Source organism: Bidens hawaiensis, unplaced genomic scaffold (assembly GCF_021521415.1).
Source record: "Bidens hawaiensis isolate Kalapana, Puna unplaced genomic scaffold, B.hawaiensis_p1.1 tig00027239_1, whole genome shotgun sequence".
Lineage (NCBI taxonomy): Eukaryota > Viridiplantae > Streptophyta > Magnoliopsida > Asterales > Asteraceae > Bidens > Bidens hawaiensis.
The window spans coordinates 105,804-177,892 of NW_027494397.1; the positions used below are offsets into that span (position 1 = coordinate 105,804).

General features: G+C 34.8%; 1 protein-coding gene, 1 long non-coding RNA gene and 2 pseudogenes across 4 annotated transcripts; 2 read left to right on the plus strand and 2 right to left on the minus strand.

Annotated features, from left to right (window-relative positions):
- Positions 1-16,857: 16,857 nt before the first annotated feature.
- LOC143575014 (uncharacterized) lies at positions 16,858-26,901 on the plus strand. Of its 3 annotated transcripts, none has more exons than XR_013142692.1 (4): positions 16,858-17,279; positions 25,587-25,720; positions 25,817-25,931; positions 26,700-26,901. It is a non-coding gene; the product is annotated as an uncharacterized LOC143575014 (long non-coding RNA). The 3 variants fall into 3 exon arrangements; XR_013142693.1 differs by having other exon boundaries at positions 26,708-26,901; XR_013142691.1 differs by lacking the exon at positions 26,700-26,901 and having other exon boundaries at positions 25,817-26,112.
- A 3,450-nt stretch (positions 26,902-30,351) lies between these two features.
- On the minus strand, positions 30,352-31,922 carry LOC143575015 (alkane hydroxylase MAH1 pseudogene; annotated as a pseudogene).
- A 3,550-nt stretch (positions 31,923-35,472) lies between these two features.
- LOC143575016 (uncharacterized protein At2g29880-like) lies at positions 35,473-37,171 on the plus strand (annotated as a pseudogene).
- A 17,192-nt stretch (positions 37,172-54,363) lies between these two features.
- Positions 54,364-56,735, minus strand: LOC143575017 (uncharacterized). The gene is made up of 2 exons (XM_077059489.1): positions 54,497-56,735; positions 54,364-54,451 (listed from the first exon to the last, which is right to left on the minus strand). The coding sequence occupies exon 1, from the start codon at positions 56,527-56,529 to the stop codon at positions 55,168-55,170; it is 1,362 nt and encodes a 453-aa protein (XP_076915604.1). The 5' UTR covers positions 56,530-56,735; the 3' UTR covers positions 54,364-54,451; positions 54,497-55,167.
- Positions 56,736-72,089: the final 15,354 nt, after the last annotated feature.

Sequence of the window (72,089 nt, forward strand, 5' to 3'; positions counted from 1 at the left end):
AAATGAACCAGAGAGAGCGTCAATCAATACATGAACGATATATTATCAATAGGGCAGTTTTCAGGCAGTTCCCAAATTAGATTACTGCTTCAAGCATTTTATTATTCAAAATTTAAAATTTGTTAATAAATAAACTACAAGTTAGATAACTGATTCAAACAGCTTAACCCAAGCCAGGGACTCTATCCCTTGGACCCTGCTAGGGGCTGCCTCTCCTAGAACCCCGCAACCAGGGGCGCTACCCCCAGACCTACGTTCGTTAGAGGCTTCGCCTCTAACATCATAGTAGACTAAAGCAAGTGTGCACCCCGCACATCCCGAACTTGCTCAATGTTTATTATGATTATATTGATCACCCAGTGAATCCAATTACACTAAAATACTAACAGCAGAAGCTCGAACTTGATTTGCAAAGGAACCCTAACATCTCCGACTTTAACATTGCCCAAAATCTGAAAGGATCTAAACTCTCTCTTTCTTTCTCTCTCTCTCTCTCTCTCTCTCTCTCTCTGCGTAATTGCTTTCTTGATATTGGTTTGGTTCATTATGATATTGTCATGAAAAATATTTTGTTAGCAAAGTTGAAAGTGGGAAAAAGTGATGAGGTTAAAAGTGAAAAGGTTTTTGTCACCAATTTAAAAAAGTCTAAAACTTTTGTGCCTAAGTTGAAAGGCTAAAAGTTTTGTACTAATTTTAAAAGTGTAAAAGTTTGGGGCCAAATTTAAAGGACTAGAATTTTAAAGAGATTCTTATGGAGAGGCTCTAGCACTGTTAGAAAAGTCTATTAGGTTGCGTGGGATAGGATGGCGCCTCCGAAAGATAGAGGATGAGGATTTTGGGAATCTCTAGACTCAGAGATATGAATATTTCCTTGTTGTCAAAGTGGTTATGGAGATTTAAGACAAAAAATAAAGGGTTGTGGAAACAAGTTATAGAATCTGTACACTCGAATGGTTCAGATTAAGATTCGACTCCAACCAGAAATGGGAATACATGGGTTTGGTTGAACATAACCAAGGTTTTAAAGAAATTAAAGGTAGGTGGAGTTAAAATGGCATATCTGTGTAGAGGTAAAGTTGGAGATGGAAAAGAGATTGGATATTGGTCTGATAATTGGATAGGGAACTTTTGCTTAAGGGAGCTATTACCAAATTTATACAAGTTGGAAAAAATATATATTGCAAAGTAAGGGATCGATTTTGGAGAGAAGGCCACCAGTTCAGCTGGGCATGGGAGTGGTGATCTCCTAGATCGTTATTTGAAAGGAAGGTGCTTCCACCTTGTTAATGCTGCTACCTGGCATGGTGATTCAGATTCGTGAGAGTGGGCTGGAGAAAAGGGTGGGAAGTTCACAGTTAACTATGCTAAGAGTTTTCTTGTTCAAGGTGTTGACGATAGTAATAATTATATTGTGAAGTGGAGCAAATGGGTCACGATGAAGTGCAACATTCATGTTTGGAGGATGCAGATGAATAGGATCCCGACCAAGATGGAGTTAAAAAGAGACATATTACAATTGATAACAGTTCATGCATCTTGTGTAAGGCAGGATGGGAAACGGGAGATCATATATTTACGGGTTGCGCAATTGCGACGGTGGTTTGGGAATATATGAGCCGGTGGTGTAAGGTTTCTCCAGTTTTTGCTTATATGGTCAGAGACTTGCTTTAGCTTTCCAATACCGTTAACTTGAAGACAGGAGAGAAAGAGGTTTTTCACATAATTATTATTATAGCATGTTTGAGACTATGGAAAGTGAGAAATGACAAAATGTGGTGGTAAGGAAGTGAAAATTAAAGAGATTATAGAAGATAAATCATTAGGTTTGCTTTGGTTTAAAAACCAGAGTGGGCGACCTTGTCTAAGCTTAAGGTTATGTTGTTTGTTGTTCGGTGGGTTGCTTCCTCCGGGTTGTGGTGGGTACGATGCGGCTGCTGTCGCTTTGGTTATAAAAGTTTACAGTTAAAAAAATTACTTCTTCATAATAGTATAATTCTTGAAACATAGTTTATCGTGTTCACCCAATTCAATGCCCCATTTGACCAATCGTCCCAATGTATCTTGCTAGCTTCTTCAAAATCGACTTTAGTGGCTCGTTGGTTATAGCACTTACACGGTGAGCTAGGAAATATAAGTATAAAGTAGATAAAAATTCTGTGAAGTTACGAACCGAATCAAAAATCATAGATCTACGTTCAAAAGTTCAAAATATTTTAATGACCGACGAAGAATGTAAAAGTTCGATCACTTGAGTCAAGAAATATAAAAGAATTTCAATTACATGACCTATATTTTGATAAAGATGCAAAAATTGCTTTTGATAAACATACAAAAAACCAAAATATTTTTTTACGAGTTTCTTTACCAAAATGGGTTAGGTTTGGTGGAAAAAACTATATACCAAAATGGATGATTTAAAGGTATATACCAAATTAGGTTATTTTTATAAACCGTATTATTATCACTCCTAATTTTCTAGGATGCATATATTTTCTGTACGAAATCTTTTATCTAAAATAAGTTAGAACCCAAAAGATGATTTAAAAAAAATATTTTTTTTATTTTTCATCTTGTTTTTCTTCAATTATTAAAAAAACTGTTATGAAAATTAATATAACTATGATAAAGAAAAACAATTGTAAATTGCTTCATTGCAATAGACTGGTGGACATTTCATTACGTTAGGTGCTGGAGAGTTGGTGCATGTAGACATGATTTTTAATTAAAAAAAACTTAGTTTACATTTAACCGTTTTAAAAAAATTATAAAAACAACTTTAAATTTGCTTTGGTTTAAAAACCGATCTAATTGTAAAAGCATTGAGTGAACGAATTGGTGTAAGTCTAAGATTATGTTGTTTGTTGTTCGGTGGGCTGCTTCCTCCGGGTTGTGGTGGGTACGACGCGGCTGTTGTCGCTTTGTTTATAAAAGTTTACAGTTAAAAAGAGTTACTTCTTGATAATAGTATAATTCTTGAAACATAGTTTATCTTGTGTTCACCCAATTCAGTGCCCCATTTGACCAATCGTCCCAATGTATCTGGCTAGCTTCTTCAAAATCGACTTTAGCGGCTCGTTGGTTATAGCACTTACACGGTGGTCTATGAAATATAAGTTATAACGTAAATAAAAAATTCTGTGAAGTTATGAACCGAATCAGAAATCATAGATCTACATTTAAAAGTTCAAAATATTTTAATGATCGACGAAGAAGGTAAAAGTTCGATTACTTGAGTCTATAAATATAAAGGAATTTTAATTACATGACCTATCTTTTGATAAAGATGAAAAAATTGATTTTGATAAACATACAAAAAGCTCTTTTTACGAGTTTTTATCAAAATGGGTTAGGTGGATAAACTATTTATTAAAATGGATGATTTTAAAGTATATACCAAATTATGTTATTTTTAAAAACCGTTTTATTATCACTCCTAACTTTATAGGATTTATATATTTTCTGAACGAAATCTTTTATCTAAAATAAGTTAGAACACAAAAGATTATTTAAAAAATATTTTTTTATTTTTCATCTTGTTTTTCTTCAAATTATTAAAAAAACTGTCATGAAAATTAATATAACTATGATAAAAAAAACAATTGTAAATAGCTTCATTGCAATAGACTGGTGGACATTTCATTACGTTAGGTACTAGAAAGTTGGTGCACGTATACATGATTTTTAATTAAAAAAAAGCTTATTTTACATTTAACCATTTTAAAAAAATTATATATATATATATATATATATGATTGATTTCTTTGAGAATCGCTTTAAGTTTTAAAAACTCGAAAGAACTTAACGTAACAATTTTTTTTTTTAATTTTTCATGTGTAATACGTAAGTGTAAGTAGTGTCCAAAAAAATTACAGTATTCTTTTACATACCGAATCGACTTTTTACACATGTGTAACTAACATTTAAACTTGTGTAATCATCAAAAATATTTATAATCTCTCGTGATTTAATTTTTTATTTAAATTTAATCTCAGCCACATATTTCATATCATTTAATTAAATGTGTGGTCCAAAATTGAGTTCTTAAAGTTCTTACAACTTATCAAGTTCTCAAAATATCTCCCATATATATATATATATAATATATATATATATAGGGGTGAGTTATAATAAAAATAAATAGTTTTTTAGGAAGAGTAAGAATCAATCTAGGCCATTGGATTTATGATCTAATGGTTGAGATTAGTAGTTTTTAAACTACCAAAGAGTTTCCTATGATTATGGATTTATGCTACATAGTTTCTTAACTCTAAATTTTGTGTTATTCCTACTCTTCCTACAAAACAATGTATTTTTATTTTAACCTTTTTCTCTCTCTCTCTCTCTCTCTCTCTCTATATATATATATATATATATATATATATATATATATATATAAGGGAAGGTTATTTTGAGAACCATGGTGAGTTTTAAGAACTTAAAAAACTCAATTTTGAACCACACATATAATTAAATGATATGAAATATGTGGTTGAGATTTAATTTAATTAAAAAATAAAGTAGGAGAGAGAATAAGTATTTTTGATAATTACACAAGTTTAAACGTTAGTTACACATGTGTAAAAAGTTGATTCGGTGTGTAAAAAAATACCGTAATTTTTTGTACATCACTTACACCTACGTATTACACATGTGTAAAAAAATTCGAAAAAAAATTGTTACGTTGAGTTTTTTCGAGTTCTTAAAACTCAAAGTGGTTCTCAAAAGAAATCAATCCTACATATATATATATATATAATAATTTTGAATTAATCAAGAGAAAGCTCGACTAGAAAAAGACTACATGGTTGTTTAAAAAGCTAGCCATATCTTTGAATATCGCTAAAAAAACTTATCTTGAAAAAGAAAATCCTATGTATATTAGTCGAGCCGACTCAGATTGCCTACAGCTTGTCTTGCCTTAGATGTAGGGTTGTTTACAAACCGAGCTAGGACTAGGTCGGGTTCCGATCAATGTAAACTAAGCCACCTTGGCAAGGCTCATTTACGTATAAGCTTTTTTCAAGCCAACTTTTTTCAAACGAATCATGAGTCATAGACATTTGAAAATGTTTTTATAGTTTTTCAACCTATGTTTTTCTCTTATTAAAAAAACGTGTATTCAAAGTTTTTCGTCTCAATTGAAAACATCACCGTAAAAAAAGAGCAACGAGGGGGGGGGGGTCTACTTTTCTCTCTCCGAGATAGTAAATACTATTTTCTATTGTGAAACAAACCTAATAGGTAAACATGTGAGAAAGAGATGTAGGGAAAAAGATGGAGATTTCATTAATATGGTGTGTCTTACAATAAGATACAATGATATGTATATATAGGAAAAGATAACTTGGAGAATAAGCCTAATCTATATTAGGTATTGATAACCATAATAATATATATTTATAACACTCCCCCTTGGTTATCAACTCAATACGCTTGGATATGCTGCCTCATTAAAAATCTTGCTAGGAAAATCCAATGGGACAAAACCATAGCTAAGGGAAAAAGAGTGCAGCGCGTATTGTCTCCCCCCTGATTAATATATCCGTCAAAATGGTAAATATCGATCTTCTATGAAAGTTGCCCAAAACTTTTGTAGTCAATCATTTGCGTCTTCGTCACTTGACATTTGAATCTTTAAGTTGAATAATGTTGTATGATCTTCATATGAAAACTTCTATTCCTTAATCTGGTAAACACTATGACCTTGATCTGTTTCTCTGCATAAACAAGACTAACCAAACTTGTTTTGATGGGTTAATAAAATATAAACACGTATCTTTCATACCTGAAATATATGTTTTAACTCATTCGGATGTCTCCTAGCATGACACATGCTGATAAATATAAACAAGAAAATAATAATCCTATATAGCTAACAGTATGACACAATGCATATATGCATTACGATATTTACAATAATATTTCATATTCATATAGGAAATGATAATAGATTCATTGTTTGACATCCTTTAACGTGCTAAAATGATTAAATTTGTCCATGGTAAAATGTATCAACATTTCTTAGATCTTCGATGGATTTATAAACATATAATCACACATATACTCGAACTATAAGTCGAGCAACAATCACACCTTGTCAAGGTCTTTGAAAAATAATTTTCTCTTTAAAAGCTCATAAGTTTCTCTCGATGATGTGTACATCATCAGTGTATGATTTTAGTGAACTTTAAAGAGTGAAATTTTGATAAAAAGTATGGCTATTTATATCCAACTTATCACCCTCTTTATCAAAATATCTCTTGATTTGTATCAAGCTCAATCCGATTAATCTATACTTAATAAGCATAAATCCATGCATTTACCAATCCATCATGAACTTCTTTCCAACTTGACAAATTATGCATGTGTATTCAATTTTCTAGGATTTTTGATGCATAAAGTTGCTCATTTAAAAACATCAAGTTTGTATCACATATCATCCATATTGCACCATTTCTTTGTTTATTGAGATATTGTACTCATAATATAGATGATATTCTATGCTTATGCTTATTGATGCACAAGAATTCCATCATTAAGATGTATTAGTTAACCTTTCAGGTATTCAACTACCTCAGGAAACTCTTTAGGAGTTCTATTTATGTTCAACTTTCAATAACCGTAACATATCTTTTTCAAATATGACTCTATACACAAAAAATCATTGTGTTCTCGAGAACTTACTTTACATGATTTGTTAATTCAAATCGTTCAAAAACTTTCTTGTAAACTTTCAGTATCAACTGAATCACAATATTTATTGGACGCATATCAATTCTCTCTTTATATTACCAGACTTTTTAGTTATCGGAAAGTCATTGCTTCCACCATTGGAGAATGTGTCTCCTCAATTCTTATAATTAATCATGGATCTTTGCAAAAAAATTGTGCCATCAATTTTGCTTTATATCACTTGATGAATTTTCATAACTCATATACAAGACCCGTTTGTATCTAACACATTTTACAACTTTAGTTATTTAGAGAATTCAACTCTGCCCTGTTTGCGTATTGCCACTTTGGCCAATCATTTTTTTATAGGCAGATTTAGAATCTTGATCCTCGTCATCATTTCAAGCGCTAACTATATATATAAATAAAATTATAACGACGTCGACTTTATTTCGATTCCATATATCTTTGTAGACATGATACAATATAATTTATTGAGAGCTTTTTGTTTTCAGGTACCTAAGGTTCTTCAAGAACCATCATGTCTAATCTCTTTCTAAAGACCTTTTACTGCACCTCGACTTGACCATCTTTATTACTTGCTCCAAATTTCGAGGAAATTTTACCTTTGGAACCGATCAGTCTACCACGCTACACGCGGACATTAGACTATTATCAATATGCGTTTGTCCTTTTGGGACATTTATTAATTAAGGCATTAGTAGTTTGTATAGGTGTCTTAGCTAGACACTCTCTTTTGGTTAGTGAATCATCCGGTAATTCATTCGTTGATCTTTATTCATGAATTATCCTTTGAACTTTTAATTCATATAATTTAGTTTGAGGATCAATGATAATTCATTCCAACTAAATTTGTTTTCCAACTGCTATCCCCCCCTAATGTTGGGAATGTTGATTCACTAAAGTGAAAACTAATGAGCCATAAGCAAATATCTCATTAATGGCTCTAAGTATTTAATCATATATAATATTTAATACCGACATATATTCCCAACTTCCTTTGAGTTCTCATCTTTGTGTCTTGTGGTGGATTAATTTCAGTATATAACACATACGGAAAATTAGATGAGAAATATTTGGTTACTGACAAAAAACCAATTGCAATGGGGAGGAAGTATCATAACTTGTTGGCTTGATGTGCATTAATTTAAAGACAGTAAAATCATATGTACTCAAATACAAACATGAGCCTTTGCTCTCGTGATGATTGCCTTTGCAACGAATTATAGACGTTGAGTAATCGTCTTTAACAAAACAATTTATGTAAAAACATAATCTGTTATGAAGTTCAACACTTATTCCAATGATCATTATTAACTTGGGAATCAAATTCATTATTATAACCGAATGTAATATACCGATCTGGAATAATATGCTTGCTATCTTATTAGCTAAGCCATAGATCATGCAAACATGAAGTTGCGATCTTGATAACCTGTAAGAACCCGTCACGGATCTAGCCGCTAATACGATACATCGATTATGTACAAGATCTAAACGTTAAATTATTACTTTATTGATAAATATGGATGAATACATTATAGTGGATGGAAATAACTTATTGAGAGCATAATTTAGATCTAGATCTCTCTCTAAATATGTACATTTACAAATGAGCATGAATATGCCTATTTATAGGCCAAAGCACCAATTCGTTAATTTAGTCTAATTCGTTATATCTTCATAACGAATTAGACTCTATTCGTTATGATTCCATAACGAGTGATGATAACTTAACGAACCAGCCTCCATTCGTTATATTACATAACGAATGGGCTTATAAACTTAACGAACTAGCCTAGATCACTAACGAATGGACGCATTCGCTATACAATCCATAGCGAATGACCATTTTACAATAAATAAACAATCTAGACTATGTATACATTATTCGAATGCTACGGACAACAATTTCGTGCACTAACATAACCATCTAGACGATGCATCGATTTTCAAAACACTAAATGGTATCATGTTAGGATATGTGTATCCTTTTCTCAATTTCATAACATATAGGGATTCACACCCTCCTTCAGTTGGTAAATAAATGATTTCCCTTGAAAGCAATATGCATGTATTAGTATTATGAAGAATCACTTGGTTCCTCAATATATTTCACATCATTGACTCGGTGTGGTCTAACCGGTCATGCCATTAGATAATCATGATCCATAAACTTTAGGTTTATGATCGTATATGTAGTATGCTTCTTTAATGCAAGACTATAAATATGAAAGAACATTGTATTTTCGTTTCAAACGATCATGTGATTTCACTTTAGTATTTTCACATTTTGTTCTCATATATGATCAATCTCTTTGCCACATGTGGTGGTCAATCTCATTATTAGCATGATCAACATTATAATTCCGATAGTTGATCTCATTATTAATATAATAATTGTTACAAATTTTCAATTATGCCCATGATCGCAACAATCATTGCGTATTCACATTCACTTCGGGGAATGATATCAAACCAACATTGTTGATGGTTTATTCATAATTTTCTCTGACATATATACAAAACCACTTCAAACCCTTCATACGTTTTAATGATATGCTACTTCAGGGGCATATTTGAGGTTTGACAAATGAAATATGGTCTTAATCTTGCGTTTCCTCATAATTAATTTTCTCTTCACATGATATCAATAGAGAAGTAATTACATGAATGAGTCATGTATTCTATAAATTATAATTTTTAATAATGACATTAGAGAGAATGACACTTCAGGTGTCATATTATTCTAAATAATTGAATCTTTTATGATACCTAAGCATCATCGAGAGTAAAATAAAACACCAATTTATGATTAGCTTTAATATAATTTGTATGTAAATAATCAGTAACATGTAGATGACATATATATCACAAAGTTAAACCACGTAATTCACAATCTTTATTAAAATGTCATCATATTAAACAAGTTATTACAAGAACTTCATGAAATAAGATTTTTTTTAATCTCATCAAGCAGATATATATAGTGAATCTATATATAATTTTGTATTTGATTCTAACATGTATCACAAGTCACATGGGTATCTAACATGCCATTTTATTATACTTTGCTTTAAAACATAAACAAATAAAATATGTAATATGAAGTGATAAATCATTAAATGAGAACTTAAAATCTTGACTATATCTTAACATAACTCATTCAGATTCATATTCAAACAGAAACAGTTTACAGTGTAACTTGTTATGACAAAAATACTACGGTGTTTTATATTACACAACTTATATTACGTGCATACAAACACATCTACAATTTGCACTCACTATATTGCATTGTGTATAGCGAAACAGACATGTAAAGCTTCAAAAATAACTATATTGCATTCATGATTGTAAACATTTATATATGTTACAATACAAGATCTAACCTCACTAACCAACTATTGTATCGCCTTTACTATATTAGTATATTTATTAAAATTTATAACTAAAGAAACTTTGGAGCCATAATTTTGTTAACTTCAATTTTATTTAGCATGTAAATCAAATATATAAAACATGTAAATCTAGTATATTGGCCAACCACACATTTAAAAAAAACACAAATTCTCATATCAATACAATTTGTAAGAGTCTATAATAACTAATCGAACAGTAATCTAATTTCCATAATGGCGTGTGCCTATAAGAGTTCAAAATCAATCTTAAATGATTAAATCATAGAAACTAGATAATTATGTATAAATAAATAAAATATATATGAGAAAAACCATTTGTTAAAATCATTAACTAATATAAGTAATAATACTTTCTTTCTCAAAAACATTACATCCACGTTTAGTGGGGGCTAATTTGGAAACAAATTTAATTTTTAAATATATTCTTTGCATTTATCACAAATAAAGAAAATTTTACAATAGATGATTAAATATATAAGATTCTATCAGTTGGGTTTCATATATATAGTATCATATATCGTAAAAGTTAATTATCTTAACGCTATGCATATAACCACCAAACATAAACAATGATTATCAATATAATTTTAACTTTTTTTTTTATTTTAAAATAGTCCGTATAATTAAAATTGAATGTGTTGGAAAATATATGAACTATCCAACAGGATTTAAATCATTCAATAAAAATATTTAGTTCCATTCTTTTAGGAAAACATGGAGAAAAGAAAATTAATATCACTAAAAGCAATAAAAGCAATACGTTTATTTTAGACTCAACAAAATTCTAGCATTATTATATAAGAGATCTTGTCAAATAGTTAATGTGACATTCCGGAAAGTTGAATTTCATTCTTTTAAGAAGACACAAGTAAACTAAAAGAAAATTGCATGGCACGATCAACAAATTTATTAACAGTTAGCACTATCGAAAATTTGTATTTTATATATTGCGATATAATTATTATGACATGATTGATTATCTTTCCGAATTAATTATAAAATATAACAGGTTAATTTTTAAGCATATTTGAAATAACTATAAATCTCGGTTAAATCCAGAACTGTATGGATTGCAAATAGATTGTTTTAAGAGATTTAAGAAAATAACAAAACTAATCTCAAACATAACCCAAAATCATAATGGATTAAGTTGGAAGAAAAAAAACAAAAGTAAATAATGTGACATACCTTATAACGATTCAACTCCAAAAGCACTTCGTGCTGATAACGTGTTGTGAAACAAACCTAATAGCTAAACATGTGAGAAAGAGATGTAGAGAAAAAGATGGAGATTTCATTAATATGGTGTGTCTTACAATAAGATACAATGATATGTATATATAGGAAAAGATAACTTGGAAAATAAGCCTAATCTATATTAGGTATTGATAACCATAATAATATATATTTATAACATTTTCTATTTTCTCTTCCTTTTTACCATCTTTAACTAGCTCCGAACACTCTTGATTGATTTCAGGAAGTTTTAATAAGTTTAGAGTTTATATATATTGGTCAAGTTGTTTTATAGAGAGGGACAAAAATGAGTAGGAAAATAAGGTTTTGTAGCAAAAAAAAAATGAGAAATTAATAATAAAAAAACATGACTCAAAATTTAATAAAAAAACGAAAAATTCACAAAAATGTTTACACCGTCTTACTCGTTCTAAAAAAACAACTTTGAAAAAGAAAAATGTTGAAAAAAAAGATAATTGTGTCTTTTTATTTAGAATTGTGTTTTTTGTTTATTTTCATCATTGATTTTGATTGTTTTTTTTTCCTTAACATTGTGTATTTTTTTCTTAATATTGTGTTATATTACTCAACACTGTGTTATATTTTGCAACATATTGTGTTTTTATTTATTTATCATTGTGTTGTTTGTCATTTTCGGCATTGTATCTTTTTTTCTCTCTTTTTTCTCGGCATTGTGTCTTTTCGTCATTGTTTTTGAACATGAATGACAGGCGAAACATTTCGGTTTTTTAAATTTTTTGTTTTGTATTTATATTTTGAGTTATGATTTTTTTATTTTTTTTAAAAGTTTTTTGTGTGGCCACAAATCGTTCTCATTCCTATCTTCCTTTGCACTTTGCTAAGAAGAAGAAAGTTTGGATGTTTAGAACGGGAATAGCACGTTCTGGAAAGTCAGAAAGCCTAGGTACCACACCAATGCAGACAGAGAGGCAAGAGCTGGAAAGAGAGGATCAGATGAATTGAATCAATCGTTTTGGCAGCATCTTAAACCTTAATATCAATATTTCATAGCATACCTCTATCTATCATTTATGACGAGATCCCGGAGGTTTCTTCTTGACTGTCTTAGTTTGATTGTAAGTTTTCTTTGTCGTCTTAGTAACCTTATCAGTCTATTATTCTATTGAATAAAAGTAATTGATAATCATCCGGTTAGGATCGATCTAAACCAGCCCATTATGTATATGATTCAACATGCCAACGATTAAACAACTTATTAGAAATACAAGACAGCCAATTAGAAATGTCACAAAATCCCCCGCGCTTCGGGGATGCCCTCAGCGCCGAGGAACATGTACTAGGGTGTATGTGCGACTCGTTCAGATCATGAACTAGAACAAAGGAAGGAACAAGCAAATTAGAATTCTTTTTGTCTCTATTTAGAGTTTTTCTTTTATGTCTTGGAATGGATTCATCAAAATGATTCTTAGCAACATTTTGGGGGTTTCGGTATCTTTGATTACTTTGGTGTTTACTTTTATGAACCAATGAAATACCTATGATTTGATACATAAAAAACTGTCCATCATTTTTTACAGATAGACGGGTAGGTTCCATAATCAAAATTCCCTTTTTCGTTAATTGTGTAAGATTTAAACGTCTCCTCATTATATCCAGATTCATTTCTTTCCTTTGAATATAGGATATAAACTTTTCCATATTATTTAATTATATATAATAATAATAGACTAAGTTATTTATTAACTATTAAAAGTCAATCTTGGTGCATCATAACTTCTCATTTGACCGTGTGACGCAATAAGAATGTGCCATGTTAATATTCTTTTATTTTTAACTTTTTGCACGTTAATTTTTAATGTTATTTTCTACGCTTATTAATTATGTTTACGATTTAGTGTTGATACCATTAATACCAACCTAATGAGCGTTGGCTCATCTCGCAACGTGCGAGGTTTTTTCTTTGTTGGTTCCCCATGTTTTTTAATTACAAATTTGTTGTTTTTGGGTGTTGACGAATTTACTTTTAGTTATGGTGTCGTAACTCAATACCTACCGAATGTGTGTCGCTTTGCTACCGCAGCGAGCGTCTCTTTTAGATATGTTTATTTATGTATTTGGGTGTTGATGAATTTATTGTTTAGTTTAGTTTTGATGCCGTAACCCGATACCAATCAAATTTGCATCGACTAGTAGCCACACTATGTGGGTTTTACCAACTTACTACACATCGTTTTAAATAAATATGTTATTCATCACAAGCTAAACGAGTACTTTTTTTTTGGTTTATTTCCGTTAGTGTTATGAACGTAACCGATATTGACAAATTTGCGTCGCTGCACCGCCGCCTCTCTACAGGCTTGTACCTAGTTGTAATAAAAGCACAAGTCTTAGCGGACTTCATGACAGAAGTACCCGAAGCAAAATAAGTTCAAGAGATTCGAACTAAAGAAAAAAAGACAGGTGCATGTGCAGCGATCTTGTTTACCAATGGGTCTTCCAACAATGAAGGTTCACGAGCGGGTCTAGTCCTAACTAAGACAAAGGATTGGAATTAAAAAATGCCCTCCCATAGATTTACAGAGCTCAAGAAATGAGGTGGAGTATGAATCATTCTTGGCAGGGTTGAGGACAGCAAAGGAATTGAAGGTGGAAAAACTTTACACATTTGACAAAGAAGGAATTAGTAAAGGTCTTGAAGGATGGTTTGATCGAGGAGCTTAAAGTTTAAGATGTGATAACAAAGGAAGAACCAAGTTAGATGACTCCAATAATGGAGTTCTTGAAAGAAAGAAAAGTTTAAGATAAAGGTTTGGCAGTATGTGATAGAAGATGGAATCCTGTTCAAAAAGTCATCTCTCTCACCCCCTCCTCAGGTGTGTTGTCCCATAACAAAGCAACTACCTAACAAGAGAAGAACATGAAGGCATATGCAAAACATATTCGGGTAATTAGTCGATAGTAACCAAATTGTTGAACCGAGGTTACTACTTGGTCATAATGCATCGTGACAGTACCACCGACGAAATAACAAGTGCAAAGGATGGTCTGGTAACAATCACATCAGCCATCAGGTCGGTTAATCCTCAAGTGATGAACGAATATCGTGGGCCCCTTTTTAGAAGACAAATAAAAAGGGAATATGTGACTGATTTTTTTGTTTTATTTAATATGTAATTAATCATTTTAGAAATAAAATGTAAATTTCCGCTGATACGTATGTTTGGCAAAACTAGTTGGTAGCTGTAACTAGAAGCTGGTGGCTGAAAGATGTAGCTGGTAGCTGTAACTTTTTAGATATATTTAGATGTTTGGCAGATTAGCTACAGCTTTTAATAAAATGTATAAAATTACTAAAATGTGCATAACTATAAACAATAATAGTAAATGTATATATTTTGAAAGGTTATTTAAGTAAATTAACATACTAAAAGCTTGTAGCTATTTCTAAACGCTACTAGTATAAGTTTTAAGCTTTAAGTTTTTTCTCCTGATCTAAAAGCTTCAAGCTCCTTGAACCAAACAAGGCTTTTAATTGAGTATGAGTTTTTTTTAAAAGATTGAAGCTTGAAGCTCCTAAAAGCTCATAAAAGATTCGTGCCAAACATACCCTAATTCGTAAAATACACTTATTCATTATTACCTATTGGTGATCAAGAGTACTGCAATATTGGAATCAACCATTAAGATAATATTTGGTATGTAGGAATGAAATAAAAAATGGAGTAAGTTATATTGTGAGGGAATAAAAAAAATGTGTTTGATTAGTTAATGAAAAAAAATGTTTTTAGTTAGTTAATGAAATGAAATTATTTATTACCAAGTTCATTCTATCTTCACCGAAACACCCTGAATTCATTTTTTTCCACCCCTTGTTTTTTTTTTTCATTCAATTTCCTCTTTCAACCTAAATCACCTTACCATACCACCCACCACCATCATCGTCGCCGCCGCCACCCACCACCACCCGCCATTGCTACCGTTTGTGCCACCACTACCCATTGATATCCACGATTATCGTTATGCCGCCCAGCATTGATACCAATCATCACCTCCGGCTATCGCCACCACAATTAACACATCCTGCCACGACCAACCACCATTACGTAACGTGTGTCACCCCCCATCGTTGCCCACCAATGTCACCACCCACCACCAATTACCATTACCACTTGTCGCCCACTCTCACCACTGTCACCGCCGCCAACCACCATCACATCCCTCCATCACCACCCACCACCACAAGCCATGACTACCACACCCATTACTACCACCACCATCGCCATATTTTATTTATTTATTTTTTCCTACCTATGAACAATACAATGTAATTATTTATTCCTTTCTTATGTCGTAAGTAAATATATCAATGGAGGATAATGATCCAATTAATTCATTTGGTCATTCTACTTTCTTGTCTATTTCTTTATCTCATTCCAAACAAACAGTATTCATAGCTACTGCCCACTGAATTGGACTTTGGAACCGAATTATTGAATTTGTTATGCAAATTGAATTTTTTTGGGCTACGTTAAGATTCTCTTTCTTCAAAAGGGTTATTATGGGGCTTTTTCCCAATTTTGTTTATACATAGTGTTGTTAATGAGTGTATTGGTTTGATAAAATCCATAATGTGCTGCTTTGATTCTTTATTTTCTCCATCTTTTATGACTCACTATTTTTCTGATTGTTGAACGAGTGTGATGTTAACAAGCGTACTGTTAACGAATGTGTTGTTAGCGAGTGTGCTGGTTTGTTAAAATCCCATTTTGTGCAGTTTTACTTTTCCATTTATACCATCCCTTTTGACTGACTAATCTTCTGATTGTTGAAAGAGTGTGCTATTAACGAGCGTCATGTTACTAAATGTGTTGTTTTCAAGTGTTATTGTTAACAATTGTACCAGAAGAGCGCCAATAGAAGATGAGTATAGGAAGAATCTAATTTATGCAAATACTTAATCTTATATTATATATTTTATTAAAATATTTGATGTTGAGTTTGATTCTCACTATCTTTGTTACTAGAAGGGATGCGAATAATCTGAAACCAAATTGAATTGCTATAAATAAAAAACAACAGAATGACGATATTGCTCATCCTTATATAAAAAACATATATGTCTTTCCAAATTAATTAGAACCGGAAATCATGAATATGAAAGGCCATGATCTATTCTCATGTTTTTTTACATGATCTCTTAAGTCCTGACCTCCTGTTTTCTACCTCTGGTCTGGTATCTCTTTCTTCTTTTTTCACCTCGATCTTGATCTTCCTGTTACTGTAATTTGGAAGCTAATTTCATTACGTCTGGAGGGTATACATAACAAGTTCTATCTACCATTCATCTAAATCTGGATTACAAAGTAATTACTTAGTTACTAAATGATCGTAATTATATTGTGTGTGGAGGAAATCGATAGATACATGGCGGCTAACTTTGTGTAAGATTGTTAATTTAGCTAACTACCACTCTACTTGCTAAGTAAGAGCTTTTACTACTTAATTTTGAGTTGATTTTTTGTTTTAATTTGATGTGTTTCAAATTGAAGCTGTACCAATCAAGAATTCTTTCTTCGTCTACCATCGTTGCTACCACATGTCTTCCTCCTATGGTTGTTTTCTTCAAACCATTGCTATCTACTTCGGGTAGCCACTGTTGATTCCGTTTTCTGAGTGTGCTTTTGGTGGTTGCTGCTTAGGTAATTGTTTTTTTTTTCCAGCCTTTTCATGCTACCTTAAACTTATTTTTTTCTTACTTTCTTAATTAACAAAGATTAGTTCCTATAGAATATGTTGCAATAATAATAATTTAAATAGGTAGTTATATGTGTTGTTGCCATTGTGATTGCTTAGGTTATTTTCCTTACCGACATATTTAACGTTTATATATATGATTGTATTAGGAGAGTGCTGTCTTGATTGACGACTTTGTCGACCACCATATAGGTATACAATATTTTAATATAAAAAAGTTCATATGATCATTTTGTTGGAATTACGTGTGCCCGAGACACATACTTATACTAATGTGGCTAACTGTGTTTGATCCAAGTCGGGTCATACCCAATAACAAGCTAGACGACACCAAATGTATTCTTTAATGATTTGATCATTTAAACGAATACCGAACACTACGTGTTTAGAAAATTGGTTTTCTAAACAAACACACTTGAGGATTTAAATAAATTATCTGGATAATTTGTTTATATAAATTAATTATTTAATTGGTTAAATAATTACATAAATGTATGTGCATTTTATAAAATGAGTTTTATAAAATAATTGGAGATGTTTTAAATGGTTAAAACAAAACAAAAACAAAAAAAAAAAAAAAAAAATAATATCAAAACCGGCCACCCCATGTGGGTGGAAGGTTTGTCCTTTTATGCCTTGTCTCCATGTGATGACAACTTTATCCATCTCCAATAAGATTACATGCATTTTGGGGTCTTGAGTGTGTGCATTATTATTCAAATTTTGAATCAAGAAAACCTATCTATCTCTCTCTCAAACTCACGGCTCAAGGTGGGCAATTTTGGGGGTCTTTGGGAGCTCATATAGTGTTCAATAAATCCTAGCAATCACTTGGTGTTGTCTCAAATAGCTTGGGGTATCACACTCTTGAGGTCTTCTTCTTTGGAGGCTTGCCATTCATCCACCATCATCTTCAACAACTTGCTTGTTCTTCTAAAGGTAGAAGAAGGTACAATTTACATTTTGTGAGCATCTTGTTCTTGTAATTTTGATCCTTGTTCATTGGGTTTTAGTTTTAACATAATGGTATGTTTATAACAAGTTTTAAAATCTAAGCTTCCGTTGCGTTTTCTAGTTAAATTTGGTTAACTTGAACTTTGATAATCTTGTATAAAACCCAACAATGGTATCAGAGCCGGTTACAAGGACTTATGCTCCTTGCATGTTCATAGATTTCGGGTTTTTTCATGGGTGAAAAAAGGGGTCCGAAATTTTTGGTGGATTTTACCCCTCATGGTTTTGTAAGATCTTGACATGCATGCAAAGATCTTAGGAAACCATTATTAACATTTGGATGTTGAAAAAAAAAAAAATAAAAATAAAAAAAATAAGATTTGGCCGTAGCCTCTTGGGGGGGGGGGGGGGGGCCGATTCTTTTGGAGTTTTTGGGCATTGGTTGCTTAGGTTGCATGCTTAGAACATTTGGTATGTTTGGATGTGTCATAACCGAAACCTAGACCTTGGATGTGTTGATTGTTGTTTGTGTATGTTGATTATGTTTATTATTCAATATGGTTGTAATAATTCATAATCTTAGGCTTGTGTAATTTATTTATTCATAAGTTGGTTTGTAATAAATAGATTAGTTGCATTTTCTTTTTTTTAGAAAAATATGTATTAGGATACATTTTGTAAAAATTGAAGATGCAAGAATTGGTGGATTTGGGCCTTGGACCGAAATTTTGGGCTTGTTGGGCCTCACCGGCCCATCATGGGATTCAAGCCCATTAGGCCCATAAATTTCACTCTTGGGCCCAAGAAGACTTTTGGAAGTTTGGAGCCCATTAACAAGCCCAACAAGAACACAACAACTTGGAAAGGATACTTGAAGCATTTGGATGCAAGGTCAAGTGGGAGTCAACATTCCATCCTTGTGTCATGTTTTGTCCCTTAGGTGTGACTTATGACCTATACTTGTTTCGGCTAACAAGTATGGTCAAACTTAGCGGTTCTCGGTTATGACTATATTTTGCATGTGTTTGCTTGGTTGTTTGTTTTACTTATTGTAATGTGTGGTTGATAGATATTAGGATATCCAAACCGTCACATAGGAACGACAACAAGCATAAAACGGGTTCTAATATATATTTGGTAATATCGCGTCAATTAGTTTAATTAAATGGGTTTATTAAAACTAAGCGATTACTCACATATAATAAAATTGGTTTTATTATAACTTGAACCTTGAAAATTGGTTTTCAAAATCGCCATATTACTAAATGCATGTTAGGATATGGCATAATGTTTTTCAAACTAGAATATTGGAAAACTTAAAATCCCTTTTTCATAATTACCAAGGAAACAAGTCTTACACCATCCTTTTGTATGACACTTAACGTATTAGGGAACTTTAAATGGGATAAAGGTCACCTAACCATTTTGAGCAAACTAATATACTTAGGGTAATATTAACATATTTGTGGGATAAAGGTCACCTAACCACTTGTATGTTAATCTTACATGTTTATACAAGTAGGACGACTTGAATTGGAAACCATGTGATAAAGGTCACCTAAGCATGGGGTCCAATGGTGTTGATGGGATAAACATGCCAACACGAAATAAGGATTTCGAATGGTCCCATACCTCTAGAAGTTGCAAAGGGTTGCAATTGTCAAGATTGACTACCTTGTTAAATCAAATAACGGGATAAAGGTCACCTAACCGAAATTTGATTTATCGTTGGATTCTAGAATTTAATTATTATTTTAAAATTTGGAATAAAAGGGTATTAATAATTAAATTGTTTATAATACTAAAATAAAACTTTGTTAAATTTTGTAGATGGCCGCTAACAATGCAAACACCTCTACCCATAACACCCGTAACCTATCCTTAAGAACCATCCTTGAAAAGGATCGTCTAAACCATAATAACTTTATGGATTGGTATCGCAACTTAAGAATAGTTCTCAAACAAGAAGAGATATCATATGTCTTAGACGATCCCATTCCCGATGAGCCTAACGTGGAAGATGAGGAGGCGTATAACGATTGGGTCAAGTACACCAAAGATTCGGTGCAAGCCTCTTGCCTCATGTTAGGGACTATGATTCCCGAAATCCAAAAGGATTTCGAGCATCATGGGGCATACGACATGATAACTCAATTGAAGGAAATGTTTCTTCAACAAGCTAGAGCGGAACGTTTCGAAACGGTTCGAGCGTTTCATGCATGTCGTATGGAGGAAACCCAAAGCGTCTCATCTTATGTCCTAAAGATGAAAAGCTACATTGAAAAGCTTCGTAGGTTGAATTGTCCCGTCTCAAATGAGTTGGCTACGGATTTGATCCTCAACTCTTTGACCAAAAGGTTTGAAACCTTTGTCATGAACTATAACATGAACGGGTGGGACAAAAGCATTGGTGAGCTTCACGCAATGCTAAGAACGGCCGAAGCGGGAATGGGTAAAAGGGTTTTACCCGTTCTAACAATCAATGAAGGGAAAAGGGGACATAACTCCAACCCCAAAGCAAGTGCTGCTAAGGGCAAGGGCCACGTCCAAGGAAAGGGAAAGAGGAAAGCCATCACGCCCATCAAACCGAAGGAAAAGAAGCAAAAGGTTGCGGCGCAAGATCCATGCTTTGAGTGTGGAGAGATAGGTCATTGGAAAAGGAATTGTCCGACCTATCTCAATGCGTTAAAAGATAAGAGGGATGCGGGGCATACCTCAGGTATTATCTTTACTATACATATTGAACTAAATGTTATTTCTTCAAATACATGGGTACTTGATACCGGATGTGGAACTCACATTTGCAATTTGTTGCAGGGGTTCAAAAGAAGTAAACAACTCAACAAAGGGGACATTAGTCTCTTTATGGGCAATGGAGCAAGAGTTGAAGTCCAAGCCCAAGGAGACTACTTGTTAAAGCTTCCAAGTGGTTTGGAAGTAATTTTGAAGAATGTTTTGTATGCTCCTAAGTTAAGGAGAAACATTATTTCCGTGTCTCTTTTAAAACAATGTGGCTTTGATCTTAAATTTATAAATTGTGATATTCATGTTTTGATGAATGGCATGTTTTATTTTAAAGCTATACCCATGAATGGTATATATGAAATAGATCAAAGTGGTATGTCACATAGTAGTTCAATGTACAATGTCAACACCAAGAAACTCAAGAAGGACTTGGGTGATTCCTATCTTTGGCATTGTCGCCTTGGACATATAAGCAAGAATCGCATGCAAACTCTTCGCAAGAGTGGTATTCTAGAAACAAATGAGTATGATTCATTTGATGTATGTGAATCTTGTTTACAAGGCAAAATGACAAAGCAACCCTTTAATAAAACTTTTGAAAGGTCAAAAGAATTATTGGGTATCATACATTCGGATGTATGTGGTCCTTTTAGACCAATGACTAGGAATGGTGAAAGATACTTCATTACCTTTATTGACGATTATAGTCGATATGGTTATGTGTACTTAATGAAACGCAAAGATGAAGCTTTTGAAATGTTCAAAGACTTCAAAACTGAAGTAGAAAGACAACTCAAGACCACAATCAAAGTACTTCGTAGTGATAGAGGAGGTGAATACCTAAGTGGTGTTTTTCAAGATCATCTTAAGAGTTGTGGAATTATTTCACAACTTACTCCACCTGGAACACCACAACATAATGGTGTGTCTGAAAGGAGAAATCGTACCCTATTAGATATGGTTCGATCGATGATGGCTAGAAGCACTTTACCTCTATCATTTTGGGGCTATGCTTTACTTTCCGCTGTTCGCATATTGAATATGGCTCCAACCAAGAAAGTGGAGAAGACACCTTTTGAAGTATGGCATGGAAAGGCTCCATCGCTATCATTCTTAAAAGTTTGGGGTTGTGAAGCTTATGTAAAGCAATACACCCCAAACAAATTAGAAGTCCGATCCACTAAGTGTATCTTTATAGGTTATCCTAAAGATGATTTAGGATATTACTTTTACGATCCTAGTGAGCAAAATGTTATTATTGCTCGAAAGGGTAAGTTCTTGGAAACTAAGTTCCTTGAGGAAGGAACTAATAGTAGAACAGTGAAATTTGATGAGGATCAAGAATCACAAGATGATACACAATTGGTTGATACTAGCACTCAACAAGAGGTTGTTGAAAGTGATCAAGTGGTTGATCAAAACACACAAAACGTTCGCAGATCTGGTAGAATTAGCAATCCACCTGAAAAATATGGATTTTTTGTAGAAGGTTGCTACGTGGTAGATTCGGATGAACCGACCACATACCGTGATGCAATGTCCAAGAATGATTGTGACAAATGGCTTGAAGCCATGAACGTTGAGATGCAATCCATGTATGACAACCAAGTTTGGGAATTGGTTGAACCACCACTCAACTCCAAAGCTGTTGGAAGTAAGTGGGTTTTCAAAAGGAAAACTGATATGCATGGAAACTTGGATACTTATAAAGCAAGACTTGTAGCTAAAGGTTTCACTCAAACTCAAGGGGTTGATTATGATGAAACTTTTTCGCCTGTGGCAATGCTAAAGTCTATTAGGATATTATTTGCCATAGCTGCACATTATGATTATGAAATCTGGCAAATGGATGTCAAGACCGCTTTCCTAAATGGATATCTTGAGGAAGATGTCTATATGGTTCAGCCTGAAGGTTTTGTCGATCCAAAACATCCTAATAAAGTATGCAAGTTAAAGAAATCAATCTATGGATTGAAACAAGCATCTAGAACTTGGAATCATCGTTTTGATGAAGAAATCAAAAGTTTTGGATTCATCAAGAACGCTGATGAGGCTTGTGTGTATAAGAAAGCTAGTGGGAGTATAATTACCTTCTTAGTATTGTATGTCGATGACATTCTACTATTTGGAAATGACATTCCAACCATGGAAAGCGTTAAGGCTTGGCTTGGAAGTAGATTTTCCATCAAGGATCTAGGTGAAGCTGCCTATATTTTGGGAATAAAGATCTATAGGGATAGGTCAAGGCGCTTGATAGGTTTGAACCAAAGTACATACATTGATAAGATCTTGAAAAGGTTCAAGATGGAAAACTCCAAGAAAGGTTTTGTACCTATTCAAAGAGGGACCATATTGAGTTCAGCTCAATGTCCAAACTCAAAGGGTGAGCAAGAGATGATGAAACAAATCCCATATGCTTCTGCTATAGGATCCATCATGTATGCGATGATATGTACTAGACCGGATGTGTCATGCGCTTTGAGCATGACAAGCAGATATCAACAGAATCCAGGAAACAGTCATTGGATGGCTGTTAAGAGCATATTGAAATACCTTAGGAGAACTAAGGATATGTTTCTGATATATGGATCTGGTGAGGAGGAACTCGCTATAAAAGGTTACACGGATGCGAGCTTCCAAACTGATCGAGATGATTCTCGATCACAGTCTGGGTATGTGTTCACTCTTAATGGAGGAGCTGTCTCTTGGAAGAGCTCAAAACAGGAAGTGGTAGCATTGTCCACTACAGAATCAGAATACATCGCCGCTTCATTGGCAGCTCAGGAAGCTGCATGGTTGAAGAAATTCATTACTGATCTAGGGGTGGTCTCTTCCATTCAAGACCCCCTAGAAATCTTTTGTGACAACGAGGGTGCGATTGCACAAATCAAGGAACCTCGTTCGCACCAAAAGACAAGGCACATAGAGCGGAGATTCAACTACATAAGGGATGAAGTTGAAAAAGGAAAGATATGTATTCGCAAAGTTGGAACTGATCAAAATCTTGCGGATCCATTCACGAAGCTCCTAGAAAGACCGAAACATGAGCGTCATGCGAGTGGCTTAGGACTTCGATATTCTAGTAATTGGATTTGATCTATTTTGTATTAAAGTTTAAAAGACTTTTGTAATTTAACTCTTTTATATGATTATGGAATCTTGAGTTAAATTCTGATTTTGCATGTTTAATCCATGAATAAGTTATCTTATTCTAAAAGTCCGTAGTCGATCACATTTGTGGGAACAAATATGAAGCAAGACTATTATGAACTAGGATTGGTGGATATTCATAAGGAATGAATATGGAGCATAGGTTTGCTGCCAAGGTTCATAGATATTTGTGGGATACAAATATTGGACTGACCCGCTCTCAATATTACTACATGGAGTCGATTGACTTGATCATTAGTAATTTTGAGTAAAGGAGAATTTCATATTATCCTTAGACCTGAGATGTATACTGGGTCTTGATTTTCACCAAGTATTACACTTTGACTCTCCCCTTCGCTATTCGTAAAAGATGGTACATAAGGATGAGCTCAGGTGGAGTATAAAAGTGATAGTGAGAGGCGTATACAGTCAAGAAGGAATTTGTTCCTCTTATGTGTTGAGAGTTTAGATGTCTAAGGCCTGATAAAGTTGAATTGTAAAGAGAATGATCGCCTATGTCTCTTAGATCCAACATGACATCTAGTAACAAAGGGATATAATGATAGATTCACCTAAATCATATCAAGTAAGGAACTTGAAGGGATGATGTTATTGAATGGCACTTCGTCAAACACATTAGGGGTGGTGAACTGTTGTTAGGCGGTATTCACCACTTGCATTAATTTTCTATGTATCTCGTGCAAGTGGGAGATTGTTGGAATTACGTGTGCCCGAGACACATACTTATACTAATGTGGCTAACTGTGTTTGATCCAAGTCGGGTCATACCCAATAACAAGCTAGACGACACCAAATGTATTCTTTAATGATTTGATCATTTAAACGAATACCGAACACTACGTGTTTAGAAAATTGGTTTTCTAAACAAACACACTTGAGGATTTAAATAAATTATCTGGATAATTTGTTTATATAAATTAATTATTTAATTGGTTAAATAATTACATAAATGTATGTGCATTTTATAAAATGAGTTTTATAAAATAATTGGAGATGTTTTAAATGGTTAAAACAAAACAAAAACAAAAAAAAAAAAAAAAAATAATATCAAAACCGGCCACCCCATGTGGGTGGAAGGTTTGTCCTTTTATGCCTTGTCTCCATGTGATGACAACTTTATCCATCTCCAATAAGATTACATGCATTTTGGGGTCTTGAGTGTGTGCATTATTATTCAAATTTTGAATCAAGAAAACCTATCTATCTCTCTCTCAAACTCACGGCTCAAGGTGGGCAATTTTGGGGGTCTTTGGGAGCTCATATAGTGTTCAATAAATCCTAGCAATCACTTGGTGTTGTCTCAAATAGCTTGGGGTATCACACTCTTGAGGTCTTCTTCTTTGGAGGCTTGCCATTCATCCACCATCATCTTCAACAACTTGCTTGTTCTTCTAAAGGTAGAAGAAGGTACAATTTACATTTTGTGAGCATCTTGTTCTTGTAATTTTGATCCTTGTTCATTGGGTTTTAGTTTTAACATAATGGTATGTTTATAACAAGTTTTAAAATCTAAGCTTCCGTTGCGTTTTCTAGTTAAATTTGGTTAACTTGAACTTTGATAATCTTGTATAAAACCCAACACATTTAAATTTTGAAACATTAAAACCAATCTTCATACATTTGGTGCAGGATGAGTGGATTTGAAGATACTCAAAATTTGGGTTCCAAATGTCGCGTATTGGAATTTGGCATGATAGCTTTATTGGATGGCAAGTGCCGACGTTGATTCTAAATGTATTTGTTTACGCCTTTACGGTTTGCGTGTTAGTGTTTTCTGATACAGAGGTTTTTTTAAGTTCACCCTGTTGATTTAAAACGGGTTCAATCGATATAATATGTTTATTAATTTGTTTGAATAGGATGGTGGGGACGATACATTTACAAAGGATTTTATATTGGCAGGTTAAGATATTAGTGATAGACGAATGAAGATATTGACAATGGGCTGAAAATATGCTTATTACGTCTCAAAAGGTATTTAATTTCTGTAAATTTGAATTTCTTGCGGCAACGCGCAGCGAGTAAAAAATAACTCGAATCGACCATGTTAAGAGAAAACAACATAACCCGTGTTGACCCATCAAAAAGATCAATATGAACCCCAATCGACCCATTAGAGATGCAATATAAGCCACAGTCGACCCGCTGTTAAAGAGAACAATAAGACATTTGAACCGCTAACGTGAATCGATCCGTTAGAGATAAAACGTAACTCGAGTTCGACCCGTTAGATAAACCATAACTGATTTGACCCGTTAGAGATAACCGTTTTGAGTTAGACCCATTATTAAAGATAGCCCGAATCGAACCATTAAGAGATACAACATAACCCGAACGACCCATTAAGAGGTAAAACGTAACCCAAATTGACCCGTGAGTGATAAAACATAGGCTGAGGTTGACCCGTTAAAGAGAGAATAAATGGCATGAGTGCTTACCATTAGGTTGACCCGTTGATAAAACATAAGGTGAATCGACCTGTTAGATATACAGATAACCTGCCTTAGAAAAAATTGAATTTTAGGCATTTTATTTATATGTGCTACCAGTTAATTGGTTCTGTACTGGGTCATGGGTGGCTGTCTTAATAATGAGTTTGAAGATGCTGCATCTTTTTGCATGCTTTCATAATATTAAAATTAATTATTTTAGCACAAATAATTTGTTGATAAGTCGTTTTTATCCCTTAGTTTAAAAAAAAACATTCAATATGTTGATAATACGTTGGTTTTCACTTTTCAGGTTTCAAGGTCAAAAGGACCTAAGGACCTGAACGATAGTGATTTGATTCATGTATCGGATCGTAATTGTCTTATCCCCGTTTTCTCAAGTAGTTGATTCATGTCAGCGGATTTACAAGTACATTAATGTTAACAGTGTATTTTGTAAGTAACATGTAGGTTCAAAACCAAATCTTTTGTTCTTATATGACAGGGTTTTCCTATGGTTATGCTATCACGCACAAACATATAAAAAAGGGCTCGCGGCAACGCGCGGGTTAAAAACCTTGTTTTAATAGATTGACAATGATAACTATTAAGAACGATATAGTTTATGCAAAAGGTGTTTTATGAGTTTAAACGAAGTGCTACAGAGATACTGATGTATTTAATAAACATGATCAACACAAACAAGACCAAAATCATAGACTGTGACCCAATATCTACAACTAGTAGAACCCGGAAGCTCTGATACCAATTGTAGGTCCCTTGGTCGGATCTAACAACAAGTCTACTTTGATCAACCTCTACACTAGCTAGCGGAAATCACTAGTGATGACCGAGATCTCGGATCTTGTTTGGTTATTATTTGCACCGTGAGGGTAGAGAGAATAGAGAGTTTGAACTATGGATAAGATTAGAGAAAATAGCAAAAAAGGTTGTTTGTGTATAAGTAACACACACTATATAAAGTGTGTTCTCATACACTATCATCTATTATTCACGGCCCATTTGACTATAATATACATGGCCTTGGGCCCAAATTTTCAAATAAACACAAGTCCAAGTAGCTAACGAACATAAACGATACATATCAAAAAAATACGATAGACTAATACGAAAATGGGCCTAACAATCCATCAACATACACAATAATACTAACATACAATACCAAAAGAAAATAATTAGTAATTCACATGCATTAATATACACATACAACCATAAACATGCAGACATACACATTTATCAATTCAACCATCAATCCATTGATACATCCATTAGTCTCTCCATTAACCATCCATCCTTCCATCGATCCATCCACCATTAATTTGTCCATTGATCTGTCCATCCATTGTTACATCCATTCATCACCATCTGTCAGTTCATCCATCGATCCATTGATCCATCAGTTTCTCCAGCCATCCATCGATCCATTAACTATCTATCAATCCATCCTTCCATCAATCCATCCCTCGTTGATCCGTCCATCGATTCGTCCATCCATTGATTCATCCTTTCATCGACCATCCACCCATCCATCCGTTGATTCATTCATCGATCCATCCATCCATACATACATCCACCTTCCCACCCATTTATACATGATAATACAAACATATTAAAGAAAAAGAAAATAATTAGTAAAACACATGCATATAAAACATATATAAAGTTGAAAAAGTAGTTTTAATATTATATATTTTTTATTTATCAATCACTAATAAAAAAGAATAAATAAAATTAATTTAATCTTTAGCAAGGACATTTTGTCTTAACATAATGATTTATTTATTTACTTTTGATTTTTTTTACTTATTAACCAATAATAAAAAATAAAAAATAGTAATTCAACGACAACAAGTAGTTTAAACAGGATGATTTATATATTTTTTTATTTTTTTTATTAATTTATCAACCAACAAAATTAAAAGAAAAAATAGTTTAAGCTATAGCGACGACAAGTCGTTGAAAAAGGGTTCAAGTTGGCGTCAAATTTTGCAAATCCCTCTGAAAGTTTGGCTGACCCTATATCGACAACGTGTTCATCGATACAAGGTATAAGATGTAGAAAGTTTGAACAATCCTCTATCGACGAAAATTCGTCGATAAAAGTTTAGTTATAGCGACGAGTAATGTTCTTGATATAGCCTTGGTCGCTATAGGGTTATGGGAACCGACAACCAATTTTACAACAAGAGTGACAATAAAAAACTAGAAAGGTTTGTCATGTGCTTTAGTAACTCAATAGATCTCATAATATGCAATTTTTCTTCTTATTCACAGCCTGTAATTACCATGCTTTGTAGCCTAAGAGGCTAAGACTTCAAGACAGATCAAGAAAATTGCATTGGATAATCATATTTTTATAAGGAGTGTTAGGAACAAAGCGGCGATGCGGAAGCAACAACACACATTCTCAAACGATACACATAATATGAAAATAAACGAACACAACACAAGATGTAGGGCTAATATTCTATATTAGTATTAGGATTGTGTATGTCTTTATATTAGCTTATAGTCTGTGAATTACGTACCTCAGTACATATATTTTGTATCAACGAAATGTTAAAATTGGAGAAATTGGGACCTTAAATAAAGGGTTACTTAACCCATTTTTCCACAACAAACTCTCTAATATCTCTCTCTGATACCACTTGTAGGTCCTCTTTGGGATGGATCCAACAACCTTACTAGGATCAAACCGTGTTGTTAGTTAGCAGAAATCACTAACAATACTCAGATCTTGGATCTTAGTTTTTATAAACAAATAATAGAAAGATAGAAAGATAAAGAATTTGGTGTTTGGTGGAGAGAGAGTTTGTCCTTTATTTCCAAGTGGGTATTATTTCAAAGTGAGATATCGGAGAGTTTGCTGTGTAGAAATGGGTAAAGTGACCCTTTATACTGGGTTCCAATTTCTTCAACTTTTACATTTCGTTGATACAAAAAAAAAACGTACTGAGGTAAGTAATACACAGACTATAAACTAATATAAAGACATACACAATCCTAATACTAATATAGAATATTAGCCCTGCATCTTGTGTCTTGTTCGTTTATTGTGATTTCCGCTAACTAACAACATGGATTGATTCGAGTAAGGTTCTTAGATCCATTCCAAAGAGGACCTACACAAGAGTTTATGTGGTTCGGTCCTAGCGAAGAACCTAGATTCACAGGCTGCAATTAGGTTATTTCACTGATAGGTGCTTCAAAAGTCACTTATTAAAATTACAACCAATAGGTAAATATATAGGCCTAATTATGGTTTCTAACATAGTCCCTAAGATAACTCTCTAATGGTTTAATTAGAACAGACCCAAAAAAAGTGGGAACCAAACTTTAAAGCAGAAGTAAAATATGCTTTCAGTCCCTTGATTTGAGTCCCATCAAACATGGCAGAACCATCTAATAAAAATAAATAATAGAAATCATTACCATCTACAGGTTTATTGATACTAACTGTCTAATCCGCTTTCAAAAAGACACATCCAAAAACCACCTTTAGATGGAAATTGTGTTTAAACTTTGAACATGATCAAGAGATAGATGGTGCATAGAATAATACCTCTTTAACTAACATTTATTTGGCTTCAACAATACTATACTATGCAAGATACATATGCCCGGTTGATAGGTCCACTTTTAAACCTTCAAACAACTATTTAGCTCTACTAATATTAAAATATTCTCTCCAAAGATAGTCATAAATGCAGGGGGGCGGCTCAAATTTAACCGAATGAATTGGGAATTTTTAGCATGTGATTTTCCTTCAACATATCCAGCAAGATCAAACATATTAACATAACAATTTATATATATCTAAAACATAAATAGATAACGGTTATCTTTATTTTTATAAGTTTATTGCGGCATGGCATTCCGACATTAGTGGGCACATATAAATAATCATTTGAACGTTTATTTAAGTTGACATATTTCATATTTCGCGGATGGTATGCATATCAATAATGTACAATTATTTCACATAATAATTCCATAAAGGTCATGCATGCACCAACGGTCGAATATCAGTAAGCTTGGTTGGTGTTGATAGGAAAGAGTCTAATCTTCAAGCCATATTTTATCTGTAATATAACCGAAACACTAGCACATACATCATGACCCTCCACCAACTCCACACGGTAATGACAAATAATTGCACTCGCCACCATTTTCATCTGAATCAAACCCATTTCTTTACCCAAGCATGCCCTTGGCCCTGCATGAAACGCGGGAAACTTGTATGACGGTACATGCCTCATCCCTCCACCACCCGAAAACCATCTTTCGGGTCGGAACTCCATCCAATCATCCCCCCATATCTCTTCCATTCTTCCCATTGAATAGAAAGATGATATTATCCTAGTATGCTCATCAACAGCATGCCCACTTGGGAGGACATCAGCTTTTGATGGAGATTTGTGCTCCATAAAAACCGGCGGGTATAGTCTTAAAGCTTCGCATATACCTCCATGAAGATAAACCAATTCTTGCACCTCCTTTAAGCCCCAACTTTCCCATCTACGAGAAGGTATTTTTCTCTTGATCTCATCTCTGATCTTCGACTCTACAGACGGGTTTTGCGCAAGGAGATAAAAGAAGCATGAAAGTGTTGTGCTTGTGGTGTCTCTCCCTGCGAACATTAGATTTAGTATAGTGTCCTTGATGAACTTTCTTGAGTTTCCTTGAAAACCCTTTAACAACAATGTTGACAAACTGAACCTATTTTCCTCTCTTTGTGAATGCAAACGCATGTATACGAATTCATCAAAAGCCTTGGAACCTTCAATTAGTTTCTTCTCCTTGCCCAACCCTAATCTATTTTGCAACTTCCAAACTCTTTCCGGCAGCAAATGTCTCCACGCAAGAGCTTCTTTGACGTCCGTGAAAGCCTTCTCACATGGAATATAAGGTAAACCAATGGACAGGCTTTCTGGGTCGTACTCTAAAAGCAATATACATATAGTATCAAAAGAGAACCTTTGAATATTTCTTGCAAATCCGTCTCTTGATGTCGAGAGGAAACGTGATAAAGGAGAGGGAGAAGCCCTTTTTCCACTTTCTTCTTTATGGTTGTTTCCAAAAGAGTTGGAAATTCGGGGTGTCTAAGGAGAGACATGGTTGTTTTTCGATGGACTTCCCATAACTCATGGTCAGTGTTAAAGATTCCTTCTCCTAGAATATCAAAGATGTTACGAAATTCGGGGCCTTTTGGATAATTGTTGAAGTTCTTGCTCAACATGTAATGGATGTTGGAAGGGTCGGAGGTGAACAACATGTCCATATTGGCAAACCAAGGACCTTTAACCATGAAAGTACCATTGGTAATTTTCAGTATGTGTGTGGCAAAATCATGTGGATGATTAAGGTTTAGGATGACGTCTGGGAGCATGCCAAGAAACGGCCAGTTAGTTATAGGTAGGCGCCTTCTCCGGTGTAGAAACACAGTGGCTGAAATAAAAAAGATGATGAAAAGTAGAAGCATGTTAGAGTAATATTCGATGGAAGCTGCCATAGGATTTTGAATGAAGGGCAATAACTTTGGAGAAACTTATAACCAAATAGACTGATGTAATGTTTCATTTTCTTTCTTTATTTTTTTTTATTTAATTCTATTTTTTGCATAACAGCTTGCTCGCTAAAGATGGAAGTTAAGGTAAAGTGTTCTGAAATCCTTGTTATATAGGACAGTACTATTTTGTTCGAGAAGCGTTCGAATAAATACAAGCAGAAAAAAAAATCTGAATTGCTTAAATAAGTGAAACTGCTTTTATAGTCCTGTTTAGTTTGTTTTTTTTTTTTTTTTTTCTTTTGTCAAAGACAAATTTTTTTTATTTTTCTAGGTTCCAACCAAGGACCTGTGGATATTTAACCCCTCGACGGTTATGTTTAGTAAACCATTATATTCTCAAAAAAACTACTGCAGTTTATACTTTATAGACAAGTATATATTTTGTTCTTAGAAACATATTTTATGATTTTACTATAAATAATTTCAAAGATATTATTATTTTATTTTTTATTGTTAAAATGAATCCTTAATATAACATTTATTTACTCGAATAGACTTCATTGAAAGTTACCTGTACCAACAAACCTTAAATGTGACTGCCATTTTGTTTTTTACTTTTTTTGAAAGCGAGAGTTAATTAGAACACCCAAGCAACCAGGTGCAAACAACAATTACAACCTAATTACAATAATTTAAAAATGCACTAGTCTTCACCAGAGATTAATTTGTGCTTGCACCTAATACAATTATACTATCAGAACCCAGGAGTTTTTGGGTCTGTTTGGTTTGGGGTAATGGAATAAGCGATAAAATGGAATAGGCGGGGGAATGGAATGGACGAGATAATGGAATTGATCATTACCATTCCATTGACGCGTTTGGTTACCATGTGAGAATGACATAAATTATTAATTTTTATTTTTTGGTAAGCTAGAAAAAGCCGGAATAAAATAAAAAAAGGTAGTGAGTGGCGGTGGGATGGTGGTGGGCGGCGAGCAGTTATGGTGGTGGTGGGTAGTGGGCGGTGGTGGCGGTGGCGATGGGCGGGGGTGATTAGTGGTGGTGATAGTGGGTGGTGGTGGCGGTGGCAATAGTAAGTGGCGGGCGGTGGTGATGGTTGGTGGTGGTGGTGGTGGGCGACAATGGTAGGCGGTGGTAGGTGGTTGGTGGTGGTGGTGGTGGACGACGATGGTAGGCGGTGGTTGACGACGATGGTAGGCGGAGGTGGGTGGTTGGTGGTGGCATCAGAGGTGTGGTGGGTGGTGGTGGTGTTTGGAGGCGGAGGCGAGTGGTGGTGGTGGGCGGCGGTGGTGAGTGGTGGCGGGCGGCGGAGGCGGTGGTGGTGTTGAGAGAACAGTGGGTAGTAGTGGTGGGAGGGTGGTGGAGGTGATATATATATTGTGAAAGAGGGATGAAATGAAAAAAAAAATAATGAGGGTGGATGAAATGAATTTAGGGGGTGTTTGGTAGGTGGGAATGGGGGAGGGAATGGAATAATCCATTCCATTGGAATGAAATTTGGAATGTTTGGTTGGTTATAATAATGGAATGACCTATTCCTTAGGGGATTCCATTCCTACTAATCCATTCCATCGCTACCCCCCGTTTTTATTTCATTCCACTCCTTCTAATCAACCCTCACAAAAAAAACCACCTCTGCAAATAACGAATTCGCATAACAAGGTACGTTCTTCATCAATTAATTTGTATTGCATGTCAGCTATTACGATTTCGTGATTCCTATTTACAAAAATTCATTGATCTATAACATCATGTTCGATCATCTGCAATGAATATGATGATGTTTCCAGATTTCATAGATCAATTCAATGATTAATTAAGGTAAAAACAATCAAAAATAGAACATAATAAATTAGGGCTTCTTTAAAATTGAATAACATAATCGTCATCTAAAGAAATATTAGCAAGAAGCAATAATTGGCATTTATATGTTATTAATTGATGATGTATGAATTACGAAAAACATAGGACATTAAAATATTAGCCATCATTGAAAGTAAAGAAGAATTATAATGTTATTTTATCAAATGATGATTGAAAGTGCAAAACTTGATAACCACATTTTTGTCTATTTTTTATTTTTTCATGTTAGCTCACATTTGTGTGTTTTACCAACAGTACCCCAATTTCCCTATGGTATAGAAAGTTCAAAACTATTATACCTGCTAATTAAGCATTTTAGGTGGTGTTTTGTGATTTATTTAGATGTGTGAATTATATATCAGTTAATATGTTCTGCAGGGTAAGGATCAAATGAATTTATATGTACTAACTCTAAACATGGTTTTTATTGAATAATATTGCAGTTATGTCTAGATTTAAACTGAACAAACAAACAAAAAAAAGGAAATTAGCTGCATTAAGCGCATTGTGGCTTCATATCCTAAGCATGGTCTCTTGGTATATTCAAGTAGTACAAACTGTTATTAGTATGCATATAGGTACGTGTCCAACTAGAGCTCGCTACAAGATGTTCTACCCCGAGAGAAAAGAATATATGCAAAGATTGGTGTATGAAAGTGATGACACGTGTCTTCATCAACTTAGAATGAATAGGACAGCTTTTGTGAAACTTTGTAATATGTTGGAGAGAGATGGAAATTTGAAAGCGTCTAAGTACCTTCAAGTAGATGAACAAGTTGCAATTTTCCTATACATTTTGGCACATCATGTGAAGAATCGAGTCGCGAAGTTTCAGTTTCGCCGATTAGGAGAGACTGTCAGTAAACATTTCAATAATGTGTTAGATGCTGTTATACGATTGGAAAGCGAACTATTTAAGAAACCGGAGTCAATATCAGAAACTTCAACAGATGAAAGATGGAAATGGTTCAAGGGATGTTTAGGAGCTATCGACGGGACACATATATGTATACAAGTTTCAGAGGAAGATAAACCAAGATACTGTAATCGAAAAGGAGATATAACAACTAATGTACTTGCTGCTTGCACACCCGACATGCAATTCATTTATGTATTACCAGGCTGGGAAGGATCTGCTCCTGATGGAAGAATACTTCGTAGTGCTATGATCCGAGAGAATGGATTGCAAGTGCCTAAAGGTAACTACTATCTTGTTGATGCCGGGTACACCAACGGAGAGGGATTCCTTGCACCATTTCGAGGTCAAAGATATCATTTGAATACTTGGCTGAATGGACGAAGACCGGAAAAGCCTGAAGAGTACTTTAACATGAAGCACTCAGCCGCAAGGAATGTCATCGAACGATGTTTTGGTGTTTTGAAGAAAAGATGGGCTATACTTAGAAGCCCATCTTTCTATCCAATTAGAACACAAAATAAAATTATACTTGCATGTTGTCTTATGCATAACTTTATTCGAAGAGAAATGGCATATGATCCTCTTGATGATGGTGAATATATTGACATAAATAATGATGCGGATGACGAAGATCTTGGGTCACATGTGGAACAAATTACTACGACTGGGACCTCGAATGAATGGACCAACTTTAGACAAAATTTGGCAACATCAATGTATAATGCATGGACATCTAGAAATCATTGATTTATTTAGACTACTTTGTTTTTTGTTATGTTACTTTGGTATTGTTACTTAGATGGTTTTTGTAAGATTAAATTTGAATACTTTTATGTGTTTGTTATATTATGTTGGTAATTTCAAAACATCTGAATGTTTTATGTGTTTTTATTAATCATACAACATTGATGTTTGGTGTGAAGATAATGGAAACACAACTTGATTATGAGAGAGGTCCAGGAAAGAATAAAAGAAAGTGGAATGAAAAGGAAGATGAGAAGCTTGTTGCAGCCATGCTGGATGTACTTAATTTGAGTCCTCATTACAAATCAGATAACGGGTTTAAACCTGGTTTCTTGCAAGCGGTGGAGAAGCAACTAGCAATTTTACTTCCTGAAGCAGGCATAAAGGCAAAGCCACATATAGAGTCACGTATAAAGACAATGAAAAATGACTGGGCTATTGTACATGATATGCTATCATGTAAGAATACAAGTGGGTTTGGCTGGGATTATAATAACGAAATGCTCGATGCTCCACAAGATGTTTGGAAAGATTATTTACAGGTATTGTATAATCATTTTTTATTGTAGTTTTTTTTATAGTAATCGCTACGGGTTTTCACGGTTCGGTTTAAAACGGTGAGACCGCCAATTCAGTCATCGGCTTGGTTTTAAAGTTGGTTTTCAAAATTTTTTGGGTCGGTCTGTTTTTTTGAAAATTTTAAATTGTAACAGACGGTCTGGCCTTGACTCGAAACTGGTCGATAAAAACCGTACCGGGCTGTAAAAGTATTATATAGCTTACTAATCTATATACTTCATTTTAGGTGCATACCAACTAATAAAGAATCAATAAAGTGAATTCAGCTAAGCTGCTGACTTTGTTTTTAAACCACATAGTAGTTTAGTTATAGACGCTGGTTGATTCTTTGAATACTGGTATGAAGTATAAGATAATATATTTTACCATATAGCATTATTAGCTTTGCTAAATTTTTTGGTTACAATGATTTTTGGTAGCTCATATCAAAAGAAACACAAGCAATTTGGGTGAACTAGAAACTTGAATTATTTTTTTTAAACGAGGGATGTTGTTGGTGAGGGTCACTCCATTATTATTATATTTTGATTTTGTTAATTCCGATCGTGTTGATGTGGCTTTTTAGGTGCACACAAACGCAAAAAGATGGAGAGGAAAGAAATTTCCTCATTACTGGGACTTGTGTAATGTATTTGGAAAGGATCGAGCAAATGGAAGAGATGCTCAAACAGCTGCCGATATTTTATCGGACATAAACAGAGAAGAACATGGCACTGAAGACGGATTGGATGATATATATGTTGATCAGCAAATAAACAGCCCCTCATATGCAACTTCTAGAGAAGAAACAAGCACACAACGAAAGAGAAAAAGACGCAACAATTTGGATCCTCTAATGAATAGCTTGAAAGAGTCAGCAGAAATAATAGGTGCAGAGATTAGGGGGGCTACGGACACATTCAGTAGAGTTTTTGGAACAGAAAGCAATAGAGAGGAAATGTGAAACAATCTTTTCGAGGAAATGAATAAAGTTGCGGGTTTGTCTATTCGTGATTGTGATAAAGCTGTATGTAAGCTCGCACAGAACGAGACGTTGATGGTAGTCTTTTATAAAGTCAGTGAAGACCGTAAACTTGGATGGGTGAGGAACATGCTTGACGAATCTGAATAGCGTGATATAAGATGACTTTCGGATGATTTTTAAAATTTTTTCGATGGATGATTTTGGATGATTTTAATTTTTTGTTAGTTGGATACTTTGGATGATCTTTATTTCTGTTAGCTGAAAACTTTTACATGATTTTAAATAGTTTTAGATGATTTTGAAATTTTATTACATAAAAAATACTCATTTTTATAATATAAATTTTAATTAGATAATGTTATAAAAATTGGTAAATTTTGGATCCATTCCATTCCATGTTAACCAAACAGGATAATGGAATGGTAATGACCCATTCTATTCTGTTGTTCATTCCATTCCCATGCTTATTCTATTCCTCCTTCCATTCCATTATCTCATACCAAACAGATGTTTTAGAGGGAATGGAATGAACATGGTAATGGGTGATTCTATTCAATTGACCAACCAAACATATTTTTTTTCATTTCATCATAATAATCCATTTCATTCCATCTCTCATTCATACTTACCAAACACTACCTTGATATTCTCCATTATCTTCCGTGAGTTAGTTTCCTTGTTCTTGAGTTGTACTTCATTCCTAATCTTCAAAACATATACACCAACACACATTTACCAAGATCCCATGCATGGGTACGTAATTTCCTTTTATAACCATCCGTTGGTACCAACTTGTATGACTCAAACAAATCCCTAACCAAAATAGCATAAATTTGATCGATCTTGCACCAATTACCAATATCTCTTCTAATAAAAGCCTACTACTTTTACCACTTGTTAACATCATAGCCCTCCTCACCTTTTTTCAACCAATTTTCATATATGGTCCTTATCTTTTAAGTCATTTCAATATATGACATTAAAATTATATGTTTATTCCAACTAAATCGTTACTACATATAATAAGTATTCTTCATATGGATTGACAAGAGACAATTAGTCATTAGTGTTTATTATGGTTTATATTAAAAATAATAAACAATAAACATTCGATTCATAATATGTGAAATAAGAACAATCAACTTGGACTAAATCCTGATAACGTCAGCGGCTAAGGCTTAGCGTTTAATACCTAAAAATACATATGATTTTAAAACTAAAAGTTTTCAGGTTGACCCGGAACCTAGAATTTGGACGCAAGAACCAACCCGAATTACTTCGGTTCAGGTTCTGGTTAGTATTTTCTTGGGTTCGAGTTTCTCTGGTCGGGTTAGTTTGGGTTTAGGTACGGATTTCTTGGGTTGGGTTTCATGTTACGGGTAAAAGTGGCAGCCCTACTTTCAACGATTATATATAAGAGTCACTACATTCACTTTATGCAACTTTAAATCTTATAATATTCTTCTAACTCAGAATAATCACTATTATTTGAACATTATGTATTTTTCATTTTCGTGATAATTACATTCATATGAAAAAAACAAATCATTTTGTTATATTTAAATTTTCGGTTTTTATTTTGCTTGATTATACAATTTTTAATTGTAAAATATAAAGTTAATTAAAACATTTGTCATACACAGAATATTGATAACAACAAATTTATCATGATCAATCAATTTCAAATCGTAAAGATTCTAAGGATGATTATATCATCAAAGTTCAGGTATATGGTTTTTGAGATAATCATGTTTTTTCTATAAACATGAGCAGATATTATCAAATGACATGATATTTTATGTGTATGAATATTTTTTTTATTAGTACCATAGATATATATTATCATTTATCTAGAGTTGGTATGTATTTGGAGAATCTTTTTTGTCACACGGACAATTATATATGGCTATATCAAGAGTTATAAGCAGGCCTATATGTTACTTTATTAATAGTTACAAGCAGACATGGACTAAAGATTTTGATTTTTGATAAACAATGTATACCTGCTAATGCAATCACAAATGTAGTGTAAAAGAAAGTTTTTACCTATTTGTAACATATTTGTGTAATCTTAGTTATGTAATTTATGTAATTTTAATTTATTTGTAAGTGTATTAACAATATATAATCAATTTCTTAAATGTAAATTCACTTAATAATCAAAATTTAAAATTTTCAATAATTACCCGTGTAATACACGAGCCTCAAACTAGTATAGCTAATATATAGCTACTATGCCATATGGCATGAAGTAAATGGGTGTACCAGTGTTTCCTTGCATCACCACAAAGAACGCACAATATTTGAGAATGCAATTGAACATGTTTGACACTTAGAGCCACCAAAGAAGGTATGCGATCCATATTCACCCACTATTTCACTTGCTAAAAGTTGATGGACGGTAATGTACTATTTAATTTGAGAAGTCTAATTTATTAAAAAGTTGCATTATTCAACTTATAGTAAACTGTGATTTTTGTTCTTATGATTTGTTCAAACATGTACTTTTAGTCAAATAGTTTTAAATTTACAATTTTCATCCTTATACAATTATTTAACTAAAACCGTAAATCTGGACAAACCACTATGACAGAAAACTATAGTTCACTTTTCAATTTAAATAAATGTGACAAACCACATTATTTTCTTTTTTATTGTGAAAAGAAGCACGTTTATGGCTTTATGGATATAACATTTAATAGTCTGACTCTTGATTGAAAGTTATACATACCAATAAATCATAAATGTGATAACTTAGTTCTACAAACTTAATTGAGTAAAAATCGTATTTATTGATGGATGGAAGGCATAGATCGATTTAAAACTCAAAATCTGTTAGGGTTGAAACTGTTTTGGCTTGGTCACCAAAAGTCAAAACCGTTTTATGGTTGGTTTTGGTTCGGATTGAAACTGGTTTCTTGACTATGTTACAATCGGGTTCGGTTCAGGTTTTGCTTGGTTTTGGCTGGTTTCGGTTCAGTTAACCGGTTTGGAACCGGTTTTGGTGGAGCAAATTAAAACCGATTCCGAACCTATGGTTTCAATTGATTCCAAACTGTTTTCTGTATAATTGGTTTCAAACCGGTTCGGTTTTGGTTCAAATTTCGAGTCGGTTCAGTTAACCGGTTTATTTGCCTACTTCTAGATGGAAATGTATTGTTTAATTTTGAGGATCAATGGGTATTAGGGTGGATGGAAATTTACGGAGAAATATGAAAAGGTTAGCCAATGAGGGAATGACATGTCAAAAGCAGATAACGTATAGATATTTTTGGTTTGTGGTGGTGTGGAGATTCATTGATAGAACGCCCTGCTTGCGGTAAGTAAAATACTTATTAGGAGGAAATCGGTTATGTTCAAAACTTAAAATGGTGGTTACACACAGAAGCAAAGAAAAAGATCCACACACATCCTCTTCCATCAAAACGACAACGTTGCTGTGAAAGTAGGAGAATTGGATGGTGAGCCATATATGGCAGCGGTGGGTTGTACATAGTTCTTAAGACGTGCACAACTCAAGTTAGTGTTAACCGATAATATCTTGATATTATTGGAATTGTATTTTTGTATTATTTGTAATTATCATGTGCTTAAAATAGGATCGGATAGTTTATTGTAGTTGGTTAGGTCCTCCTCTTTTATCTCTTGACCTTGCATTATATAAGGAGACTTCATGGTAAATAGGATATCAATCGAGGTATCCTTTCTCTCATATGGTATCATTCTCACCGGCCGGAATTTAATTTTTCTTTCACCCACCATCCTTTTTCCTTGTTCTCGAACATGGGAGACAAATTTGATCCCAAACCCAAGTTTTACACCCCGTCTACACCGTTACTAACATCCAAAACAAGGTCTGTGTTCTTGATGGAGTGAAGGTTTCTTACTCCTCTTGGGTGAAACTCTTTCAACTCCATGCTAGAGGGTACGATGTTCTACATCACATCGATGGTGCACCAGCCCCCGACAAGACACACGCAGATTACCCCACCTGGATGAAGATTGATGCGGCAGTCCTTCAACGGATCTACGGGACTATTGCTGATGATCTCCGTGTTCGGGTCCTTGATAGCGAGTCCACTACCCTCGAGGCATGAAATCATGTCAAAGGTATCTTCCTAAATTACAAAGGATCACGAGCCACCGCCCTAGGACACGAGTTCACCAACCTATCCCTCAAAGCAATGCCCTCACTTGAAGCCTATTGTCAGCGCCTTAAGGAATTGTCTGATCAACTTGCTGATGTTGACTCACCGGTTAGTGAACAAAGACGGGTTCTTCAACTCGTTCGCGATCTTCCACAAGAATATGACATAGTGGCCCCGTTCCTTAATCAAACCCTCCCGTCTTGTGAAAATGCTTGCAGTATGTTGCAACTTGAAATGCAATGACAACATGCTCGGGAAACACACGTTCCAACACCTGTTGTAGTTGTTGCCATTGGAGAAAATCCGGTTGCTGCTCAAATGCCAAAAGAAAACAGTAACCGTTGACTTCCCAATTACCAACGTAGGCCAACTAACAACAACATGGTCAACCAATCGCCCAATAATCGCGGATCTGGCTCCTCCAACTCACCTGCTTCAGACCAAGTTCCAGCCCAACTGATTGCTTACCCATACTGGCCCGCGCCACCTTATTGGGCTCCACCACCATGCCCCTCCTCAACTCAAAGTTGGGCTCAACTGTGGCATCCCCGACAATCATCCCTAAACAACATTCAACCTCGTTCCAGTTCATCTACTGCTCAAGTTAACCTAGCCGAATGTGACCCAATGGAACCTACTCAACTTGCTGCCACTTTTCAAGCACTGTCCATGGAACAACCCGATGACCCGTGGCACCTCGACTCCGAAGGCACGTCTCATGTGATTTACGATCCAGGTAAACTAAACACTTTTTCCTCGTATTCTCCAATATCGTCATTATTCGTAGGAAATGGCAACAAAATACCAGTTCTTGGATCGGGTAACGCCACTATACCAACACCATCTAAACTGTATAGTTTTAACTCCAATATTATTAAGAACCTTATTTATGTTCTGACAATTTAACATTGATAATTATACTTTTATTGAGTTTGATGCGTTTGGTTTTTCTGTGAAGGATTACAAGGATGGGACGATCCTGAGTCATCACAATAGTTCGGGTCCACTTTACCCGTTCACCAATCATGCTTCCACTACTACCGCTTGTTTTACTTCTGCTCAAGAGTCTCCTTCATGGAACAACCGACTTGGACACCCGGGGTCAGCCCGTCATGGAGTGTCTTCGTTTAAATAAATTTATTGCTTGCAATAAACAGTCATTTCCTTTTGTTTATCATTCGTGTCAAGTGTCGGAAACATAAACGATTACCATTTTTTGATTCAGTTTCTAATACTTTTGTGCCATTTGCTATTTTACATTGTGATTTGTGGAGGTCTCCTATCTTAGTCATAAAGGTTATAAATATTATATGGTTTTGGTGGATGATTTCGCAAAATGCACACATGGGTTTATCCTCTAAAATTCAAATCTGAAAATTCACTAAGTTTGCTCATTTTCATGCTTTTATCAAAACCCAATTTAAACTTAAACTGAACATACAATCACTTGTTCACAAACTTTGCAAATACTCACGGCATTCAGTTTCATTTTTCATGCCCACATACTTCACAACAAAACGGTAAACCAGAAAGAATGATTTGCCGTTTGAACGAAATAATGTTTACCCATTAACTCACACATCTCTCCCATCAACGTTTTGGGTTGAATCCCTTCACACTGCATCCTACCTGCACAACATTCTTCCAACTCCTCTTCTTCAAAACCGATCACCCACTTCTGCTCTTTATTTTCGTCAACCTTCTTATGAACACCTTCGCTTGTTCGGTTGTTCCTGTTATCCAAACACTTTTGCAACCCGTCCCCACAAACTAAACCTCGATCCTCACTTTGTAATTTTCTTGGCTACCCGGCTAATTACCACGGTTACCGGTGTTGAGATATTGCAACAGGAAAAACCATATTCTTTAGACATGTTACATTTTATGAACATAAATTCCCTTTTACAAATCTAAGCACTCCTTCACCTGACCATTCGTTTTTGGATCCATCCTCAACAATATTTACCCAACCTTCATCTTTTTCTCATAACCCACCAACCCAAACCTTTGATGATAGCTCAACAGACCAACTCACATCACCTTCTCATCACCATAACACTCATACTAGCCCAACAGACCCACCCACACTACTACACCGACCCAACCCACCCCCATTCTCCACCATCACAATTTTCACAAACAACGGCCACATCCCAACCTTCTTTACCCAACATCACAACACCATTTTCCAATAACAGTTCCACGCCACCAACATCCACCACCACCCCCTCCTACCCATCATATGGCCACTCGCTTACAAACCGGCACAACCAAACCACGTGAATAGTTCACTTTAACTACCACTCACGTTTCACTTTTACCAAAGTCTAACCTAGCCGCGTTAAACGATCCAAATTGGAAAATTGCCATGACTGATGAATATGAAGCGCTATTGGAAAATAATACGTGGGACTTAGTCCAAGACCTGCTGATGCATCAATTATTCGTTGCATGTGGTTGTTTAAACATAAATATAAATCGAACGGTACATTGGAACGGTATAAGGCACGACTCGTTGTCAATGGTAAAAGTCAAACAATTGGTGTTGATTGTGAAGACACGTTTAGCCATGTTGTAAAACCAACAACAATTCGAACGGTTCTCAGTTTAGCTGTCTCGATGTCATGGTCTATCCACCAACTATATGTCAAACACGTTTTACATGGAAATTTGAAGGAAACGGTTTATATGTTTCAGCCACCGGGCTTTGTAAATGGCACTATCCCTAACTATGTTTGCAAATTGAACAAAATACTTTATGGTTTGAAGCAAGCTCCATGAGTATGGTACTACCGTTTTGTCGGCTTTCTCACAAAGTGTGGTTTCAAAAGTAGGGTTTGCGATACGTCCTCGTTCATTTACAAACACGACACTCAAATGGCATATCTCCTGCTGTATGTGGACGACATAATATTAACCGAATCTAATGACGTGCTTCTAAATTGGATCATTAAGTCCCTATAATCCGAGTTTAAAATGACTGATCTCGGTTCGCTTCATCATTTTCTTGGAATCACTGTTGAAAAGAAAAAGAATGGTCTATTTTTATCTCAAACTTCATATGCTATGGACATATTAGCCAGGGCTGAAATGACAAATTGTAAACCCATTAGCACCCCCGTTGAAATCGGTTCCAAGCTCATCGCTACTAATGGGTCTCCTGTTGCCGATGCTTCCTTGTATCGAAGTCTCGCCGGGGCATTGCAATACCTCACCTTCACTAGACCCGATCTCCTTATGCCAAAAGATTGTTATTAGGGACTGAAAAATCAGTCCATGGTGTCCCTCAATTAGTGCCTAATGATTATCGAAGACTGATTTGCTAGTCCCTAGCCAGTAACCAATACCTAGTCCTAGATAGTAGCTTTCGTAACTGAAAATCAGTCCCCATTGTATGACACCAACATGGACTAATGATCAGTCTCTAATACTTAAAAATTCAGTCCTCAATTTGTCACCCTGTACCACACCATTCAGTCCCTAAAACATATCTTTGTGACTGCAAATCTGTCTAAGATACTATGACACAGTAGTCCTTAATATATAGTTTTAGGGACTAAAAAGTAGTCCTCTAAACATGTCTATTCCGTCTCTAATACATGTATCTAGGTTTAAGATTACATTTCAAATTAGTCTCCAATAAACTTGTTTTAAGGACTGAAAATCAGTCCCTGATACCATTCAACTTCAGTCACTAAAATGCTTTTTTTCGAAACTGAAAACTAATATCAAAGATATGTTATTTTAGTCTTTATTATTTACTTTAGTCTTGTACTAAAATATCATTCTCCAACACAAATTTAGGAACTAAAATTCGGTATTGTAAACCACATAGATTTTGTCTCATGTACAAGTGTAAAGTGTAAAGATGCATAACTTATGGATTCTAAAACACAGATGAACAAAAACAAATAAGATAATATAATACTTCTTGGTCAATTTCTTCGTGTTTTTTTATTGTTCTAAGCTATCATGTTCTTCCCGCTCTCCAGCATCCTTGAGATTTGTCATCTTTGACTAAACACAAATAACCAAACCCAACATCATCGAAAGCTATAAACAAATTAAACAATCTAGCATGACACTCACTAGTATAATTTTTTAAATAAAAAAGAGCACTCAACATGTTACTTGTCAAAACTTCCGTCCTTTGATTTGTTGAAGAGCTTGTAGAGTCTGTGACCACTCTACAAATTTAAACAATACATCAAGAACTCTGACTATTTAATGCGCCTATGTAAATACTGTTGATGAATTCTAGTCTAATTAACATACAGTGAGACAAGTGGGATACCACATATGGATTCTATTGATGATCATGTTATAAGTGTGTAGACAAACAAACCTTATTAGCGCAATCAAAGCCGATGGAGCCTTAGTATTCCACCCACCCGTCTCCATTCTTAGCTTGATAACACTAGTGCTAAAAATGGCACAAGCGATACTAATACACTAAAAATTAGCTTTAGTGAATAGTCAAATTTCAATTATATAACAACCATAATTCACATATATACACAATTACCTCCTGATATTGCTTGCTCCATGGAGACTTGAAGGTTGGCATTTAAAAAGCTAGACATCTAACATTCGATGCATCAGCAGAGTTAAACTAGTAGTATGAATGCATGATTCGTATTAATTCACTTACAAACTACGGCAGTAAGGAGTATAACTTGACCAGGGTGCCCTTTATTGATCCGGTAACATTGTAGCCTTTATACATGCAGCTCGAAACGATTATGGTTGAGCTCGGGCTCCGCTCGGTTACACCCCCTAAACGTGGCATCGTTACTACGTACTTGTTCGAACATCATCTACCAGTAAATGCCACTATTAAGCATATGGGCTTCAATATTAACAAAGTCCTAAATAAAAATCAAAATTATTTCTGTGATTTATATAATCTAATATGAAACCATCAGTCAAAGTTCTTAGTCACAATAATCTTAATATTATTTGCATTAGCGTCAACTTTTTTTTTGTCATACACCACATACTTTTTTCACTTTTTTTCAGTTAAATAAGCATCACACAGTTCCAATTTCATAAGATAATGAAGTAGCATATGTACATTAAAGATGTAGAGCGTAAAACAGCATGCAACAAAAAATTTTAATCAATTATGCAGAAAGCAAACTAAGAATCAATATGAACTAGACCTTTGTTACCTGTTGTGGTCTTCGTGTTTTACAAAATCAATAAACATGCCATCAAAATGTCATAATATAGCAAACTATTTTTACATGTTCATACATGGTTGTTACATGTTTTATGAGATATGAAGCTAAATACGAACATAGAAAAAAAACGCACATTTAACATTAGTCAAAAATAGATCCAACTAACTAAAAATAATAATTTGAACCAGATTTGTGAATATGTTCCATCTTTGAGATTCCCCACAATCTGATAATTAAGAAAAGCCAATCACAAAATGAAGATAATTTGCCCCCTTAGGTCAGAATCCAATTCGTGTGAAAAAAATTAAAGAATAAAAGCAGCATAACAGTAGCGAACGACAACCAAGTGAAACTAACTAATTAAGCCATTAACAAGAGAGGAATATATATGAACTACATCTACTATGCGTTTGGTTATGGGCTTTGTTAGTTCATAGTAGATCTTAATCGGCTTGATTTTAGATCATAGTGGATAATAACTGAACATCGTTAACCATATGTAACTCTAATTTCTAAATGATCATCGTTGGCCCTAGTTAGCCATAATAGACCCTAGTTGACCAATAGTAACCCAATCCCATCCTAAATGACCTTAAGTGACCTTATTAACGGTAATAAACCCTAATTGACTAGTAGTAACCCAAACCCGTCCTAAATAATCGCCATTGAACATAACTGGCCATTGTTAGCTCTAATTGTCGATCACTAACCAATGTTAACACCAGTAACGAGAATTAACCGAAAAAACTGAACCCAACCGAACTTATAGAGTTTAATATTTTTTTACAACTTTGTATAATTTATAAAAATTTATAAATAGTATGACCTGAAAATGCTTGTTCAAAAATATAATAATCAATAAGTTTCCAAAATTCGTTATTTTATATAACTTTTAAACGAGGCAAATGTTTCATGCTCAAACAGAAAAATTAAAAAAAAAATGATTATTGGAGACTAAATATCAGTCCCTAGTTCTTTCGTCTGCAAAACATAGCGGAGACTAAATATCGATATCCTGTAAATATTGCAAAAAAAAGAAAAAAAGAAAGAAAAATGTTAAAACTAATTTTCAGCCCTTGACCATCAAATGCTAGAATTTGTGTAACATAATTGGAGACTAAAATTTAGTCACTGATCATTTTTTATATGAAATGTCATGTAAGACTGACTATACTTCTCTAAGTCCGCCAATTTTAAAAGTATTAGAGACTAGAATTCAGTTTCTAATACATTCCTTATAAATTAGAATTAGTGACTGAAGATTAGTCTAAAAGTATTTACCCCATTTTTCATTATAAAAAAATGTATTTGTGACTGAAATTTAGTGGCCACTAAATTTCATTTGAAAAGGCTACATCACGCACACTTATTTGCGACTGAAATTTAGTTTCAAATAAGTTGCTTATATATTAGCGATTGATTATTAGTCCTGAAATATGTTGCATAATAATCAGTCTCTAATACTACCAGTAACAGATGCTTAGTCCTAGATAGTGGTTTTAGTAACTAAAAATCAGTCCCTGTTATATGGCATCAACCGGAACTAAAAGTCAGTCTTCGATACATAAAAACTCAGTCCTCAATTTGTCTCCCGGTACCACGTCATTTCAGTCCCCAAAACTACCTTTTAGCGACTGGAAATCAGTCTTCGATACTATGATATTTTTGTCCCTAATGTATAACTTTAAGGACTAGAAATCAGTCCTCTAATCAAGACTCCATAGTTGCTAATTAATTACCTTAGGTTTGCAATTTTATATCAAGTCAGTCTCTAATAATAGACTTATAATTACCACTTAATTTCAGTCTTTACTATGACTCTTTTAGGGATTGAAAATTTACAAATTTGGTCTTTAATAACAAAATTACAGTAATATACGCACTACTTGAAAAAAAATTGACCTTTCACGCAATTACAATTTCGATCAAATCAATTGCAAATATACAATTACAAATCTGTTTTAATTTTCTAACAGCACAATACAAAACCATATATTATATATATCCAAAATCTCACAATAAATATATATTCAAACACAAATAAAACTAAAAAAGTTCTACTGATTCTGCAAGTTCCCATCTAGCAATTAACTCTCAGCAACTTTGATTAACATCAGCTCCTCCAAAATATGGGACGTAGGTGATATCTTTAACCTATCACAAAAGAATTTAATTTCATTAGATTAAAAGTCATAGAATTTAATTTCATTAGTAAACAAACCAAGCCACTCGTGAGCAACTTGAGATCGACTCATTAAAAAACTCGAATCAATTCAAGCTTAACCGAGCTCGAGCTTCTATTAAGACCCATTTATTTAATAAACAAGCCTGAGCTTCACATATCAAGGTTGATTTGACTCACAGGCCTAAACAAGCATCTATAACTAACAACTTATAAACAAGCCAAACCCGAGCCAAGCTTGAGCTTGACAACCTACTCATGAGTCGAGCTCAAGCTTAAGAAATACAACTCTAAAATAGCCAAGATTGAGCCCTCTTAAATTAAAAATGAGACATAAATGAGCTCGGTCTTGGCTCGTTTTCCCCCAAGTTTGGTGGGTTTTCAAGTGGTTATAGTTTTGACTAAAATTTTTACCAAGAGCAGACCTTAAGTTTTAAGTTAAATCACTATAACAATTATGTGGGCTAAAAGATGATGTTAATCCAAATAAATTAAAAGAATCTCACCTCATCAACATGACCAATTTGTATAATTGTTGAACCAACTATCCAACAATCACAGTTGTAATGAGAGACAAACCTTCCATTTTGCTTGAGCTGTTGCTAGACTCTGTAAAAAACCAATTGCAAACACCACAATTAAAACCACATAATTAAATAAATAAGCATCAACATGGTCAAGTTGGGTTGATTGCATCATAAGAAAAAATCTGAATGTTATAACCCGTTTTGGATGACCATGTTGTGAACTCAAATTATTATTCACAAGAATATTAAAAAAAATGAGATTGATGACAACTGAATGCAACATAATTTGGATGTGGAATGAAATTCAAAAATAAATATAGCGGTGACGCATTAGAAGGAGATAAGGAGATGAGAAACTGAAATCTTACATATTTGTCATAAAGAACTCCCCAATGAGCATCAAAAGCTTAATCCTTTATTTAGCTATATCATAAAACACCAACAAATAAACATCACCTTCATTCATATAAAAATATATAAAATCAGGTATAAAAAGTGAAGAATATGTAAAAGGTTGAAATAAAAAAAAAATATGTCCTTATAATGTTTATAAAGTCATACAAATAATCAACACAACAAATAATAACTAATGCAAATTATCAACACAATATGTGCAGAGCTAATATAGTGATTTCAAAAGGAATGTATAAAGAATCCCATAGTTTCTAATATTAACCATTCTGCCTTTATTGTATCTGTACAAATTTCATGTTTCAACCATCTCCTATATTTTCTTTTCTAGGACTCATATAAAAAACATACAACCTGTTACATATAGAGATACAAACAAACATGTATTTTAACAAGACACAATAGAGTTGTCCTCAATTTCTTACAAAAGTGACGTATGATTAATTATCAGAGAGACCAACAATTAGAGAATATACATTTCATTCGTATTCGTTAAAAAACTGTAACCATTAGGAGGCTAATCAAATCAAATCAAATTAGTAGAACCATCCACAAATAAATTGAGATTAGAATAAAAAAACAAAATTAAAGAAGATAACATACAGCATTATCAATTTGAGATTGGAAATCACAAGCCTAACCGCTACAGCCACCACTAATAGACATCAAACTAATTGAGAAGATGTGCTTCAATTGCAGAGCGTAGGGAAGTTATGTTTTGGGGAAAAAGGGCGACTAGGGTTGGGAAAGCGGGATAATGATTTTTTTCGACCAGGGGGGAATGAAAATATGAAATAGCTTTAAAAAATTAGATACTAAATACTAGTATCTAATTCATCATGTTTTGAAAGCAATAAGGACTATTAGTCCCTAACGCATTCCCTCAAAATTATTGATTGAAGATTAGCCTGAAAGAAAGTTTCCCCATTTTTCCATTGTAGAGGAACATTTTTTGACTTGTATTTAGTCTCAAGTATGGATTCTAAATATTAGCGACTGATTGTTAGTCACTACAATCAGTCGCGTAGAAACGAGTCCGCAATACTACCGGCATCTAAAAAATCAGTCCTAAATACAAAGTATCTGAGTCAAGAACATCAGTCCCTAACACTTTACTCATAGTCTCTAATATGTTTCTTTTATTTTAGAGACTCATGATTAGTCGCCATACATTTGAGTAATTTTTCATTACATATTTGGGACTAAAGTTCAGTTGCCAATAAGTTTACACCAAAACCTTATATTTCCTAAACACATCCGGGACTGAAATTTGGTCTCAAATAAGGTGTCACAGTATTAGCGACTGATTATTAGTCACTAACATTTGTCACATAAAAACCAGTCCCTAATACTTTTAGTGACTAATAAATCAGTCCTAGATACTATGTAATCGAGACTGATATATCAGTCCTTGATAATTTAGTCTCTAATGGTTACTTTTTTTGTAGTTGGTCCTCCAAGCACCAACCGACCATTTCGCGCGCTAGTGTAGAGGCAGAATATAAAGGATTGGCTAGCAAAGTAGCGAAATAAGTTAGGTCCGAAATCTTCTTCTCGTAGTACATACTCCTGTACGTTGTGACATTCATCAATTTCGGGTTTTATTTGTACTCGTTTGTGTATTCGTTTATCATGTAAACCGACCCGATTTATATCCCGAACATTTCAAATATATAAAATATTGGATTTTATGTTATTAAATCATTCCACTTGTTCAATTTGAAAAACCCCTTTTACGGATTCGAAAACGCCTTTAAAACGATCAAATTACATCGAAAACAAACTTCCGGGACGCGAAGCGAACCACGCAAGACGAGTTGGGACAACCCACCCCACCCTGGGCACACCGCGCCGCACGACCAGGGCAGGGGTCAGGTCGCGGGGCGCCAAGGGACCACTGATGCATAAAACTCGTTTTTTGTTATTATTTATCACATGTTTGACCCTTAACCAATCAAAATGCTTGGAAATCTCTAAAGCAACTTTATGGATAACCCTAACACCTTATCCTTCCTAAAACCAAGCCTCACCACTCATTTGAACCTGCTCATACTCATCAAATACTCTCAACCTAAGTTCTAAGCTCCAATCTTCAGGTTCTTACTTGTTTGACTTTTAAGAGTCAAACAAGAGTTTCCTTTGTTTTTCTGCTAACTCCATATGATTCAAGTTTGTTGTTGCAACATATATATAATATACACCCCTTGTTACCTTTGGTAGTTACATCTCTGATCCCGGTCGGTGAGGTTTCGGACCTTGTAAGGCAAGGCTACATGGAGGAAAATCGTGTTCTTGATATATATATATATATATATATATATATATATATATAACTTGTTTATACATACTAACCATGTCTAACTTCTGCTCATTTTAGTTTGTTTGTCATATTTACAAGTTCCATGGTTAAGGGTTCTAAGAGTCTAGCCTCGGTTTAACCGTAAATAGCTCTAAACCGTAAACCAAACTTTGTTTACTAGTTTTTGTTAAACAATTGTTTAAACATGCTTTATGTTAGATTTAAGTTTCAAATATCATTATTAAACAAGTTATTAGACATTGGGCATGTGGAAACCATCTATGAACTTATTGTGAGATGGAAACCGAACCAAACCGACCTTTCGTTTAAAGACTTTATTGTTAACTTTTTGGTTGTAAAACTTAAGTTTCTTCATTTATAAATTATTATACAAGTTCTTTGATATATGGGCATGTGGAAACCATCTATGAACTTATTGTGAGATGCAAACCGAACCAAACCGAACTAAACCGATTTTCACTCGCTTAAGACACACAAGTGTGTTTTTAGCTATCAAGACTTGTATAAATCTTTAAAAATACTTTATAAACTGATTTTAATTATCTTCTTAAGTACTTGGAAATGTTGGATCCAACTTGATCTCATAACAAAGTTTGGACCTACAAAACCGAACACTCGCTTAACGTACGTTGTTAGTTCTAAAACAATAGAACTACATACTTGGTTAAGTCTTCTTAGATTTTATTGAGTTATCTCATAACATATGTTATCTTGGAAAGTTGACTTTAGGTTTGATCAATTATCAAAACCCGAACCAACAACCCGAAACACTCGTTAAAACCCGTTTTAGTATCTACATTATAAAGGGACTTGCATTCTAGCATTTTTACCCGCCTTATTACTTAACATAGGTTGAGTAAATATTAAGGCTAGATACTTTAACCCGGTTTCGAGCAAACTTATATTTTTAAAGACTAGTATTACAATTTATTAATATATACATTTTTTAAACCTTAAACTTTAAATTGTTTGCATTTATTTTCATTTATTTTATTTAAAGATTTCTTAGACAACCTTCCATATACAAGATTTTCCTTTCACCTAGACCTTGCTCGTTCAACCTCATCCTTTCGGTTACTCGTCATTTTACCGATCAAGTTTATTACTTGAACGTGAGTACTTTTCATACCCCGTTTTCCATCTTTCGTTTTGGGGGTGATATTGCATACTTATTCAAACTAAATGTTTTATACTTGAGTCTTAAACCACAAACTTTATTGTATACTTTACTTAAATACATGCTCGATTTGGTGTTCTATGCTTACATGCTCATGTGCTTATGTGTTTACCGCTTTTGGTTGGTTGATCTATAAATCCTAGACTATTTGACATCCCCTTATAGCAAGGTGTCATTAATGTATGCTTATTAACGGGTAACTATAAATCCTAGGCTATTTGGCATCCCCTTATAGCAAGGTGTCTCTAACGTAATTCTATTAGCGATTTTATCTATTTATCCAAATTATTGCTATTATTTATTGTTCTGTATACAAGATTGTGGAATTTTCTTATTCTATACATATTTGTTCAAAACTATGAAAATGCTCGCCAACCTTTGTGTTGAGAAACTTTATTTTATGCAATGTTACAGGTTTAACTATAGTTGACTCAAGGACTTGGAGAAAACGTTATCAAGACTATTAGGATATTAGTAAAACGAACAATATATTTGTTTACTTGTATTAAATTGGTTTGTATGAACAAGATGTGTTGTTTATTGATTTATGAAATAAATGAGTTGATTAAATATTGTCACTTTAATAGTTTCTTGTGTATTTGTCCAATCACGTTGCACCCTGGCATGTTCCACCGCCTTTGGTCGGGGTGTGACATACGCGATGCCACTATTGTATATTGTGATAATATATCGACAGTGTACCTAACCGAAAATCCGGCACAATACCAAAGGACTAAACACTTTGAACTCGATATCCAGTTTGTCCAAGACAAGGTTAGAATTGGAGATGTACGTGTTTTGCACATTCCCGCTGATTACCAATATGCGGATAGTTTTACTGAGGGCCTACCGAAGCACCTCTTCACTCGCTTTCGATCCATTTTGTGCCTTCGATCCACTACGGCTCACACTGCGGGGGAGTGTTAACGAATAATATCTTGATATTATTGGAATTGTATTTTTATTATTTGTAATTATCATGTGCTTAAAATAGGATCGGATAGTTTGTTGTAGTTGGTTAGCTCCTCCTCTTTTATCTCCTGACTTTGTATTATTTAAGGAGACTTCATGGTAAATAGGATATCAATCGAGATATCCTTTCTCTCACAGTTAGCATTTAAACGTACTGTCACGGAGTTAATTCTTTGACTCTCGTGCGGCCTTAGAACTTCGTCTAAGTAAGCCTGTGTGGTTTGTTGTTGGCGAGTTTTTGGGCAGCGGAAGTCTTGGATTAACAATGTGTGTTTCTTGGGTTACATGAACACAAGTATATAAGACTAAGTGTTTATATTGCTGGAAATATTAGTACAAAGGGTGTTATGCTTACAAGCTTTTGGGTGATTTTCAAATGAAGCCTAGCTTGCCTATTTATACTACTCTCCTGGATTCTAGAGACTTCCTATCTAGATTTTTCTATACAAAATATCATGTCCAAAAGTCTAGAGTTATCTAGCAAAATATCCAGCACTTAAGGGACTTTGTAGGCTGCTCTAGAGTCTTCCATACAGCAGCAAATGTCCTGAATTTGATCAGGTCTAGAACCTTCATTTGGTAGCAACTTTGGGGCTGAAATGTGCAGCTCTAGAACCCTCTTTTGGCCAGCTTCTAGCAGCTTCCGTAGGGCTGATTTGTGCAGCCCTTCTAGGCTGTTCCAGGGCACATCTGGGCTGTTCTGGAGTGTTCCAAACAGCCTTGTATGTCATGGCAGATTGTGGTTTAATATGGCAGCCCTGGACTCCTCTTGAACGCACCGGAATGTTCCGGAAACGCGAAGAAATAAGCTGAAAATTGGGAGGGTGCGTGACATCCTCCCCCACCTGATTTCGCAACTCCCTCGTTGCGAGTCTTCGGCCTCTTTATGAGTCGCAGTGCAGAGTTGGTCTTCCTTTGCCGAGTTTCCGCCTCCATTGGTGCGGTGTAGACTTGTTTTCCCTTCGTTATGTAAAGGGCATTTAAGCTTGTTGCTACGGCAACGTTTGATCTGTGGAAGAACTCCATTCCAAGGACAATGTCGTAGTCATCGAGTGGAGCCACTGAGAAGTCAATTCTTCCTTGCCATGATCCGATTGTAGCTTTCACATTCCAAGCTTTCCCAACTATCGGTTGTGCCTCTCCGTTAGCACCTTTGATCATTCCATCCGTTCTTGTTATTTTTAAACCAAGTCCTCTTGCTACTTCCGGGTTGATAAAGTTGTGGCTTGCACCTGTGTCCACTAATGCTTTCGAACGTCTTCCATTATTTCGATTGTCACGAACCGAAGTCCTTTCCCTTCTGTATTCGTGTTAATTTGTGGGTTCGAATCTGCCATATGTAGACGTTTCCCACTTGTTTCACGCATTGCATTCAGAATTTGAAGTTGCATTGCCCCAAGTAGAACCTCCTCAGTCTCATTTGGTTCTTCGTTAACTTTCACAACAGCGTTCAAACTGTTTTTCTTTGGGCGAGTAGCGTGGATTATGCGGCCCATCGCATATAAAACACCCTTTATTATAAGGTTCGTTGGCAATTTGGAGTCGTTTCCGAGTTTCCTCTTTCCGAAATTGGGTGTTGTTGGGTCTGGTTCCCCCAACCTTAGTGTTGTCTTGGTTGACAACGTTGTTCCTTGGTGGACGAGTCTCACTCCGATCGTGTAGGGACTTGGCCGCAATGATGACTGATGATAAGTCTTGAACGTTTCGACGTTCGACCTCATTTTTAACCCAATATTGTAAGCCATCCATGAAGTTTGCCAGCGCTTCCCGGGCATAATATCAGGAATTTCAAGTATAAGGGTAGTGAAGTCATCGATGTAATCTTTGATCGCACCCTTTTGCTTGAGATTACGAAGACAGATTCTTGCTTTGTATTGGGTATTTTCCGGATAAAACTGGCGTTTAAATTCTTTAATGAAATCTGCCCAAGTGGTGATGGTGCACGTACCTTGCTCGATTTCCTTGCTCTTGCGTCTCCACGATAACGCAGCAGTGTCTTTCAAGTATAGGGTTGTCGTAGAGATCTTTTTAGCAGCATCACCAATGTCTACGCCCTTAAAGTATTGATCGACTTCCCAAAGGAAGTTGTCCACAGCCCGCGCTTTTTGTTTTCCAACGAACGGCGTTGGTTGGGGAACTTTGACCTTTGAAGAAGTGGAATTGCTTGTACCAGCGACCCCGTTTCCTACGGCCATCTTCAAGACGTTAACTTCGCCTTGTAAAGTCTTGTAGAAATCATGGCAAACTGCAAGCTCTTTTTCAATATTCTCCATGTTTGTTTTGAGTTGACCCAGCTCGTGCATAATCATCTCTTTCATTTCATTTCGCATGATTGCGAGGGCAGCTCTGAAGTTTCCTTCTAATTCAACGACGTCAATACTTAATGGTTCAACTTTCTGTAGTGATTCGTTGGTGTGCTCCTTGAATATGTCGAATTCTGCTTGGAGTGCATCGACATGGGTTTTGTATTCCACCAGTGACGTCTCCATCTCTTCTACGCGGTTCTCTACGCCGAGTATGAGTTCTTTTGCATACTTCTTTCTTTTCTTCGTCTCTTCTCCAACGACAAGGGCAGTGCCTTCGGGTTTTGATTCGGATGCCATCCCGATGAATCAACGTGCTCTGACACCAACTGTCACGGAGTTAATTCTTTGACTCTCATGTGGCCTTAGAACTTCGTCTAAGTAAGCCTGTGTGGTTTGTTGTTGGCGAGTTTTTGGGCAGCGGAAGTCTTGGATTTACAATGTGTGTTTCTTGGGTTACTTGAACACAAATATACAAGACTAAGTGTTTATATTGCTGGAAATATTAGTACAAAGGGTGTTATGCTTGTAAAGTTCAATATTATTCCTTGCCTTTCATGCACATAATACATGCATATATAATACAAAAGAGATAGTGAATCAAGGAACTAACTAAGGAAATACAATCAATCCTAACCAACTATTAACAACTAATTAAGTACAAATATACACCAATAATGGTGACAACTCATTATTGGTTAACACTCCCCCGCAGTTTGAGCCGAAGATTGACGAAGGCATAAACTGGACCGAAACTGTTGGAAGAGATGTTTTGGTAGACCCTTGGTGAATATATCCGCATATTGATAGTCAGTAGGAACATGTAGAACTTTAACTGTACCAAGTCGGACCTTTTCACGAACAAAATGGATATCGAGCTCGAGGTGTTTAGTGCGTTGATGTTGCACGGGATTTTCCGAAAGGTATACGGCCGAGACATTGTCACAATTTATGAGTGTTGCACATGTAGTAGGAACATGGAGCTCGAGAAGGAGGTTACGGATCCAGCAAACCTCGGCTGTGGCGTTGGCAACTCCTCTATATTCGGCTTCGGCACTAGACCGAGATACCGTAGGTTGGCGTTTTGAAGACCAAGAGACCAAGTTTGAGCCCATGTAAACGCAATAGCCGGAGGTAGATCTTCGTGAGTCGGAACACCCGCCCTAATCCGCATCCGAATATGCCGTAAGGTTCGTGGATGGAGAGGGAGAAATGACAAGGACCTGAGATAAAGTACCTTTGATATACCGAAGGATCCGTCTAAGAAATTGAAAGTGCGGTTCTCTTGGAGCATGCATGAAGAGACAAACTTGTTGGACCGCATAGGAAATATCCGGTCGAGTAATTGTGAGATATTGTAGAGCACTGGCGAGGCTTCTATATAAAGATCCATCCGAAATTAGAGTGCCAGCCGTGGCACTTAGTTTGGAGCCTGCTTCGACCAGGGTACTTACCGTCTTACAATTTGACATATCCGTGCGGGAAAGTATGTCGGAGGCATACTATGATTGAAATAAGAACAACCCTTCTTTTTGTCTTTGAACTGTGATGCCGAGGAAGTGATGCAGCGGACCGAGATTGGTCATTTTAAATTCCGTTGAAAGTGACTGAAAAATCGTTCGAAGCAATGTATCACTTGAGGCAGTTAGGATGATATCATCCACGTAAAGTAAGAGGTACGCCATTTGATTACCTTTTTTATAAACGAACAAGGAAGTGTCGCAAATGCTACTCTTAAACTCACACTTTGAAATATATGCTGCAAAACGATGATACCAAGCTCGTGGGGCTTGTTTTAAACCATAGAGTGAACGGTTGAGTTTGCAAACATGTTTTGGGTGCGTTGTTGAGACGAACCCTGGCGGTTGGAACATATAAACCGTTTCTTGCAAGTGGCCATGAAGGAATGCATTTTTAACATCCATTTGATGGATTGGCCAAGATCGTGACACTGCTAGACTGAGGATCGTCCGAATTGTGGTGGATTTTACCACGGGACTAAACGTGTCATCACAATCGACACCCACCGTTTGACTTTTACCGTTAACAACAAGTCTAGCCTTGTACCGTTCCAATGAGCCATCGGCTTTGAATTTATGTTTATATAGCCACATGCACCGAATAATGGACTCATCCTAAGGTCTCTGTACAAGATCCCACGTATTACTTTCCAAAAGAGCGTTATATTCGTTAGTCATGGCAATTTTCCAGTTTGGATCGGTGAGGGCTGTGAGGTGAGATTTGGGCAGTGGAGAAAGAGAAGGGTTGGTTTCTGTGTTTAAAGAAAGAGGGACACGGGGTTTGACGAAACCGGATCGAGATCGAGTTTTCATGGGGTGAGAGGAGGTGGAGGGAATGGTTGGCGGTGGTATATTAGGTACAGATAGGGGAGGTATATTTTGATTTTGAGGTGGGCTAAGTGGGGGGGGGGGGAATTGGGTTGAAGTGAGGTGAATTAGGGGGAGTGGGAGATGGGTTGTGGCTGGGTGGTGTTTCAGTAGGGGGTATTTGGGAGGTTTGAGTTGTTGATGGAGGTGAGGGTGGCGCATCTGGGTTAGGTGTAAGATGTGAAGTAGTTGGTTGAGTGAATATTAATGGAGAGGGGTCCAAAACGTGTGTGAAAGAGGTGGATTTTGAGGGTTATTGTATGGAAATTGCGACTCATCGAAGATAAAATGTCTAGAGAAAATGGTTTTACCACTCGAAATGTCAAGGCATCGGTAGCCGCGATAGTTCGCGGGATACCCGAGAAAGACACAAGGGCTTGAGCGAGGGGCTAGTTTGTGATGTCGGGTCGCAGACATGTTAGGGTAACACAAGCAACCGAACACACGAAGGTGATCGTAAGAGGGGGTACGATGGTAGAGAAGAGACATGGGGGAGTGGTTATGGTGTAATTTGGTGGGTAGTATGTTGTGAAGGTAAGAGGCTGTGTGTAGGGCTTCGACCCAAAAAGATGATGGGAGGGAGGCATGAGTGAGTAAGGTGAACATGATTTAGTTTATGCGACGAATCATTCGTTCAGATTTTCCGTTTTGTTGGGACGTATGAGGACACGAGAAACGAAGTTGGATACCGTTTTTGGTGGCGAAATTTTTAAAGTTTGTGTTGTCGAATTCGCCTCCCATGTCACATTGAAACGATTGTATTTTCATGTGAAATTGGGTTTTAATGTATTTATAAAAGTTGGCAAACTTGTCATAGGTTTCTGATTTAAATCTCAAAGGGTAAACCCATGTGTATTGTGTAAAATTATCCGTTAAAACCATATAATATTTGTATCCGGCATGGCTCAAGAGGTCCATAAATCACAATGCAAAATAGAAAATGGTAATAAAGTACGATTAATAGAATCGAAAAATGGTAACCGTTTATGCTTGGATAACTGACAAGCATGACAAACAAAATGAGGTTGTATTTTATTACAGGAAATAAAATTATTAGAACGAAGGAACTCCATGACAGGTTGTCATGGGTGTCCAAGACGGTTGTGCCAAAACGAGGAGTCTTTATTTGAGACAAGACAAGCGGTGGTGGCGGAATCATTTGTTGTGAGAGGATATAGATCACTTGAGCTATTGTGACGACTCAGGATCGTGCCATCCTTGAAATCCTTCAAAGAAAAACCAAAAGGATCAAATTCAATAGATGTAAAATTATCAATATTGAATTTTCGCACAGATATAAGATTTTTAATGATATTGGGATTAAACAAGACCGATTTTAGGTGTAGTGGTTTCGATGGAGTAGGTATGGTGGAAGTTCCCGATCCGAGGACTGGAATTTTATTGCCATTTCCTACAAATATTGACTCAATTGGAGAATATGGGGAAAAGTGGAAAGTCTACCTTGATTGTTGGTGATGTGACAAGAGGCGCCCGTGTCGAAATGCCATGGATCATCCATATCCCCCAAATCCATAGAAAGTGCCTGGACCGCATCCGCTAGTTGAGTGGGCTGAAGAGGGTTAACTTCTGCGAGATGGGCTTGGGCTTGTTGATTGTTAGAAGCCCGTGTTGCTGAATTTGCATTATTGGATCGTGAAGAGGCTATCTTAGGCTGCCAAGGTTGAGCCCACCCTTGTGTTAGGTACGGGCAGGGTGGAGCCTAGTAAGGCGGAGTGGCCCAATAAGGGTAAGGAGCTGGTGGTGTGGTTTGGGGTGGGTAGGGACGAGATTGACCACGGCTTTCATGCATGCTATTGTTATTATTACGGGTGTTATTAGGGTGATGACCAGAGGTGTTTTCACGACGATGACCAGAAGCACGGCTGTTTTCGTGACGACTTTGTGGCTGGGGTGCGACGGTGGCTGCCACAACCGGAGACGGTGACATGGTTTCGCGAGCCGCAATTCTTCTAGCCTCCGATTGAAGTTGTTCAATGGCATTTTCCCATGGAGGAAGGGTGTTGTTGAGGGTAGATCCAATGACGTCGTACTCACGAGGCAAACCACGAACCAAATAGATGATCCGTTGTGTGTTGTTGATTGGGCAATCAACCGCCGTGAGTTGATCCGCGAGTTCACGGACTCGTTGACAGTAAGCTTCAAGGGAGGGCATGGCGGCAAGAGTCAGATTGGTAAGCTCGTGTTGAAGCGTCGCGGCCCGCGAACCCTTTTTATTCATGAACATGTTCTCTACGCGCTTCCAAGCCTCGTAGGCGGTAGACTCATCGACCAAAACCTGGTCGAAAATTTCGTCCGAAATGGTCCCGTAAATCCATTGCAAGACTATAGCGTCAATATTTTTCCAAGCGGGGTACTCGGTAGAAGCAGCTTCAGGGGGCGGCGAACCGTCGATGTGTTGAAGGACATCGAACCCTGTGGCATGGAGCTTAAAAAGTTTCACCCACGAATGGTATGAAAGTTTTTGACCATCGAGAGTACGGATTCGTTGCTCGATATTAGTGACGGTATAGGCAGGATGAAGGGTGGTTGGCTTTGGTTAACTTTTATCGCCCATGAGGAATGGAGGCTAAGGTCAGAGAGTGAAACGAAGGATAAACAAGAATGAGGTATGATACCATGTAAAGTTCAATATTATTCCTTGCCTTTCATGCACATAATACATGCATATATAATACAAAAGAGAGAGTGAATCAAGGAACTAACTAAGGAAATACAATCAATCCTAACCAACTATTAACAATCTAATTAAGTACAAATATACACCAATAATGGTGACAGCTCATTATTGGTTAACAATGCTTACAAGCTTTTGGGTGATTTCCAAGTGAAGCCTAGCTTGCCTATTTATACTACTCTCCTGGATTCTAGATGCTTCCTATCTAGATTTTTCTATACAAAATATCATGTCCAAAAGTCTAGAGTTATCTAGCAAAATATCCAGCACTTAAGGGACTTTGTAGGCTGCTCTAGAGTCTTCCATACAGCAGCAAATGTCATGCATTTGATCAGGTCTAGAACCTTCATTTGGTAGCAACTTTGGGGCTGAAATGTGCAGCTCTAGAACCCTCTTTTGGCCAGCTTCTAGCAGCTTCCGTAGGGCTAATTTGTGCAGCCCTTCTAGGCTGTTCCGGGCTGTTCCGGAGTGTTCCGAACAGCCTTGTATGTCATGGCAGATTGTGGTTTAATATGGCAGCCCTGGACTCCTCTTGAACGCACCTGAATGTTCCGAAAACGCGAAGAAATGAGCTGAAAATTGGGCGGTGCGTGACAGTACGCTAAGAACCCATTTTGTGGTATCAACATATCAATTTTTATCGATCTATATGTATTAAACTATAGATTTTAAATCAACATAATATATATTGGGGAAAGTGAATATGGGGCTGTTAAGCATCTAACATTAGATGTGAACCCCCAAAACTACGTAGTTTTGATTCAAAACAATTAAAAAGTTAATATTATTTCTTGTATTCTCTCATTTAACTTCTCATCCCGAAACTAATTTCCAATGTCTCCATCATCCATCAGATACTGAACTTGCAAGCAATCTCTAATTCAATTGTACATCACAATTGACCAAATAGATTAGATAAAAAAAACCTTTCAACGCCTCAAATTGAGAACACAGTGGCCATCCATTTTCGTTGCAATTCCTTCAAATTGATGCATTCATAGATTGTTATAATTAAACTTGTATCTGAACTCGGTATTAATTTTAATGGGCTAAACTTATGAAGTTTTTATTGAGATGTCTAAATTTAAATTAGCATGACAAAAAATATTTACTCAGACTTTTGCTTTGAATATAAAATTAACATACGCTGCTACAATCTTCGTATTCACAAATCTCAATTAATGGCTTTACATAAAAATTGTTTTAATTTTCGTTGTTACCAGAAATTGCTTCACATAAAATAAGAAAGAAAACAAGAAAAAAAAAATCTTGTTAAATACCATTACTGGTGGAAAGCAAGAATCGAGAATTTGGGGTAGTTTACTATCCTCATTATTGGATGGCAATATATGGTAAGCTTCTTAGATTTAGAACAAGGATACATGTTGGACGATTATTAATGATGTCTGGCTAATAGTGCTATAATGGCTCATACGTGAAAAATTAGGGATGAGAATTGAGAAGTTAAAGGAGAGAAACAGGATCATATAAATAAAATTACTTTTTAATTGTTTTGAATCAAAACTACGTAGTTTGGGGGGGTTCGCATTTAAGGTTAGATGCTTAACAGCCCCATGTTCACTCTCCCCATATATATTTATACATCAAAACAAGTTAAAACGTTTCCTTTAGCCTTATAGTACGTTACAATTAACAACGTCCTTGAGTGTGCACATATTGAAATACGTTTGACTTCTCGCATATGACGTTGGCGGTGTTATAATATTATATCATTTTTATTATTGTTACTACTCCATTGCATCCTTAATGTTGGATTTCGTAGAAATATTTCACTTGCGGTCATTTTCTCTCCTCACCTCTTAGGTTGTTCATTGCGAAAGGGGGCAACGTTGTCCCTTCAAAGTGTCACCGCCATGTTGGTTTGATGTCTTTCTCTATAGCATCCCGTTGTGGTTTGTTACTCTTTTGAGGATGTTATGATAAGAGGTAGATTTTTTCTAAAATTTGTAGAAAGTGTGTTTTCACATTAGGTCTAGTAAAACACACCACACAATAAACACACCGCACAATAAACACATTTTCCATATCCACCATCAGATCAACATATCTAACGCACCAAATTACTTCTTACACTTATTATATACACTCTACTTCTTATTATAACCTCACCTTATATATATATATATATATATATATATATATATATATATATATATATATATATATATAGAGAGAGAGAGAGAGAGAGAGAAAGGTTATAATAATAAGTGAAGTATTCCTAAAAAGTCTAGGAAGCCACCAAATCATGACATGTGGCATGGAACAACTAAACACACAAGGATATTTTAGTCTTTTAATTTTTTATTAATTACTAGCTTTTGGAACCGTGTATTACACGGGATTTGTCAAATAATAAAATAAAGAGATTCATTATTTGAAAGAAATGAACAAAATTATAGGTAAAAATAAAATGTATAGTACAAACAATAAGAAGTCTAGAATCTCATATTTACAAAATCGATTTTTTATATACAGTATTTGCATAAATTGTTTTGACCAATTACCCGTGGATAACTATGATTAATGAGATGAAAGATTAGAAAATTAGAATAAAAATTATAACCTATTTCTCAAAATTGTTTTGTCCCATGACCTATGAATTGTTAGAATAAATAAGATGAGAAATTAGATAATTAGAAATGAAATTATAACCCATTTGATAAAATTATCTTGACCCATGACCCATGGATTGTTAGGTAGAATTAAATGAGAGATTAGAGAATTAGAAAAGAAATTATAACCCATTTGTCAATATGGTTTTGCTCCATAACCCATGGATAAGTCAAATGAATGAGAAGAGATTAGGCCAAGAATGAATGTGGGATTGCCACATCATCTTCATTATTTTCTTTTATTAGTATATAGTTAGATTTCTCAAAATTGTTTTGTCCCATGACCTATGAATTGTTAGAATAAATAAGATGAGAAATTAGATAATTAGAAATGAAATTATAACCCATTTGATAAAATTATCTTGACCCATGACCCATGGATTGTTAGGTAGAATTAAATGAGAGATTAGAGAATTAGAAAGGAAATTATAACCCATTTGTCAATATGATTTTGCTCCATAACCCATGGATAAGTCAAATGAATGAGAAGAGAGATTAAGCCAAGAATGAATGTGGGATTGTCACATCATCTTCATTATTTTCTTTTATTAGTATAGTTAGATGAAAATTTGTGATGGTTACTAATTCCTAATTTTTTGGATCTATGTTTAATCAAAGTTGCGTTCTTTTTTAAATAGATCATTCATCCTTTTTAATAATTTGGAACAACGACTAGAATGCTCCATCAATTGACCACCATTTTAGAGTAAGGTATACATGATCTCACTATTTTCATGCTTTCTTTCTCAAAACCCCTCTTTTTCTATATTCTTTTTCTATGTAGCTTTTTGAATGTGAAAACCGAATCTAAATGATTAATCAATGATACAATTTAGTCTCCTTGTTCGTATGATTATAATAATAATTGTTTTTACTTTTATTTTATGAATCGTTTTGTAACCATGGTTTTAAGTGATTAATAATACGTAATGTAAGTTTCATGTGAATATGATGGAATTAATTTCCAAAACCCCAAATAATTTACCAAATAAGTGCTTTTTTGGTTACAGGAATTACAAATTAATATTTATTGATTTAAGTTTTTTTAATCGTTAAGTTATTGATTTCAAGGTATAGTTTGACGGTCACACAACTATGGAAGAAGAGTTTATAGTTACGGGATATTATAAAGAATTGTGTTCATTAAGTTATTCAAAGTGTTTTTTTTTCATTGTAAAGATAGTGTGTTTAGTTCTTGGTGTTTTTCGTGTAATGTTTTAATTTTGGATTAAAATTTGGTGTTACTTTTAAATTTTGATTAAAATTTGATAAAAAAACAAACTGTAATATAGATTATGATGATTTTTATGTTGTGTGTTAAATTTGGATTAAAATATGATGATCATAGATTGATAATGTTTCTAAATTTAACATAACACAGTAGATGATAATGCCACTGGAGTGTTATAAAACAAGTACAAAAATAGAACACACATAAGAAAAACACAACAGTGAACCACAAGTACAAAAATAGAACACACAAAAGAAAAATACAACACTGAACCACAACCATTGGATCATCAGATCCAATGTTCCGGATCTCTTTCTACACCTTTTAGACACACTTTACTTTTTAGTATAACCTTAACATATATCTATATTTATACTATATATAAAGCATGAGTGAAGAACCTCTTAAATTTTAAAATGTACAATCACTATTGCATAAAATACAATCACTAATGCATTCAATTTTGAAAATATAAGGGCAATATAGTATTTGTGACATCTTGTACTGTTATAAATGGTTACTTTAGAAAATAGTTACAAAAGTAATCCTTCAACTTTAATACAACTTTGTTAATTTATAAATTAGTTACACATAAATCCTCTATCTTTATCCATTTAATTGACAAATTCATTAAAATTTTTTATTTCTTCAATATCTTTTAAAATATTGGGTTTTAAACAAAAACGAACTTACCATTACAACATGCTTATTTTTGTTGACGTTTGAATACAAAATTTGTTTTATTTTGAGGTGTTTATTATAACGTACAAGTCAATTAAGCACAAGAGTACAACTCAAATATGCAATTATAAACCTAAAATATAATTACAAATTTAACCCTTCAACTATACTCAACTTTTGTAAATTTAATTAATAATTACTCTTCCATCCCCTTTAGTTTACCCATATAGTCATCTATATTCTTTTTCTTTGTTTTTCATTTATATCTTTGAATATAATACTAATTAATAAATTTCAAACACACAATTACGACGTGGTTTTATTTTAAGCTCGAGCTCGTTTAAATCGGGTCAATTCAAGCTTTTAGCGAGCCAATCTATAGCAGCTTACGTGCGTGTGGCTCGCTTACACTTAGAAAACGTTGTAATTTTATGGGACAGAATAGTCTGTATTGTCTACATCATGATACAAAATTAGAGAATTAGAGGTCTAAGGTTTGACCCGTTTACTTATGAACAGGTCAATGTGGCTTACGTTTTTACTCAAATGAGTCAAATTTAAAAGTGTAGCTATAAAGGGAATGACCCGAAAGTCTTCCAAAGATTCTTATAGACACATTTAATCTCTTAAATAGATTTATTACAGTTGTTGTTACGTATATTGGAAATCTCCAAACTTATGGTTTCTTATATTACTCACTGGTATTAAAAGAGTACAGTGAAAATAACATATTTACAATGAAGTTACTATATAATGATGTAATGTGACACTAAGTTTATAATCTAACACTTATAACCACCATCAGGCAGTCAGTCGTAAAAAACTAGAAAGTTGGTTGGTAGTTAAGGTCTCAAACATAGATCTGAGAGTTAGGTTAGAAAAATCTATGTTTTTATAAACCATTTGTGTGTCAAATATGTTTAAAAACTATATTTGTTCAATACTAATTTGGGTTTATTTTTGATAGGGCGTTTTGTGAGTGAAGGGCATCAGCATTGTAGAAAAAGCCAACGGTCTCGGTAGGGGTATATTCGTCGATGTTGATTAGTGGAGATCCACTTGTACTGGGCCGGGAAGGGGACTGCTGCAATTCCAGATAGAGGTGTATCCGGGCCTCGTTATCCGCTATTGCAATAACACCAAGTTAGTATATGCTGTTATACTCATGTAATTTGATGCTGATATGGGATTACAAAAACTTACCTACTTATTCTTCTTTATTGCAGAGTATGACATCAGCACAGAATTAGGACTCTCCTATTGTAGCTATAGCTGGTATTGCGATTGGCCATGCACATTTGTTGGGCTAATTTTAGTTGTACTTTGGAAGAAAGGTATTTAGGTGGAGATAAAGGTAAAGCAGTATATAAAGATTGTGTATATGATTTGGCTTTCAACCATACTTTTGTAATATTAACTGCTAAAATTGTTATTTAAGTCAAAGAACTTCATGCGCTTGAATTCCAAATAGGTTATTTTAGTCTACAACAAATCCGATCCGCTACACATAACTTTGATTCTGCAAATAAGATTGGTGAAGGAGGCTTTGGACCAGTTTACAAAGTAAAAAAGCATATGTTGTCTATTTTTTTCTTTTATAAATTGTAGGTGACTAAATGAATGTTTTTTTCCATTAAATTTTCAGGGTGTACTCTCACATGGTTCTGAAATTGTTGTTAAGCAATTATGCGCCAGATCTAAACAGGGAACCGTGAATTTGTCACTTGATATAGGCATCATATCCGCTTTACAACATCCAAAACTTGTTAAACTTTATGGATGTTGCATTGAAAGAAAAGAGTTATTGCTGATATATGTATATCTGGAAAATAACTGTCTTGCACGTTCCCTTTTTGGTAAGTACCTCACCAAATGATGTTCAATATATACCCAACTTTAATTAGAGAACTCACATAAACATTTATCTTTTGTTTTAACTATGATACATAAGACAATTATGTATCCGCTATATACACGTGTATTATACAGTTCTTGCAGTTTTGTATTTAAAATTGTTTTTATATTGAACACGCCCCTCGGTTTTAAGCATGTTAAAGGGAATATTTAGCTTATGCTATGTTATCTATATAGGTCATGAGGATCAGAAGCTTAACTGAATTGGTCTAGAAGAAAAGAGATGCATGGGAATAGCTTGTGGTTTAGCCTATCTTCATGAGGAATTAGATTAAAAATCGTTCATGACTCATCGAGACATAAAAGCCACTAATGTGCTTCTAGACAAGGATATTAATGCTAAATTATCAGACTTTGGTCTTTCAAAATTGGATGATGGAAAGGAATCAAGGATACCCATATCAGCACAAGATAGCATGAACAATGTGAGTTTTTTTAATATATAATAACTTATCGAATTACTTTTATTATGTAAGCATGAGAATTTTATGGTGTAAAGTTGTAAAGGGTACATGGCTCCATAATATGCAATCGGAGGGTACTTGACATATAAACCAGACGCTTACGGTTTTGGAATTGCTGCATTATAAAGAGAGAAAAGCAATACAAATTACAGGCCAAAGGAAGAGTTTGTCTACCTTCTAAACTGGGTAATTTCAACGGTTATTTCTTTCCCTAAAACTACTGTAGGGGTGTGAATGGGTCGAATTTTGGAATCTGTCCAATATCGGTTTTGCCGTTTTGGCTTCAAACTTTTAGGCCAGAAAAAATTAAAACAATCCGGCTCAGCCTGGCTCAAGTGTGCCAAAATGGGTGGGTAACCAGCCTAGGTGAACAACTTGTTTTAGTGCGGGTCGGTATGATTTGGTTGATATGCACACTTTTTGGTCATTTCTCAATAATAGTTAATCAGTTAAATACAAGCAATAGTAAATTCACATTAATTCAAGATAAACTAATACAAGATGCGCATTTTAAATTACACCAACCTGTTTCCCTTTCAACTCTTTTTAAAATTTTCTTTGACCTGTTAGGCAATAAATCGTTACCTATATCAACTCGAGATGATATGGTACCATTAACATTAAAAATTGGGAAAGTGTAGATTTATGTGAACTTTAAAATGATTTGTTGATTAGGTACTGAGTCGGGAATGCAAAGATTATGATAGTTATAGACTTTTTCTTGTTCTCAACGCGTCCCTACAAAGGTCAGATCCTCGAACGGGTCATTGGAGTTACCTTTAACATGTTCTATATATGAAATTGACAAAGTGATCAAATGATATATTAGGTACTTCACAATGGAAAATGGAATACGGAAGTAACAGCCTTGCTTGTTACAGGTGATATCGCGGGCTGGCATGGATAACCTTACACAAACACAACACGAACCTGAATGTGCTCGAACACGACATGAACTCGTGTGCTAACATGAACAACATGTGTTTAACCTCAATAATTTTTTTTTATTTTTGCATATTGATACTTTAACCTGAACACATGTATATAAAACAATTCCATTTATGTCAATTTTCTTGATGGTTTGATTTTATGTTATCTGAAATGGGTAGTTATAAATATATAGTTCAATTTTTAATTACTTTCTTATTTTCTTTTTCTAACTTTGGTTATTACAAAGACATATTTTTTAACAAATAGAATAAGTGAACAGGAAAAAAGATCAAGCTTTTATCATTATTGATGCACGTTGCATTTTTTTATCCAAGGATTGCAAGTTTCCCCAAAAAAAATCTCCGACCTAAGGGCGTAGGTTGCATTTTTTTATCCAAGCTATTTTAATCAATATTACATATTGATGTTGGTAACATAAAAAAAAAACATAATTGTGATTAGCTTATTTTTTTTTATGATAGTGTTATACAAATTTTTTTTTATTTTTGTGTGATAAAGTATATTGACTATAAACTTTTACATCACAAAGGTTGGTACCATAAAGAACCGAACCTCTACCGATTGAATCTACGGTGTGTCGGTGTGTCCTCGCCGCAACGCGCGGGCTCTTTGCTAGTATAAAGAGAGTGAGTGAAGGATCTCTTAAATTTTAAAAAGTTCAATCAATTATGCACAATGTACAATACACAATGCATAAATTTATGAGATTTTAAGGGTAATATAGACTTTTCAATCTCTTCTACAGTTAACAAACTTATTGATTCAAAAATATTTACAGGTATAGTCTTTTAATTTTAATCACATTTTGTTAATATATATAATATTTTCACATTTACCCCCTTATTATAAATTAACTACCCCTACGACTATTAAACGGCCATAACTTTTTCCACATTGATATTTTTCCAAAAAAAAAATACTCCATAAAAACGAGCATTTTATGCTCTTTAATGTGAGTATGATATTGCTATATTTTTTTTAATTTTAAAAACTTAACGTGTTATGTGATTACTAGTAAGGACCGGGAAACGGGCCCCGTCGAGTGGGTTCGGGTCGTGGATCAGAAATGGTTATGAACAAACACATGATACATAAGAATTAAATTTGGTTCAGGTCTGGTTGAGACATGTTACGCGTGTACCGACACTAGATTTCTCATGTACAACTGTTGCGTGAAGCGTGTACGCACCGACACCGGATACACGCTCGATGTCGTGTTACACACACGCTATTGTTGTGTTACACGCATGTCAATGCGAGGTTAGGTGCGCACTAATACCGGTTAAGCGTTTAATGTTGTGTTTACACGCATACCCCGCGGCATCGCAGGGGCACCCGGTATAAAATACAGGAGTGATAGGAAAAAGTAAGAGTGTTGTTTTTAATAGTTTTACTACTTATAAATCACATAGTATAAGCTTAAATATGGGTAAAAGGATCATTGTGTCATTAAATATCACGTGTCTTACCGTTTTATTTAAATTTGTTACAAAATTAACATTTAACTTTTATTACCTTTTGTAAATTTATAAAATTATTATGCGATTGCCCTCTTCATCTTTAACCCGTAATTTGACAACTTTATTTAAAAGTCTTGTTATATCCATATTTTCTAATATATTATGATATACTAGTATAAAACCCGCGCGATGCTGCGGTGGTGACAATTTAGAATGTGGCATTCGTTTATGTTAGTTAAGCCTTAAAAGTCAAATTATGTGAAAGTAACATCTTATTTGGAATAAAGATTCTACAAAGCCTGGATCAACCAACAATTAGAAGTCATCTATTTCAGGTGCATTACTAAGCATTGGCCATCCTAAAAATGAATGGTTAATCTAATAATTTTCAATAAAATGGGACATCCAACTAACTAAATATGGTTAAAAAAATATATTAAGAGATTCATTAATACAACTTGTAATTCACTTACAATCAGTTTCCATGAAATATATAAAATACACTATTCATAACTATAAGTTATAACTTTACTGGAGTTTTGTCGATAAAAATGAAAGCTACAGCTTCATAAAGTTTGCAGGCTGATGACCGTCGTTAGAGTCAATCAAAAACCTAATTATTCTAAATAGTTAGAGAAAGTATTGTATCGTATCACAAGGAGTATGTGGTCAATGCAATTCGTGTACAGATTTAATATTATGAAGTAAATGGTTTTAGTGCTGATCACACAAGCAATAGTTTAAATTAAGAGAACTAAGCAACGAACAAGTAAACAAGTAATAAGCAGTTAACAAAGCAAACCACACCCGGGAATTCAAGTAAGCAACCAAACAGTATCTCATGCAACCTAACAGATTGAGTATTAACGATTAACTGAAAACTGATCAACCAGACAAAACCTTAGACGTCAACAATTACTTTACACACGGCACTGGTTATCAAACAGTCCTTGCCAATGTGACTCAGTTAAGGGTAATTGTACGTTTTATCGTATTCAATCTAACCAAACAGTTATATGACTAATTATCTAGCAACTGGTAACAGATCGTTCAGACCAACGTAAACCTAAACCGACCGAACACACAGAAATACTAAACATCAATAATCATATATCAATCTTCAATAACAAAACATAAGTATTCTTAATCACATGAGAAAAACTGTAAACGGTTACAAACTATACATCCCGGGTGTGATTCTAGGAGATTAGCCAAGCCGCGACATCATCGATTATTCGATATGGATGATAAAAATCATATGTAGGATCTTGACACGAGCTAGGATAGTGGAAATCGCCTATAGGACTGCTGGAAATCGCCTCTTGGTCGTCAAAAAACGAAGTTAGGGTTATGTGTTGATAAAAAAGAAGATATAACCTAAAATTCCCGTCTGCACTCCCGTCGCGGTACGCGACGGGCCTTCTTATGTGTCGATCGCGTACCG

Excerpts from the sequence above, each read along its gene's own strand:
- LOC143575017 (XM_077059489.1), bottom strand. The coding sequence starts at position 56,529 with ATGGCATCCGAATCAAAACCCGAAGGCACTGCCCTTGTCGTTGGAGAA.